Source organism: Thalassophryne amazonica, chromosome 20 (assembly GCF_902500255.1).
Source record: "Thalassophryne amazonica chromosome 20, fThaAma1.1, whole genome shotgun sequence".
In the NCBI taxonomy this organism is placed as follows: domain Eukaryota; kingdom Metazoa; phylum Chordata; class Actinopteri; order Batrachoidiformes; family Batrachoididae; genus Thalassophryne; species Thalassophryne amazonica.
In genome coordinates, this window is record NC_047122.1 from 35,748,901 (window position 1) to 35,820,989 (window position 72,089).

Below are 72,089 nucleotides of genomic sequence, written 5' to 3' on the forward strand. Positions count from 1 at the left end.
CTCTCCACATGCAAAACATTTTGCGATGACACTTCCAGGGCTCCATAAAAATGCCTGTTTTTACAAATAAAAAATGGAATATTTTGCAAAAGCACATTTATCTGTAAACACCAACACACGACACACATCACATTAAAGTGTTGGCTTACATAATGAATGACTGAACCAATCAGTGTTTAGCAGAGGTACTTTTACCCAGAATCCTTTGCGATCTGTCTGTGTTTGTTACAAAACCTCAGAATTAGTGCATTATTCAACATTAAAAGATATATGTTATATTTTAACTTTGTACAAAGACAGAATTGACATTAATGGAGCTATTCTATCAGTATTAATGTTATTTATCAATCAAAACCATAAGTCAGCATGACTTTATTTTCCAAGACCTCAGCCTGACCAGAGTGTTGTGATTGATAGAGAGCTGGCTTTATGGCTGCTCTCAGAGTTCCTTTGTGCTGGAAGCTGCAGTAAACAAGAGCTTCCAGCAGGTGACAGGATGTTCAAAGACAAAAGTGTGCCTTATTGTTTGGGTCTGTTGTTACTTTTAATATTACTAGAAGCTATTGTGGCATCAGAGACAATATTGGAATTTATTAGTTATCAATACATTTTTGGGTGGTTTATCATTTTATCTTTATCAAAGATAACTTTTCAGTTATCTGATTATCTGTTATCGAAGTTAATTTTTTGGTTATCTGTGCCCACCACTGCACATAACGACGGCAAGTCACGAATGCCACGATCACAAATGGTCGCTGATCACAAATGTGAGAATTCGGGGCAGAGGTGTCAGGTGTCCTCAGGAACTGTTGCTACTTGTTACCACGTTACGATTAATGGCACGTGTTGCTGGAGAATTATCAGGAACCATTACACATGGTCAAGAATAATGTTGCGCATTGTTGCTCGTTGCACATTGTTGCATGCTGTTGTGCACTATCATGCGCTATCGTGCGTAACAGCACATTGTTAAGTTCTGTCACCTTGTGAATGAGGTGAATTGTCTCCACACACACCCATATTCATCCAACCGTTAGTTGCTGAACAATTCAGATCGCTCCAGTGTGCTCCTCAAAATCCACAGCAGAAGAACTTTGTGACTGCATGCTTAGTTGGGCTCTGTGCGAAGCAGTGGTGCAGAAAGGAGGAGGAGACGGAGAGACCCAGATGTGTGGCTCCATGCGGCTCTCGTCTCGCACGTTTTCCCAAACATCAGGCACATGCAGCAGGTGGAACACCTCCAGGAGCACGCTGAGGAGAACTTTTAGCCGACTTGGCATCACTGTCCTTCTTCAGCATACTGCAACAATGAAACTGAATGCGGTGCAGCAGGATCAGAGAAGAACACTGTCACGCTCTATTAAGGATCACCACTAATCAAGACGGATCAAGACGCTCAGTTGCAACCTCCATGACATGAGGTGAAATGAGGGTGGTGCATGACATTTGTGGAAGGTTTTTTTGACAGCCAAAAACATACTCCATGAAAATCACGAATATCACGCACCAACACGCATTATTCAGAAACCTTTTCAGATGCATTAAGTCACATTAAGAATGTCAGGAATGTGCCAAGAATGACACAAATATGACATTCATAACGCGTCTTGCCTATGTATAAACGCACCACTATGGACCAGGCAGGGGCAGGCCAACAAACAGACAAATTCTCCCATTATAGAATGAAAACCATCATCACATTGACAGCTAAAAAGCAATGGTGAAAGGTCCCGCCCTTGTGGTGAGTTTGTACAGGTGACCGAAAATGTTTGCAAGGCTGCCATTCACCAAAGCTTCTGCTGTCCGTAAGCTCAGAAGTCTGAAAACCAAAATAAATACCGTAAAGCAGCCTATCAACTACAAGATGCATCTGCGTCATGTTGCAGAGATGCATTCCATCAAGGTCGACAACGTCAGATGAACCTCGAAAACAAGTGCTCCCCCGACACGCAGAATGTTTGGTGCATGCATGTAGACCTCCAGCACGTCTGACCCGCCAGCACAGAAGGACACGCCAAACGCTTGACAGACGATCACATTGAACAAATACACGCTCGTTCCCTGCACCGTGTGACTTGGATGTGCATGCTCACTGCTGTTCATGATTTCTTACCACCGACACCCGCTCCTCCACATCAACATACAGTACACACTTGTCAAATGTGACACCTCCACCCACCAGGAAAAGACCAGGACAGATCTCAGGCTTTTTCCGGGAAGTCCGACAAAAGTGTTTCACCTCTATGAAGTTGCACCGAGGTGGGCTTTCCTTTAACATAAAATGTTTGCTCCAAAGGCCTTTTTCCTAACCGTTTGGATCTCTCCTGCTCTCCACTAAGCAAAGGAAAATAAAGCATGGACCACTTCCATGCTATGTGGGAGTCCCTGCTGTTTCAGTGGCTGCCAGGCAGGCAGCCTCTTCCCTCTGCCTTCAGAACGTTTGGCTCCATAACGGCGGGAGCCCATCTGACTAGCAGCTCTCTTCCCTGGGCCCAGACGGCTGGAGGGACAGTGCAGACGAAAGGGGCCGCAGATTGTTGTAGCCCATTTACATGTAAATACAGAGACCAGGCCTGAGTCTGGGTTCAATATTGAAGGTGTCCGCTGCACTCAGGTCCCTCTGCCTGTGCATGTAGCAGTGTGTGTATGTGTGTGTGTGTGTGTGTGTGTGCGCGCGCGTGCATACACGCGCATCTGTGCTGTGTATGTGAGCGTGCGCATTTTGTGCATGATTTCATGTATGTGCATGGCATGATCCAGTACATCTAAATTATACAGCTGCCAAATTGCTGCAAATATTTTAATACAAAAGCATTCTGTGGTCTCTAATTATATCTAATGGCTGCTGGATGCATTTCTCCATAGCAAAAAATAGAAGCCTCATCAATGAATAATTTGCTGTTTAATATTCAGTACTTTAGTATTTAATTGCAGAAAGCAGAGGAAAACAATAACGAACAATTAAATAATCAATTTTATAGTTGCGTTGTAAATTGAGCCATAATTCAAAGGTTTAGCAGCCAGGAATGTATTTATTTATTTATTCATTTTTGGTTGGACAGACTGATTGTCCATCATCTGGCTTGGTGCATTATAAAACACTGAATGAACTTCTGAAGCAAATGTTTTATTTAGTATTTTCTGTATTTCTAAACAGATCATTAGAACACAAAGCAATTATTTTTCATTTACCATTTTGGAATTCTTAATCATTATTTTCAAACAGATGCCTCTTTTAGTGCTTTGAACATTTTGAAACAATCGTTACCTGAAGCATGACTTTCATGCAGTGTTTCAAAACAGTGAATCATTTGCCACATTATTTCATTTGCAGTTCAAATGCTTCAAAGCAGTGATTTTCTGAAGCATGTATTTCAGTGAATGTCTCGAGTGTTTAAAACAGTAAACTGATTTCTGACGGAACCCTTGTTTGCAGTTCTGAAGATTTCAAAAAGTCAACTTTTTAAATGAAGCAACTGGTTAACTCATTGCTCAAGTGTACCAAAGCAATCACTGACTGAAGCATTTCAAAACAGTGTACATTTTTTGGAATTAGTTTCATTGTTTCAGATATTTTCAAAGCAAACATTTTCTGAAGCACACATTTCAGTGAATGTCTCCAGTGTTTTGAAACAGCAAATTGATTTCTGACAGAACTTTTATTTGCAGTTCTGAAGATTTCAAAGAGTCAAATTTTTAAATGAAGCAGTCGCTGACTGAGGCATTTCAAAACAGTGCACATTACTTTCATTGTTTCAAATGTTTCGAAGCAATCATTTTCTGAAGCACAAATTTCGCTTAATGTCGCAATCAACTTGAAACTGTTCATTTTTTCTAAAGTAACTGATTAATTTTCTGTTTGAACCAATTCTATAAGTGTGTTGTTTTTGGGAAGCGTCTGGCTCATTTAGCTTCATATATGTCAAATATTTTTATTGAGCAGAGTGTATTTCACAGTTTGAATTGTATATCTTTAGTAATGCTCATATTTTAACATAGAGGGTAAATGAAATTACAAACACAAATACATAACATTGAACACTTAAACAGTTGCGGAGCAGGTTCATTCTTACATATATCACATAGGCACATTTTGCAGATATTCAGTAAGAGGTTGCCACACTTTACAAAAACATTGCAGTTTATTTCAGTCCTTTCCATGAAATCAAAGGTAGCTTTTTTGCGATGATGAGGCAATAATCAATTAACCGTTTTTGACCTATTTGAAAGTTATTATATGTATCTGATTTCCCAAAAATAATCAACAACGGGTCTGGTAATAGAGCAGATCTTAGAATCTGTGATATAATGTTAAACACATCGGACCAGTAGGCTGACACCTTTGGACATCATACAAATGCATGGAACAGAGTTGCATCTGGGGATTGACATTTTTCACAAGCTGATGAAACATCGGGGAAATTATTATGAATTTTTACTTTGGAGTAGTGAAGCCTGTGTATGATTTTAAATTGAATGAGGCAATGTCTTGCATTGTTAGAGCAGAAATGTATGGCTTCAAGTGAGTTGTCCCAAATATTTACAGGGACTTGAATGCCCATATCTTTTTCCAAGCTTTCTTTAAATTTGCTAGAAGATGGGATAAAGATGGTTAATAATTTGTTGTATATACAGGAAATAAATTGATTTTCAGTTGGGTATGTATTTAAGCAATCATCAATTGTAGTTTCTTGTTCCGTTTCAAAAGATATTAGGTATTTTCGTGCATAGTCCCAGATCTGCAAATATCATTTAGCTTCATATATACAAGGTCTGTCAATAAAGTATAGGTCCTTTAAATTTTTTCAAAAAATATATGGATTTCATTCATATGTTTTTACGTCAGACATGCTTGAACCCTCGTGCGCATGCGTGAGTTTTTCCACGCCTGTCGGTGACGTCATTCGCCTGTGAGCACTCCTTGTGGGAGGAGTCGTCCAGCCCCTCGTCGGAATTCCTTTGTCTGAGAAGTTGCTGAGAGACTGGCGCTTTGTTTGATCAAAATTTTTTCTAAACCTGTGAGACACATCGAAGTGGACACGGTTCGAAAAATTAAGCTGGTTTTCAGTGAAAATTTTAACGGCTGATGAGAGATTTTGAGGTGATACTGTCGCTTTAAGGACTTCCCACGGTGCGAGACGTCGCGCAGCGCTCTCAGGCGCCGTCATCAGCCTGTTTCAAGCTGAAAACCTCCACATTTCAGGCTCTATTGATCCAGGACGTCGTGAGAGAACAGAGAAGTTTCAGAAGAAGTCGGTTTCAGCATTTTATCCGGATATTCCACTGTTAAAGGAGATTTTTTTTAATGAAAGACATGCGGACGGATTGCAGCGTCGGCTCGCAGCCGCCGCAATGCTCCGCCACAGGAAAAACACCTCCGTTGGAAGCCTTAAGGACAAGTTGGAACATGTCCAGCTGTTAAACAATTTCTCATATACTCACTCCACTGAAAGCCATCAAAAGCCGCCTGGATTTTACAAATGGTTATCAACACGGAGGTGTTTTTCCACCACGCCGGCTGCGTCCCGACGCGCGGACCCGTACGTACGTCTTTCATTAAAAAAAAAAATCTCCTTTAACAGTGGAATATCCGGATAAAATGCTGAAACCGACTTCTTCTGAAACTTCTCTGTTCTCTCACGACGTCCTGGATCAATAGAGCCTGAAATGTGGAGGTTTTCAGCTTGAAACAGGCTGATGATGGCGCCTGAGAGTGCAGCGCGACGTCTCGCACTGTGGGAAGTCCTTAAAGTGACAGTATCACCTCAAAATCTCTCATCAGCCGTTAAAATTTTCACTGAAAACCAGCTTAATTTTTCGAACCGTGTCCACTTCGATGTGTCTCACAGGTTTAGAAAAAATTTTGATCCAACAAAGCGCCAGTCTCTCAGCAACTTCTCAGACAAAGGAATTCCGACAAGGGGCTGGACGACTCCTCCCACAAGGAGTGCTCACAGGCGAATGACGTCACCGACAGGCGTGGAAAAACTCACGCATGTGCACGAGGGTTCAAGCATGTCTGACGTAAAAACATATGAATGAAATCCATATAGTTTTTGAAAAAATAAAAAGGACCGTTACTTTATTGACAGCCCTCGTATCATTGAAGCAAAGTGTGCATATTCTGAAGCAGTTGGTGCGTTATGTTCACAGTTTCAATAAACAGTGTGGAACATTTCAAAATGATTTAAACCCAAAATCCTACACACACCGCTGGTTACACCTATATTTTGTCCTCGACAGAAGGCGTCTGTCGGCCTTCTCACAATACGAATGTCGTCCTCGCTCCCCGGAGTAAACTGAAGATGCACTGCCAACATCCCCGTTTTGCCAGCGGGTCAACACTAAAGCATTAATCACATCTTCATAACCTCTGTCCCGTTAGCATATGCGTCCGTTCGGTAGACAGTAAGTCAGTTTGGGCTTTCCTCTGTCGCTCTAGAAGCTTTCATACCAGGAGAGAGAAGTGTTAAAACTCTACATTCTCACATCTGACTCACTGATTTAACCACATTGAGGCAGGAACAGCAGCAGAATACTCCTGTGGTGTAAATCTGTTTGAGTTGGACTTCCAAAAAAACAAGCGAGAGAGGAAAAATAATAAAGGGTCCTCCTGAAATGCAGTTTCTGAGTCAGGGTGAGCGATGTGATAAAAGCCCAGCTTGTCTGTCAGTAATAGTGTTTTGGGAACGGACAGAGAACCAGGGGTGAGCCGCGCTTCCACCTCCTCTGCGCCCCCGTTAACTCCGACGCTCCTTCTGTCGTGCGCCTGTTCGGGGCCCTTACACCTCACGTTCAGGAGGAGAAAGGCAGACATTCAGGCCACGCTGTCAGACTTTTAGCACCTGCTATTTTGCTCCGGTCCCTTATGTCGATTCTTGTTGTGTTTCAGGAGCGCAGGCTGGGAGAAACGGGTCGCCGCGGTTGGATGACAAAAACGGCATAAGGGTGAGGCTCGGGCCAGCACACCGCTATTCACTTTTGGTGTCGTCAGATTCATGTTCTCCCCACGATGACACGGAGAGTGAAAGTAAAAAGGTGTTTATACTGTGCATGTGTCAAAAATCATTTTAGTGACATGCTCACAATATTAAAGGGGGTAAAAAGCAAACTAAGTAACTGCACTCAATTTTGTGCTGCATGTAATTACTGTTGTGAGCCAACATATCATTTGTTTGCATTATAGGTCAGTGGAGCTTTTCAATGAGAATGATTTTTAAAAAATGGTTTCTAATATAGGTTACCAAATGCCTTAAAAACATATTAAAGGGGTCATATTGTTTAAAAAAAAAAAGCTTTAGGAATTTTTACATTTAAAATTGGTTGGGATTTTATGCAAAACATTCTCAAAGTGACACAATTAAACACGTAGAAGCTCTACTGCAATCACTAAAATTTATGGTTCTCTTTAGACTTTAACATTCATAGAGGAAAGCCATTTTGCACAATGTGACATGAGTCACAAAGTCCAAACTGAGCCATGTCAGAATTATATTTAATTTAAAACAGGAGAGTTTACACATGCACACAAATCAAATAGTGGGCTTGTTTGTTTGTTTTTTTTAACCATGTTTAACATGGAACCCCAACAATATTTCACTGTAAACTGTACGTGCAAGATATTTTGCACAATGCGGCACATGTGTCACAAAATTACAAACTATATTTTGTTTGAAACTGGAGGATTTCTACATGCACAAACATACTATAATGACTGTCAGGATGTTTAACATGAAACATTTTCACAGTATAAGGTAGATGAAAGCCATTTTGCACAACACTGCCAACGTCACAAAGTGTAAAACATGCCATTTCACAACTAAATTTTGTTTGAAATGAGAGTTTCTACATACATGTGCATAAAACAGTGGGACTTTTAGAATGTTTAACAACAAACCCAAAGCATATTCAAGTGTAAAAGGTAGATTAAAGCCATTTTGCACAACACTGCCCATGTCACAAAGTGTAAAACATGCCATTTCACAACTAAATTTTGTTTGAAATAAGAGAGTTTCTACATACATGTGCATAAAACAGTGGGACTTTTAGAATGTTTAACAAGAAACCCAAAGCATATTCAAGTGTAAAAGGTAGATTAAAGCCATTTTGCACAACACTGCCAACGTCACAAAGTGTAAAACATGCCATTTCACAACTAAATTTTGTTTGAAATGAGAGTTTCTACATACATGTGCATAAAACAGGTGGACTTTTAGAATGTTTAACAACAAACCCAAAGCATATTCAAGTGTAAAAGGTAGATTAAAGCCATTTTGCACAACACTGCCCATGTCACAAAGTGTAAAACATGCCATTTCACAACTAAATTTTGTTTGAAATAAGAGAGTTTCTACATACATGTGCATAAAACAGTGGGACTTTTAGAATGTTTAACAACAAACCCAAAGCATATTCAAGTGTAAAAGGTAGATTAAAGCCATTTTGCACAACACTGCCAACGTCACAAAGTGTAAAACATTCCATTTCACAACTAAATTTTGTTTGAAATAAGAGAGTTTCTACATACATGGCCATAAAACAGTGGGACTTTTAGGATGTTTAACAACAAACTCAAAGCATATCCAATTGTAAAAGATAGATTAAAGCCATTTTGCACAACACTGCCAATGTTACAAAGTGTAAAACATCCATTTCACAACTAAATTTTGTTTGAAATAAGAGAGTTTCTATGTACATGGCCATAAAACAGTGGGACTTTTAGGATGTTTAACAACAAACCCAAAGCATATTCAAGTGTAAAAGGTAGATTAAAACCATTTTGCACAATATGACCCCTTTAATAAGCTGGTAAGTAGTTCTACTAGGACAAGCAAGCCTCCTTCAAGACTGCTGCAAGGTCTCTGCTGTGAGAGAAAATACCACAATAGATAAGAAGATTACAAATACGTGAAACTCATCTGAGTGTCATGTGGTTTTCCCAAGAGACCCTGGGTGATACTTTCTATAATTCAGTAATCCTATATTCCTGAATGCAGTCAGTATACTTTCTTTAAGATTTGTCTTTCCACAGTGGACCATAACTGGAGTCTGAAAACCTCCACATCACAGGATTGTTTTACGTATCAGATGTATTTTTTTACAGTAATCCTTCAATCCTTGCACATGCACACATGCACATATATACACATGGGTATGCTCACGCTGAGAATTGTCTACTGATACGATGCAAAGCCTGATGGTGTATTTTAATGCTGGAATACAGACGCGCTGCATATCGAACTCCCATGGGTTTCTCTCACTGACCGACTGCTTGCACATAGGGACGTTTCCTATTTCGTGAGTACTCTCTCTGCAGAAATTACATCACAAACAGACTCAAATACAAACATATTGTAATGTTGTTGGATGCAGTCACAAAGCTTTTCTATTATTATTATTGTATAGAAATCCATTTGGTGAAATCCAGATGAAACCACGCTGCTGTTCCACCTCCCAGAGGAAAGCAACTGATGAAAGCAATATGCACCCAAATTGAAATTCATGAAAGCTGTCACCTTCATATCTTTGAAGACAGCAGCATGTCTGTAACATAAGCTTCTCTTGTGTTAACGCGAGCGCCGTGATTAAATGTTAGCAATTCCCGCACAGTGGAAAATATATTGGGGGGAGCATCTTTGATAAACTTGTGAAATAAATTCTTTCCAATAAAAGTGTTGCTGAGGATGATGATTTGCGGAGCAGCGTGGCGTTGGCATGGTACACGTTGCACTGGGCTCTTTTCCCAGCACCCCTCCCTCCAGGGGTCTCGGTGGCTAGGATCTCTAATGAGACTTGCGTTATTAATCCTTGCAATGGGGTACATGAATTCACTCCTGAGCAAAGGCTTCAGCAGCCACCCGGCCCCATAAAACTTGGAATGTATTCCTTTCATGTGCCGTGTTGATGATCTACTCTGACAACAATATGCGAAGACTTCCCTTCCCCTGTCGCGAGGGCCCTGGCCCGGGCCAAAGAGGGTCATCTCAGACACACTTGGACTTTTATAGGTGGTCAAGAAACACGCTGACAGGTCACAAGTGGGAGCTCCTTTACAAGTCAAACCCAAACATCCACCTCATTTGGAATTAGTTTATTTATAAGTACCTTGTAAATCACCTTTATTTTGTTTTCTAGCTTTCAAATGGAAAAAACCCTAAAACCGAGGCTGTTAAAAACAACGATATTGTTTGTTTTATTGAAATTTTCTCTCCGTGGGCTTGCAGTCATCTGTGAAACGTTGCTGTAAAAGCACAGTGATCAAGTTGTGAAATCATTCAGAGGATGTTTTTTTTTTTCATATTTTAATGACAGATTGGAAGGGATGATGGTCTGCTGCAGGTGATGCAAAAGCCTAAAAAATTTCCTGAAGGATTATTATTGCATCAATGTCACCAAACATGTAAAATGCTCAATAAAAGTAAGAAAAGCTAAAGTGGGATTGTATTAATGAGGCGTTGACAGTGCAGGTGTGAAATGCTTCACTTTAGGTAGAAGACAAGTCTGTCACAATGCTGTCAACAGTGCAAGACTTTAAAGGGGTCACATTGCAGGCATTTGTAACAAGTTAATATAAGTCACCCAGTGTTTTAAAGGGGTCCTAATGTGTGAAATCTGTATCTACTTTTTACCCAAGGCCACCAGAGTCTTCAAATTCACAGGGAATATTCTTGGGACACAAACCTTGGACAAGTTCAAAGATGGCTAACCTGGACATATTTTAAGAGGTTAAAAAGTCACATTCTGTTTCAATCTGTTCTGTTTTTATTTTTTATTTGAGTGTTGGGGGTGACAGCCAATCAGAGTAGAGCTGCACCGTGACATCAGTCAATGGCCTCTCCAAAACTGCTTCGTTTTGTGTGTCTATATACGAGGTCTGTCCATAAAGTATTGTACCTTTTTATTTTTTTTTAACTATATGGATTTGATTCATATGTTTTCACGTCAGACAAGCTTGAACCCTTGTGTGCATGCGCGAGTTTTTCCACGCCTGTCGGTGACGTCATTCACCTGTGAGCACGCCTTGTGGAAGGAGTGGTCGCGCCCCGTCGTCGGATTTTTATTGTCTGGAAATGGCGGAATGATTTGGGGGTTTTTTTCCATCAGAATTTTTTCAGAAGCTGTTAGAGACTGGCACCTGGAAACCATTCGAAAAATTTATCTGGCTTTCGGTGAAAATTTTACGGCTTCACAGAGAATAAGGTCTGGTAGTACAGCTTTAAGGACCCCTTTAAGGACGCTCAGCGTGCCGCGCTCAGCGCACCGCGCTCCGAGCTGCGACTACGCGGCACAAGCCACCGGACCATTTCTAAGCTGATGGCTCTGTGGATATGAGACCGTCGTGTGCTCTTTCTCTGATTATCACAAGAGCTGGACATCAGCCATTTTCCGGCAGATTTCACTTTTAACAAGAGATTTTGTCATGGAAAGCTGCGCGGAGGCTTCGCGCGTAAAGACCGATTCGCTTTGGAAGTGAGACAAAGGAACACCTCCGTTTCGGCATGTCAGAGAACAAGTTTGGACATATCTATCTCGGCTTTCAATGCTTACCAGTCCAGTAAGTATCAGTGAAATTGTGGAGAGCTGGACATGTCCAAACTTGTCCAAATCATTCCGCCATTTCCAGACAATGAAAATCCGACGACGGGGCGGGACCACTCCTTCCACAAGGCGTGCTCACAGGCGAATGACGTCACCGACAGGGGTGGAAAAACTCACGCATGTGCACGAGGGTTCAAGCTTGTCTGACGTGAAAACATATGAATCAAATCCATATAGTTTAAAAAAAAATAAAAAGGTACGATACTTTATGGACAGACCTCGTACGTGTTTCTCATATATTATGTAAAAGCTACAGCAAGAAATAAACACTTCTAAAACTGAAAATGCTATTTTTGGAACCTGATAACACCACAACACATTTCATTAACATTAGTGTGGTGACGTCACAGGCTGGTCTAGCTAGCTGCAAAACTCATTTTAATTGTGTGTAAATATAACCTCTTTGTCCTATATTATGTAAAAGCTATAGTGAGAAATAAACACTTCTCAACTCAACTCAACTTTTTTTTATATAGCGCCAAATCACAACAAACAGTTGCCCCAAGGCGCTTTATATTGTAAGGCAAGGCCATACAATAATTATGAAAAACCCCAACGGTCAAAACGACCCCCTGTGAGCAAGCACTTGGCAACAGTGGGAAGGAAAAACTCCCTCTTAACAGGAAGAAACCTCCAGCAGAACCAGGCTCAGGGAGGGGCAGTCTTCTGCTGAGACTGGTTGGGGCTGAGGGAAAGAACCAGGAAAAAGACATGCTGTGGAGGGGGGCAGAGATCGATCACTAATGATTAAATGCGGAGTGATGCATACAGAGCAAAAAGAGAAAGAAACAGTGCATCATGGGAACCCCCCCACAGTCTACGTCTAAAGCAGCATAACCAAGGGATAGTCCAGGGTCACCCGATCCAGCCCTAACTATAAGCCTTAGCGAAAAGGAAAGTTTTAAGCCTAATCTTAAAAGTAGAGAGGGTATCTGTCTCCCTGATCTGAATTGGGAGCTGGTTCCACAGGAGAGGAGCCTGAAAGCTGAAGGCTCTGCCTCCCATTCTACTCTTACAAACCCTAGGAACTACAAGTAAGCCTGCAGTCTGAGAGCGAAGCGCTCTATTGGGGTGATATGGTACTATGAGGTCCCTAAGATAAGATGGGACCTGATTATTCAAAACCTTATAAGTAAGAAGAAGAATTTTAAATTCTATTCTAGAATTAACAGGAAGCCAATGAAGAGAGGCCAACACGGGTGAGATATGCTCTCTCCTGCTAGTCCCCGTCAGTACTCTAGCTGCAGCATTTTGAATTAACTGAAGGCTTTTTAGGGAACTTTTAGGACAACCTGATAATAAAGAATTACAATAGTCCAGCCTAGAGGAAATAAATGCATGAATTAGTTTTTCAGCATCACTCTGAGACAAGACCAGTAACCTGTTAACACCTCGGGAGTCATTTACAAAACATTTCACAGACGTCACCATGCACGCTAACTTCCGCTAACTCAAAGTTAACTGGCACTCTTGTCAAAAGCTCATGTACATGCAGACACACACACTCCTCCAGATGCCATTAAAACAAATATTGTTTATGATTGATTGAGGGGCTATACTGAACATGTACAAATTGTACGTAAGACAATAGGACCTTAATAATTAATTAAACTGCAAATTATAAAGAAGACAATGCTCGTACCGCTGAGGGTATTTTAGCATTGCGTTATATTTACAGTTGCTGTTTAAAATTAAACATCCTCAAATTCTCCAAATTTTACATTTATGAATAAATGCTTGAGCTGTAAGGAAATTTTAGGTCTGAAATGGCTTGGTTTACCCTTTTGTGACATACGTCACAAAAGTCCATATCAGAATTGCTGTTCTTACATTCTTAGATGTTTACATGGCAGTCCACCTGCACTACTCTACATCACCACCAGGGGTAGCGTTATACACAGTGAAGCCTAAAATGGAAACAGTTTTCACCTTGTTAGCATAACTTAGCATTGATAGCATGTTATCTCCCTTGGGGACTAATGGATTATAAAAAATAATAAGCACTTATGTATCTGAATTACCTGAACACTTGAATTTATTGATAGTTCTCAATCTCTGATGTAGACATTGAGCTCTTTCATCAGCTACCTTACATTTTTGCAGTTCAAGCAGCAGATCCTTTCCTTTTAAAACAACAGGCAGCAAAACACATTGTTTTCTTACTTACTAAGATAAAAGGAAAATGATATATTTTCAAGATACCTGGTGAACAATACTAAGTTACTGAAAAGGTGTGGAACAACAGATATCAAAGTTTATAGACATACATACAGTGGTGATGTATGGTAAACAATGCACCCGAATGATTGCAGTGCCTTTCCGCCATCCCATAATTTTTCAACTTTTCCGACATCTTCACGACATTATTGACATCAATGGTCTGATACATTTGTTAGCCCCAAGAGAACTGAAATATATGCATAAACAGTGTTTCAGTTTCTCATGTAGTTCCTAAGATACAATCAATGTTTTAGTTGATGACCTCTGATTTGACCTTGACCTTAGGGCTATGACTTTGGCATGACCTGTATTGAGAGAGGACACGCCACAGATTTTATCTACCAAGTTTGACTGAACTTGCTCTTTGCATTTTGAAGATATCACTGTACACAGCCATGACAATGACAGTAGCCTCTTTTCATGTCATAATGAGGCCAAAAAAAAAAAAAATGCCCGTAAATTTAAATGTAAAGCAGCTGCTTGCCAGGCCGCTCTCCAAAGGGAGAGGGAGTAATGTAGTGGCTCAGCAGTCAATCTCTATCACACAGGGCAAGCAGGATTCCAGATGCAGACCACAGTGACGTATGTCACACAAGTCTAAAATGTACTGTCTCAGGGCTAAATTTACTTCGAGCAGGATGCTTTTTACGTGAATAATCCCTGAATTTTGGCACTTTAAAAATATTTTAACATGAAACCCAAACCATATTTTACTACAAGGCGCAGATTTAGAGATTTTTTTTTTCACGGTATGAGCTTTAAACAAGATCGACATTGTACTTCCTGAATCTATGCACACAATAAATAATTGAAATGTATTTTAATAAAATTAAAAAGTTGACTGTTTAAGATTCACGTATTTTAATTGCATATAATATTTCCATTTCCCACAAATTTGGATCACGTTTTATCATAAATAAATTAATAAACTTACATACAGAAAACAGATTTATGACATCGTCCAATAAACCAAATGTGTACATAACCAGATTTATGTTTGTCACCAGTTCATTCAGTTTCTATCAACTAAATAAGAACCAGTGTTACAAACATGTATCACATTAAGTTGATTATTTTTTTGTTCAGGCTCTGTTATCCAAATGGATAGAAATTTTATATGCAATTAAGATGTAATATCTTGACAGTCGTTAGCGTAACCAAAAGTGGTTTTATTAGATATTCTAACGCTGGATGATGATCACAGAAAGAGGGAAATCAATGTGACGGAAACCGGAATTTCCTTCGGAGAGCCGCTTCCAAACTGTTTGAAAACACTTCCGGTGAGTTTGGCTGTCAAATTTTGTTTTACAGTCTCTCTCTCTCTGCGCGGTGTGGGCGGGGTCTTCATGATTGATTGGCAGGCTGTGTGCTCCGGCCCCCCGGTGGCCCCCGGTGGCCCCCCGGTGGCCCCGGTGGCCCCCGGTGGCCCCCCGGTGGCCCCCGGTGGCCCCCCGGTGGCCCCCCGGTGGCCCCCCGGTGGCCCCCCAGCAGCCATCTTTACTGTTCCATTTATGACACCAGACAATCTGCCTCCAGCAGAGAATCTCCCTCAGCTTTTCACAGATTTGTATCCCCATTTTCCCCAAATTCATCTCACCCTTATACTCCCCGATCCCAGTTTCCTTGAAGACTCCCACGCGCGCGCGCGCGCGCACTGCCCACAGACATCAGCGCTGAGTTGATGTTAAAAAAAAAAAAAAAAGTGGGAAAAGTGAGCGTCAACAGCCCGACTGCGGCTCAATCGTCTTAAAATATACTCGACTGGAACATCGTTTATTCATCCTACTGACCCCCACCAGGGAGCGCTGTCGCCGTCAATGTGCTGAAAATTTATTTTATCGCAGGGGCCCAAAATCATCAACATTTACTGTGTGAAAATTCTTGCTGATATTTTTTCAGCTGTCAATTTCAAGTCTTTGTCTCGGGTTTTTTTGTTTGTTTGTTTGTTTGTTTGTTTGTTTGTGGTGATTGTATTTATTTTTGCACACCTGACCATTTTTTAAATCGCTTGTCATTTTATTATTTGTTTATTTTTGCGTCATCCGCACGGACATCATTTTAGAGACTCTGTAAATAAAATAAATCAAAATAAAATGAAGGCATCTGTATTTTGAAAGCTCGTCACCGGATTTGAATATAAACGTTTCAAATCACATCACATTCACAGTTTCTTCATTTTTTTTCATGAAGTTCTTAAAAAAAAGAAGAAAAATCGATCTTCGCTTTAGCATTTTGGGATTAGCTATATTTAATATGAAAATTTTAAATATGTAATTCTGAGCTCACGCACTGGGTTAATTAGTGAAAGAATCGGAGGGAAAAAAAAATCCAAAATGTATTTATTTATTTTTGATGTTGATTGATCTCTCTCTCTTTTTTTTTTTTTTTTTTTTTGGATGAGCCATAAATAGGTCATTTGTAAATTTGCATTAAAAATATCCCACAACGAAAAAGCAGTAAAATAAAAGAATTAAGGACCGGTTTCAAATATATTCATACTTTTTTTTTTTGTCAGTTTTCGTCTTTAGATTTGAACATTTGGGAACTGCGTAGATGGAGGCCAATTAAGAAATAAAATGCACATGTGAGGTTTATTTATTTTTAATTTTAACTTTTATTTTTCCCCTGAGGTGTTGTCGCGCCAACACCCCCCCCCCCCGCCCCCTCCAAAAAAAAAAAGGTACGTCCATCGAGGAAAAACCCTTTAATCGCGAGTGACAGAAGTGAATCTGAAGCTGTATTTCATGTCGACACGTGCTGAAGGTTCGAAGATTTGACTTTCATATCAAATGTTAAGGAATTTTGTGTATAAAATGAGACAGAATCACCGAATGACGCGCTGAAGCCTTTGCTGCTGAAGGACGTGATGTATGGATACGCCTGGAATATTATAATTTTTTAAAAAATGACTTACAAAGAAGCATTTGGTGTCATTTCCAGCAGAGGTTTGTAATTGAATTAGAGCAGCGCGAGCATTGGCTGCGGAAGCGCGCGTCCCCGCGTGCGTTTCCAAAAGCTCCTCCCCTGATGCTTACATTTATTTGGGTGTGTAGGAGAACTACACGTTATAAGAGCCGCCGAATCCCGTCCAGAACATAATCCGACCTGCTGTCATCCTGACGGAGGGAGGCGCGCAGAGATCCAAACATCCAGGGCGCCGCCGGTGTCGCCTCACAAGTGGACCCTTAAAACTCTTTATTCCGACAATGCAGTTAGAGAACATCCTTCCCAGCGCCAGCATAAATTTACCCAAAACCTTTTTCAATCTTTCCACTACGGACAGCGCCAACACCAGCCCGAGGCCGTCCTCGCAGCTTGAATATCAAGAAGTGGATCGGACGGAACCAGAGTCTGGCAGCGCCCCGAAGAAGTACCTGAGCGGGGTGGGAAACGGGATGCTGGGTGAGGGAGAGGGGGACACTTTCGCCAAAAGCGGCCCCGATGGGAGGAAGGGCTCCCCGGTGCTCGGTGAGGACGAGCTGGCGAGTGTCCGACGCTACGACGAACTCGGGTCCGACAGATACTTCATCTCGTCGTCGCAGCCCAGCACCGACATGGCAAACCCGTGTTCCCTCTTTCCTTACGCAGGACAGAACACTGGGTCTGTGTACAGCGGCTCCAGCAGCTCCCGGTACCCGGCCTCGCTGCATTACGGATCTGTCCTACCACCCGCGGGCTTCTCCTCTTCGTCCATGTGCACCGGTCGGAGCCAGTTCAGCAGCGGGGGCTACCAGTTCAGCCAGGGCCCGGGCTGTTTGTACCCCTCCTACCCAGGGACCGGGACGGGTATCGGCTCCATGTCGTTGCCGGGATCCACCGCCGGAGCCAGAGCGCAGGTGTACCTATGTAACCGACCGCTGTGGCTGAAGTTTCACAGGCACCAGACAGAGATGATCATCACCAAACAGGGCAGGTAAGAACAGTTTCAAAACAAACCCACTATTTAAATTCAGATTTATCTTCAATCTCATCTCCAAACTGTCGTTGGCAACTTTTTACGCATGAGCACAATTTTACGCACAAACGTCTTATTTGTATTTAAGTGCTTTATGGTCTTTTAAAAGATAGTTTATTAATTCTGAAAGCACAACTACACAACAGACTAAACTTTGCACTGTTGCATTTGATTATTTTGACAGAATTTTTTTATGTGAATGTTGTGGTCTTTTCTTTGTAAAATACGGAACATATTGAGTTGTTTCACAGTCTGTCAGCTTTCATTTCAGCTGATGGGTTAATGTGAATAATTTTAATGTCCTGTCTGTGTTTTATCTTTTATTTTATTTTTTTGCAGGCGGATGTTTCCATTCCTCAGTTTCAACATTACTGGACTGAACCTCACGGCTCATTACAATGTGTTTGTAGAAATAGTTTTGGCTGACCCGAATCACTGGCGCTTTCAAGGAGGAAAGTGGGTCACGTGTGGAAAAGCAGACAATAATATGCAGGGTGAGTTTAACACAATAAATTTTGTATTAAGTACTTTTATCCTTTATTTTAATATATTATTTATTTAACGGAATTTGAATAACCACCCTTACAAATAATTACTGTCAGCCTGTGGAGAAATGTTTGAAAACACACACGTGGAAATTTAGCTATAAATACTGATTAAATGATTATGTAAGTATTATTATTATTATTTAAATTGTGAACAACCTTAATAATTCACCAGGTTCCAAATGTGGGTGTTTTTTTTTTAATAAATAAAAATCAATTAGCAGGCAAAAAAAAATTATTTTAAAAATTCTGATTTACTGCTATGCAAAAGTACTGCTGTTATTTATAATTTCTGCTATATTTTTTTTTTAAATGCATAAATTCGTTTCATTAAAAAATTGTACATAAAATTAACATTCTATTAAAATTAATTCTTTTTAAGGTTTTAAAATTCGAAATGTAGAGTCACTGTATAAACACAACAAATTAAAAAAAAAACTGATTTACAAGATTTAAGTATATACATGGGTTGCACATAATGTGTTCAAATTACTTCATTTATCTAATTGAGATGCATAAGAAAATTATATTTGGAAACATTCAGATCGCGTGCAACTGATATTTAAGTCACATATTTTTGTAGTGGGGGAAAAAAATGTATGATCAAATTAAAAATTTTCAGTAAATTCATGCATGATAGAATGCTCACTTTTAATTTTACCAGTACTCTCTCCAAAACCTTTGGCCTCATAAAATAAACTCATTTGCACACTAAGAGTTCAGAAGCAAAATAGAATTCATTTAACGCATGAAAGCATCTTTGCACAAATACCTTTTTTTGTCATTGGTGGTGACTTATTATTTATTCATTTATTTATTTATTATTTATTTATTTTGAAAGTGTCATGTTGGTGACTATGTTTATTTTGCACAATTTCAATCACAGGTAACAAAATGTATGTTCATCCTGAATCTCCAAACACCGGTGCTCACTGGATGAGGCAAGAAATCTCATTTGGCAAATTGAAGCTCACCAACAATAAAGGAGCCAACAACAACAACACACAGGTTAGATGACCAGAAAGCTTTTCAGTATCATCTTTCAGTGATATTCTTTTGTTTTATTCTTATTTGAAAAGTTAATTAAGCATGCACTTTAGTCTTTTCACATTTCTACTTTGCAGATGATCGTGTTGCAGTCTCTTCATAAATACCAACCGCGCCTGCACATTGTGGAAGTGACAGAAGATGGTGTGGAGGACATGAGCAACGAGGCCAGAACTCAAACCTTCACCTTCCCTGAGAATCAGTTTATAGCCGTCACTGCTTACCAGAACACAGATGTAAGACTTTAGATTATAAGCAGTTTATTTAATAAGAATAACTAACATTTATTTCTATTATTTAATAAGATTTACAAGCATTATTTTTATTTACTTATTTTGTTTGTTTGCTTGCTTTCAGATCACACAGCTGAAGATCGATCACAACCCATTTGCAAAAGGCTTCCGGGACAATTATGACTCGTAGGTGTCTTGTTTTTCGAAATGTGGTTGAGCTGTTTTTGCTGTTGCTGGTCTCTGACTATTCACACTTATGCAAACACATATGCATATAATATTTTGTGGTCTTTTCTTCTCCGTTGAACAGGATGTATACAGCCCCGGAGAGTGACAGGCTGACTCCGTCCCCGACAGACTCGCCTCGTTCCACCCAAATCGTGCCAGGGGCTCGTTATGCCATGCAGCCTTTCTTTCAGGACCAGTTTGTCAACAATCTGCCTCAGAACCGCTTCTACGCTGGCGAGCGGACCGTTCCCCAGACCAACAGCCTTCTGTCACCACAGAGCGAAGATGCCAGCGCCGCCGCCTCCGCCCAGCGCTGGTTCGTCCCTCCAGTGCAACAGCCAGGCTCCAACAAGTTGGATCTTTCGTATGAGAACGATTACTCCACCAGCAGCCTGCTGTCCTATGGTATCAAGCCCCTCTCACTGCAGACATCCCACGCCCTCAGCTACTACCCAGACTCGGCCTTCGCCTCCATGGCTGCAGGCTGGGGCACCAGAAGCTCTTACCAACGCAAGATGACCACAGGCCTGCCCTGGTCTCCCCGTCCGAGCCCTCCGGCCTTCCCGGAGGACCAGCTCGGGCCTACGAAAGACAAGCTGGCAGAGGAAAGCGCGGCGCCAGCCTCAGCCTGGATTGAGACGTCCCATGCGCTAAAATCAGTGGACTCTACCGACTCTGGTGTGTACTCCATGGTGTGTAAGCGTCGCAGGATGTCCCCTGGGGGCTCCAGCACAGAGAACTCCCCAACCATCAAGTGTGAGGACTTAACCACGGAGGAATACAAGGACAACCCAAAAGGCATGGGTTATTATGCATTCTACACAAGCCCCTAAGACTGTATTTATTCAAACTAAATATGAATCTTTTGTTTGTTATTGAGTGCTCTCCATTCCTTGATAATGTCTTTTTTTTTTCTCTCTCTCTAAAGGTGCCAAAGCTTAGTGTTCCCCCCCAAGCAAGCTGCACAAGGTTATTTTGGCAGGCCAGCCCCTCTCACATACCTGAGCAGAAACATAGTGATTATTGGTTTTGACAGCACATGTCCCTTTTTGATTACTTTTGTTTTATTTTTTTTTCCCAAAGATGTGATTTATCCCTCCCCACCCCCTCCTTGTGTATTTAAGTCATTTTGTTGTACAGTATTTGTGCACTTTAGAATGTGATGTATCTTGTATAAAGTGTCATCATGGAGGTGTTATTAAATGGAAAATAAAACAGCATTTCATAAAGAATTGTGCACGTTTCCTGCATGACTTTCTTTTTAAATTAATAAATTAAATCCAGAAAATCAGTGGCACATTGAATTACTTTAGAGTATGAATTTTGAAAAGCTGCTGCACAAGCTGCAAATTTACACTTACAAGTAAAAAAATATATATATTTAAGAAAAGTGCACATAATTTGAAGTAACTATATTTTAGGAGATGTGCATGTGTGAGACTATTGATGTGTGCATGAAAATGTTGAAAACATGCTGCAAACTTGCTGTTTTGGATGCCTTGTCTCATGGCCTCCAAAGGCCCAGAAAAATAACTCATTAAGTCCACCCTAAGCAAATGTTTTTTTTTAATTAATTTTTTTTTAAAGATGCCAATCTTTAACATTTAAGATGCATTAATAAGGTGCAACAAATTGGCATTAATTTACCATCAGCTCCAATCACCTCATATTAATCGAGCTCAATAAATAGCTTATTTTAATCACTTGCAACATGGAGATGAATGGTTTAAAATAAAAATTAAGAGGAGAATGAAAGGGATAATGTTTGAGAATGTTAACTCCATGTGTGTAGGGGTGGTTTTCTGTTTATTTGTTTACATTTTGTAGCTCCTTGAAATAGAACTCATATTTTCTTCAAGCTCCATACAAGTGTTACAACATTATCGCTTACTATGCAAGTGATAACTGCAATGTCAAATGAGGGATATACATGCATTTCATGACACATCATAGATACAATGTGGTAAAAATCATGCACATACAGATATAGTTCTATACTCCCTGTGTCGTTGCCATAGTGTTTTCACACATTATATTTTATCTGAGGTATCTGACTTCTTGTGGCATAAGAGCTTATAGATATGAAAACAGGTTAAATGGGAAAAAAACATTTTAACTGGCTACAGGCAACATGCATCTCAATACTTCTAGTTATACTATGTATCCACTCCAGAACAGATATGTAAAAAAGCAGCAAAATGTCTGAAAAGACAAGTCATAACACATACACACACGCTGGCTCATGTTTAAGTACCTGTTTTTCCTCAGTGAAAATACGTCAAATCCTCCCTTTTAAAAGGACCGATTTGAATTGATTTACATACTTAAATTCTAATTAATTCTGTTGTCAGGCTTCTTGACAAAGTGAGGAGTCTGACTAATTCCAATTAACACCTCCTAACAAGGTAGAGTGTTTGATTGCTCCAGCCTCTCAGGAAAGCTACAAGAAAAGCGACTCATTGGGGGGGGGGGTTCCAGGCTGGAAAATGAAAATGTTTGCACTCGTGCATGTCAGCAAGTCGTGTTTCAGAGTGTCTGATGTTTATCTCCTTGTAATGTTGACTTGACCTCATCTCCTAAGTGGCTGCGAAGTGGAAAAAAGCTGTCAGGATGCCATGGAAAATGGTTACACTTCCAGAAATAATGCAAGTCCCACTGGCTACAAACTATGAGAATTTTCACCTTTTTTCTAAAGTAATTCTGAATACACTTTATGACTCTTCATATGAGTATTGTTCTACTGATATAGGACAATATTCATACGATAGACATTCTCAAAGTCTTACAATTTTAGAACTGTAGGGGAAGCCGGGGCAAAGTGGGTCAGAAATGTTGTTTTGTGGCAGCATAAACACATTATGCATAGGTTTAGGTCATTCTATTGTGGATTTAATACAACAAGTTATTGTTTATAAGGTTGTGTTATCTATTTCTACCCAAGTGTAATTTACAGGTGTTTAAAATCAATTTAAAAATTTTTGATTCACTGTGCCCCGGACACTAATGCACAGGGCACAGTGAATCAACTTAGAATACAATGAAAAAACACATGATTATAAAGAGTTCTTCAAAATTATTAAATATATGCTGATGCATATACAAACTGTAATCCAGCAAACCAGCTATGTAACACTGTGTAACAGTGTATTATATAGTGATATAAGTCCTTTAGAAACTATCATAAATACAATTGTCAGAATTTCTGTTCAAACGTGAAAACAGTTGTTTATATACACAAATTATAGAAAAAATTCATAGAAAAATAAATGTATAAGCTTCAACAAGTAATATTTGTCATCCACTTGATACTGGGGCTTAGTAAATCACTTTCTAGACTGATTCACTGTGCCCTGATTCACTGTGACCCGGGTGCATGTGACACACATGAGTCGTTATCAAATAGCTGATAGTCTGGAGAAGACATAACACATGCTCATCAGTTGGACTGGGTAGTCTTCTAACTAAGAACAATTTTTTGGGCCACCTTTCTTCTGTTGTGAGAAATAAATACAAAGACACTGACATCCACAAAATTTACTTTTGATAGGAAAAAACAGACTTCACTTGCCACTCAGTTTTACCCTTAATGTATCCAAAAACAAAACACTCATTTATAAGCGGGATGTCTTTATGCATAAAAATATGGTATAACTGCTGCAAATATATATGTAGTTTTGCAGATATAGCTAATTCACTGTGCCCCGTAATTCACCATGCCCCGGTTTCACCTACATATAGAAAGTCTCAAGCTGCAAGAAAAAGTTTGGCCTAAAACAATTTGTTTTAGAATTTTGTGACAAATGTCACACAAGTTCATATTTGGACTCCTGCCTGCTCTGGTTTACATAGCTTCTGTGAAAAACACAAAAAGAGAAAAGATAGGGGTTGGCAAGTGGCAGCTACATTACATTTAAACAATAGACACAGAAACATTCATCCCCTCCACATTGTTGTCATGGTAACTCCAAAAAAATAAATTCTATCACACTGTAGCTCATCAAATTAATATACAGAGCATCTGGAAAGTATTCACAGCACTTCACTCTTTCCACATTTTGTTATGTTATACAGCATTATTCTGAAATGGATGAAATTAATTTTTTCCCCACAAATTTCTACTCACAACACCCCATAATAACATGATTTTTTTTTTTAATTTTTGCAAATTTATTAAAAATAAAATACTCCCATCTTCATGGAGAGTATGGCTACTGGAATATGTGTTTTTGGATAGACAAAGCCAAGAGGACACCTATGTATCAGCTGGTTGCAACACATAGAAGCCTACTTTTGGAGGATAGCTTTGAACTGTGGGTCCATTGCCAATCAGGACTCTGGATGGGACAACAAGCAGCATCAGCCCATGTTCAGAGATCTGATTTGATGGACCATCAACTCATCATCCCCATCTCAAAGGCCTGTTGCTTTAAGGACACAACCACTGCAATATCTAATTTAAATGTCTTTCCAAAGGCATGATGTTATTGAGCACTAAACACATAATCCCACCGAAACACAGAACACATACATTTTGTCTGTGAAAGTGAAACAGCAAACTGACAGTTAAAGGTTCCTTTATAGACTTCATGACCTACTTAATGCCCTTCTTTGTTATGGTTTCGATTTTTGTTAAAGGAGTCATATCATATAAAAACTTTTTTACCTACAGTAGCTATTAAAGTTTGTTGGGATTTCATTTAAACACATGCACAAATGCCCAATTCTATGATTATACATGTAGAAATATTCTTGCTATAAGCAAAATCTAGATGTGCAATAGCTTGTTTTAGAATTTTGTGAAATATATAACAGAAGTCTATAAATGCAATTTGCTTGCTCTGTAAGACACACCCAGTGAACCAGTTTACTGTGTGACAGACCCACAGTGGGGCCTGTCTTATACGTGGTCCAAAGTAGCATGCATTGATGCACAGCGCAAGTGTCATTGGTGATTTCCAGTCAATGCAGTTGGTGTTTTCACACCCAGTGCCTAAGCTGTGTAAATTGAAAATGTAGTTTCAGTTATTTGTGTTCCAATGGTTGTGTTGGTCCCATAATGAGGTGCATCAGGCATAGCGCTGGTGAATTGCTTTCATGAGGCAGCAGAAATACCAGCAAAAACCATGTTGAAAGTTGCAGTTTTTCTGCTAATTTTAATGGTGCAATATTCAGATAAGTCTCATGACGTGCATGCTGTGCTTCCATACCCAGCTAAAATTCACATAGCATCACAAAGTAAGCAAAAATGAAAAATCAAATTTCACCTTACTGCTTCAATGATTCACCTCAGGGAGCTTTGGTGGCTGCTTTCCACTCTCATGCTTTGATGCTTTGCTGACAGATCTGTTACCATACAGAAAACCTCTCCCTTTAGTCTGCTGTCTAAAACACAATGTGTGGCAGAGGTCAGCAGCAGTCGCTGTGTAATAGTGGTCAGCTGGGCAGCGCAGTCTCGTTTGAGGGCTAAAGTGGTAAAATATGACACATATGATGTAATTTCTCTACTTCCGGGGAGAGAAACATAGCACTTTCTCTGAGGTTTTGGGCAAATTACATGCAAACACAGTGAAAATACAAAGAAAAAGTGTGAAGTTCCCATGTGTGAAGTTATGCAGTGTATTGATTGCACAACAGGAGCAGCTGTCCCCATAAGTGGTCAAATCCTGCGATATCATGCAGGGTTCAAACGAGACTGTGCTGCCCTATAGGCCTCATTCCTCAGACAGGCAAAGGATACTCTGGCCACTCAGGCCAGAGCCCTGTTTTTAGTCGACTGGACAGCGTATCTGCTTCCCATGTCGAAGAGCGTGAGTTTGCGTCATGAAGGGAGCGAATGGGAGGACCCAAAATCACAACAGTGCAGAGAGAGAGATTAAAAACTGCTACAAATGCACCAAGTTCCTGCAAATCCCAGCTCTTAAAGGGAAACAGAGATGACAGTCTAATTGCTTAAATTCATGCTTTGCCTTAAACACACCCTTCATTAATTAAGAGAACCAGTATAAGATCCTTTACACCCTGTGCCCCACTTTGTGTCCAGATTACACATCATATGGAGTTGGCACATCTCAAATGCACTTCAGCAATGCGCTTTAGACTGAGCATTATATAGACAGTCTCTGAGAGAAAAACGGTCATGCAAATAGAGGGGGCGTGACCAACACCAGCAGGTCCTTTACGATTAAAGCAACAGGCACAGAAACAAGTCATTTGTTAAGCCTAGTGTCCACATGTTCCCATCAATTTCCAGGTGGGCTCTAGATAGAAACTGGGAAGCAAACGGCATCCGTAGCCACAAAAAGGGGCGGAGCTGGAGCTGGCAGTGACTTTGCAATTGGTGACACCTAGTCATGGGATAGGATATTTTACCGCCTGCTTGCTACGCTGCCACAGTGAGCTTTATGATAACACATTGGGTACAGATCTGCATTAGTGTTTGGTACATGTCTAATGCCGTCAGCTTGCAGCAGGGTTCCCGGCGGGACGCTGCAGATGGTTCGGTTAAGTTGTCGCGAGCTTACCGATAATTTTGTTGGGTTCCTGATGATTTCTATCTCCATCGAAATTTTGACCAGTCCAAAATTTTGCTCTAGATAATCCCGACACTCCAGATGGTGGGCAGCGTGCTCCAGGATGACCATATATGCTTGCAGATGGATTACGGTGGGGTTGGTGATTATCCCATGAGTTTGCTGGGTTTTTTCCTATCGGGAAGCCAACCGCAAACGGGGGGTTTGGACACGTGAAGTTTTTGTGTTTTGAGTGCAGTGCAATGAAGTTATCCAGCTTACTTTTAAAATAAAAACACTGCTGTCAGTCTAACTGAATGAGTATCATAGAAACTTTATTGTCATTGCACATATATACAACAAAACTTGTCCTCTGCATTTAACCCATCCTAATTACAGTTAGACACAATCCAACCACTAGGAGCAGTGGGCAGCCACAGTCTGGCGCTCACAGACCAACTCCAGATGTCGAGGCTGCCTTGGTCAGGGGCAGAGGAAGGAGCAGACCCAAAATAAGCATGTTTTTGGTTGTGGGAGGAAACTGGAGTGCCCGGAGGAAACCCACACAGACACGGGGAGAGCATGCAAACTCCACACAGAAAGGCCGGGAATTGATTCCACAACCTTCTTGCTGTGAGACACCAGTGCTAACTACTAAGCCACCGCGCTGCCCTCAGCACATTTGTTTGACTCAAAAACACGTGCTCCATGGGAGATCCTGAGAACCCAGCAACAAGTCGATACGTTGTTTCTTTCTCAACCATTCATGCAAGAAGTATAGCAATCAATAGACACCTGTAGTGTGCTCTTCCACAAACTCAGAGCGTGTCGAGTTAGAGGAGATATGCGCATTGGGATGAGACTCTAGAACTACTGTCATGTTGCATTCTACAATACCAGTGATTGGATTTTGTTGCATTGTCGTGTAGGATGAAAAGCAACGTGTGCCTCTCTTACCAAAGCAAAAACTTACTTCCTTCTTTTTCCCTTGCTGTGTAGCATTGTGCATGTGTGCCCTTCCCTCAGGCTTTGCATTGGTGACCATGATGAGAGTTCATGTACGAAAGGCCAAGGAGGCCAAGAAGACATTATACTCAAGGAGGGATGACATCTGAACGCAGATGAAAGCCTGAGGTTGTTTCCTCACCTTCAGTCACACACTATTACTGCTCTCACCGGCTGAATGCAGCCACAGGCACGCGCATGACTGGGTGAAGATTTTTTTTTTTAGATGCCAGTTTAAAAAATCTACACCAACACAGTGGCAATTATGTTTGTGCCTCGTACCATTTCCCCTTTTCACGTGGTGATAAATGTCACACCTATTCTTAACAGTTAGAAGTACTGCAAAACTGTTCCATCAGGTGGATGATGAACTGGCTGATACTGTAATCCTAAAGTATGTAAATAATCTACATATTCTCATATAGTGGTTCATATGGTATGGTTCCAAAAATTTGTGCACAGTATTTTGTGCATAATTCTATGAATATCCATATGTACACCAACATGCTTTTGACAATAAGCATTTAGAACCAATTGTTAGAATAATAATTTAAAAAACAAGGCATAGCACCCCCCCCCCCCCCCCTTTATTTCCGTCACAAGATACACATTCTCTTTTTTTGGGTCATGTGATCACAACATGCCAGTTAATGATTACGTGGGTTATACACAAATTACTGTACATTACCTTTAGCACATTTTAAAACAAATAATTCATGAGAACAGGATAACATAGATAGATAGATAGATAGATAGATAGATAGATAGATAGATAGATAGATAGATAGATAGATAGATAGATAGATAGATAGATAGATAGATAGATAGATAGATAGATAGATAGATAGATAGATAGATAGATAGATAGATAGATAGATAGATAGATAGATAGATAGATAGATAGATAGATAGATAGATAGATTTTTTTGTTGTTTGTTTTATTTCATTGGGTGTCACGTCACTAATAAATCAGAATTGAATTTATTGCCAAGTAAGTTCTCACATACAAGGAATTTGATCTATTGTCATTGGTGCATAAGCAGCAATAAAAGAAAATACTTCTGTAAGAAGTAATAGGTGCATAAACAACAATAATAAAAAGAAAAGGAGAAGTACTTCTGTAAGAAGTGAAGGAGTCAAATATACAAATATGTAGAACTATGTTTACTGTCAAATAGATATAATGGAATGGGGCTGTGCAGACATGCAGATGAAAAGTTAGGGATGATCAGTCTGTACTTTGTGGGAGTGGGACGGAGAGTAAATGGGGGTCTCTGGTGTTATTTTTAAGTCTAGCTGCCGACCGAAAGAAGCTGTTTTTGTGTCTGGCAGCCATCTGCCAGAGAGGAGAGTAACAAAACATTTGTGTCCTGGGTGACAAGGCTCAGCCACTACCTTCCTCGCTCACCTCAGGACCATGGAGGTGTACAGGTCCTGTAGGGATGGCAGATTGCAATCGATCACCTTCTTTGCTGCAATGTCATCTTTAAAATCTTCTTTGATGATGCACATATGACAAAGCCATATACCATACTCAAGACACGAATCCAGACTCAGGATCAAGACCAGCTTTGGGACAGTTTTGCTTTGGACTCGGACGTGTCAGAACCACGGACTCAAACTCTATGATTCAGCTCAAGACCAGCAAAAATTACTATTTGGTTTCCCCACCGTTATTAGTTGCAGCTTGTCCTCAAGATTTCTATTGACAAACTTTTGTGAAAGTTCCTATTTCAGTTGCCAGGCAGAATACAGTGCACTCCAAATGTTGGTATACATGATTGCTACTGTGAGTGACTTTTTTTTGGGGGGGGGGGGGGGCTGATTTCTAGTGAATTCTTTCAGTGTTTAATCTCCAATAATATCAACACTGTATAAACAACAATAATTCCTTCCTTGGCTGTTTTTTAAGTACTTTAAAGTTCATATTGGTCGAGATATGCCTACGATCTTGAAGTAGGTGTGGCATTATATAAGCTCACAGCTGTCTTGGAAAGGGAGAAAGAAAGCACTCTTTATCCTGCTACAGCATGGTGAGAAAAAGCTATTCACACAATATTTGATCATGTTTCTGGCAAACGTTATGATTCTTTGTGACACATTAAAGATACTGTTCTCAAAATGGCATTTGATCACAATGACACACTTTGCTGTGATTACGTGAGGAAAGTGACAAAAAAGGGTGGGGGGGTGGGGGAATCTGAGATAACTTTTCAGTCACTTTTGGTCTGACATTCACTTGGAAATCATTTCAATTTGGAGATCCTACATGACCCAAGTTGACCAGTACAGTCACAACAGTACACAAACCTGGCATTACTTTGATGTAATAATTCTTGGAGGGGTTCTCTGCTGAAATAAAAAAAAAAAAAAATGATTTAAGGTGTTTCCTCATCTGATTATGATTCCTCCTGCCTGCCTCCCCTTGAAGGCTTGTCAGGAATTTCTAAATAGGGGATCACTTGGAATCTCCCAGTAGATGCAAGAGAATATAATTATGTCTGAAGAAGATCTAGGTCACAATACTTTATCTGCTGCAATCACGACCTACGAGGGTACGTAGTTATGAGGTGGAAAATAGATGGATGGAACCATATGGTTTTTGTCTTATAGTCCTAACTAAAGCAGCATTTGTAGATGTGAAGCATTTCCATGTTCCAGCACATGGGTGCTTCAGGTTAAGGACACCAGTGGCTGTGACACACGGTCACTTTCGAGATGTGGAGATGAATCGGTTGCCAGCCTGAGTGGTTGCTATCCAGGACCCATGGCAGCTCCATGGTGTGGTGGATGCAGCTACAGGTGGTCTTGGCTTGACTAACTAGACTGAATTCAGAGAGCGAGTACCTCCACAAAGGCCCAAGAGTCCTCTACGTATTTACAATGGTATGTAAAAGTTTGGGCACTCCTGATGATTTCCATGATTTTCCTTTATAAATCATTGGTAGTTTGGATCAGCAGTTTCAGTTAAATATATCATATATCAGACAAACAGTGATATTTGTGAAGTGAAATGGAGTTTATAGGATTTACAGAAAGTGTGCAATAACTACCTCAAGCGACTCTGTTTGTGGAGTGTACACACACAAAAGGCTTCCTCCTTGTGCAAAGTGCGCTGTATAGCTGAACGATGCACAGAGACACTATCTGCAGCAAGATCATGTTGTAGGTCTTTGGAGCAGGTCTGTGGGTTGACTATGACTGTTCTCACCATCCTTCGCTTCAGTTTATCTGATATTTTTCTTGGCCTGCCACTTTAATACTGTGCCTGTGGTCTTCCATTTCCTCACTATGTTCCTCACCGTGGAAACTGACAGCTGAAATTTCTGAGATAGCTTTTTGTATCCTTCCCCTAAACCATGACGTTGAGCAAGCAATCAAAAGTTTTCAGATCATTTGAGAGTTCTTTAGAGGCTCCCATGTTGCCACTCTTTAGAAAAGATGAAAAGAGGAGAAACATTTGTAAATGGCCACCTTAAGTACCCTTTCTCGTGACTGGATTCACCTGTGTAAGGAGGTAGAAGGGTCAATGAGCTTACCAAACCAATTTTGTGTTCCAATAATTAGTGCTACATGAATTCAAATCAATAAAATGACAAGGGTGCCCAAATTTATACACTTGCCCAATTTTGTTTAAATAATTATTGCACACTTTCTGTAAATACTACAAATTTCATTTCACTTCTCAAATATCAGTGTGTTTGTCTGCTATATGATATATTTAACTTAAATTTCTAATCCAGACAACCAATGTTTTATAAAGGAGAATCATGAAAATTATCAGGGGTGCCCAAACTTTACATACAACTGTATCTGTTCTAAAGTGTGCTTAAATTCAGGTGGGGCACTGATCACCAAAACAAACAAACCAACCAACCAACACACCATATCAAAATCTAATGAAGTCTTCATTGACCAAAGGCCTATACTCAACCACAAACAAACTATACTCAAAATACCATCTCGTTGGTAAATCCACTTCTTTTATCCGCTCCTCAAATACTGCCTTTTTCCTCCTGCCCCACTTCTCATGCCTTGAGTAAGCGAAGCAGTGAATCTTTTTCTTCTCCTCAATGGTCCAATTTACAGTGATGTAGTTTTGTAGATTTCTTTTGGCCCTTTGAGGCTGTTGTTGCTGGAGTACAAGATCAGAACTATGCTGATCTGGTGGATTATCCAGCTGAGTGCTGCCGCAGGAGAGAGCATTCCCCACAGCACTGGGAGAAGTTGCACCATTGCTCTCCTCACACACCCTGTTGCCTAGGCGTGATTTAGGAACCTTTTTATCCTGGGAGACATCTGGCTACTACAATTTTATAATTTTTAGACTTTTTCATATTTGCTTTGTGGAGTTTTTAGCTGGGGTTCATTTTCATTGAAACGTCCTCATACCGAGATCTCACCCGGCAAACCCTCTTCACAGTGGGACCGACACTTGAGGTAAGTGTCCAATAGGAACTCCTAACCCATCTGCTTTGTACGGATAATAATGTGCATTTAGATCACTTCAGGTGTTTATGTAGACAGCACAGTGCTTTATTTAATCTCTCCACTTCACTGACACATGTTCATCAGCAGCAGGAGGTGGCAATAATACTCGCAGGTCTGTCAGAGTGAGACCCTGGTGTCAGAAGAGTCTGAAGTCAGAGGGGCTACAACTGTTTGGGGAAGGGCGCCGAGTGTTGGCAGAGCGCGGAAAGGTGAGAGAAAGCCAAGGCGTGGAAGGGACTCAGACAGGCGCTATGATGAATTAGTGGTGCATGGCTAACGCTAGATAGAGTGTCCCATGGCTAAGATGCACTTAACAGCACATTGATTTCAAAGCACCATGTTTCCTCTGGAGAACTGCGCCATGTACCTCAACAGGCAGGATTCGCCACTTCCCACCACCATTTAACCTACCTCCTCCCACTATTTACTCATCCCGATGTCAGTCTGGGAACAAGATGCCGGTCACCGGCCTGTCCACTCCTCCTCTCCGTATCCCTCCTCTGAGCATCCCAGAGGAGCAGAGCAGGATTCGGGGGGCACCAAAAGCTCCCGTGAGGCCATCGTCTGGAGAGCGATGTTTGGGTTCGGTGGTGCAGACGCAGCCAGTTGGAAAAGATTTACGGTCAAAAATCAATGCATTGGCACTTTGGGTGGAGCACTGAGAATTTCACATTGTCTTCCTTCTCTCCCAGCTCTTTCGGGTAGCTTCACCACAACAGGAAAACATCCTCTAAGCCTTCAGGGACAAAGGCATTCTTACTTTCTGCAGCTTCTTGCAGAAATATGACAGTCAATATAAATTTTGTTGATTTACTGTTTGGAACCAACAAGACCTTTTCCACCAGGAAGTAAGTTTGACATTACAGGTTATGAATTTTACTTAAAGCTACAGTGTGTATGATTTACTGGTGGGGCATCTATTAGCAGAAATAGAATATATATAGCATTCAAAACCATCTATTCATTAGTGCATAAATTACTTGCAACAACATACCAACATTTTCAAAAGCTTAGAATAAGTCCGGTATAAGTACTTGGAAGCGGGCCCCCCTCATGAAGGCCACCATGTTGCACCATCATGTTGACACAGTAGAGCAAAAGAGACATGCTTACTAAACCTGTTGCATTTTGAAGCAAGGCTGGAAGACTGAAGAAAAAAAAAGAAGAAGAATCAGAGGTTGCTCCACTATACATGGTGTACCGGTTGCTAGTGGAGGCTAACAAGCTGGAGAACCCTAATTTTTGTGAAATGGAGGGTCATACAAATTGCTTATCACAGAGGAAGGCAAGAGATAGAGCATAAATCCTCATTGTCAAATAAGGGAAAACATGAAAAGAAACAAAATAATGCAATCTGCAACTTCACCATTAGATGGCAGTACACCCTACACACTGTAGCTTTAAAAAAATATATTGAAGAAAACTTTCTTTTTGCCAACCTCTGCACTGCTTTACTTGCATCCCAGCACAGGTGGATGCCACTGTGGCATGTTTTCCACTTGTCTAACTTCTGACTCATCTCCCAGCTGCATTACGCAGATGCATTTTCAGAAACGGTACACAGCACACTTCTTTGTGCGCTAATGGGCTCTCAGCATCTTTAAGACTCAGGGTACAATTAAGAGGTGATAGTCTGATCTCCCACCTCGCAGTTCTATTTCTGAGCTGTGGTGTGATTATGCCGGAGGTGGAGGGGAGGGCAGGGAACAGGCTTCTATTAAATAGGAGGAACTCTTCTGAAAATGCACACAACATTTGCTCTCTGCACCTGATTTCTGCTTTAATGGTGTTATTCTCAACTGCAGTAAGTTTACCAAAGGATCACAAAGGCATTTTGTCTGCTAATAACACCCCCCCCCCCCCCCCCCAAATTCAAAGAAAACTGCAAATAAACTGCATGATTGAAAAGCGGCATTGAAAAGCTACTCCATCAAAATGCCTATTTAATATTATTATTATTTTTAGTAGTAGTAGTAGTATTGCATGCAAGATTTGCAAGATATAGTTATGCTCAAAGGCTTACATACCCTGACAGAATTGTTGTCTTTTTGGCCATTTTTCAGAGAATATGAATGATAACTCTATGAATATGAATGATACTGTTTGTATTTCTTCGTAACTGATGTAAATAAAGTCCAAGACATATTCAATGTCAGCTTTACCATCAACACCAAAGACCAAAGACTCCAAGCTGTCATTGATGTTAAAGAGGGGTATACCGTATTAAGAACAGGGGTATGATGGAAACTTTTAATCAGGGTCATTTGGGTAGTTTCTGTTGCCATTATGATTTAAAAAGAGTAAACACAGTTGATTGACAATAAATGGCTTCACCCACTAACCATAAGTGAAAAAAAGTTTTTGTTATTCATATTCTCTTAAAAATGGACAATAAAAAACAAAAATTCTACCAGGGTATGTAAACCTTTTAGCACAACTTTATATATTTATTACTTATTATATTAATATATTATAATGGTTTCATGGATTGCTTTCCTAATAGCCATTTAACAGCTACAGAATCAGTTCGATTTCTTTTGCAGTGGTTTTATGTGTCAGTTGGTTGCACATCATATATGCTGTTTTAATGGGCAGATTGTAAAAAAATAAAAAAAATAGTATAAATAATAATATAATAATAATAATAATAATAATAATAATAATAATAATAATAAATAAAGTGTCAATGATATTAAAAGCATTATGCTTGATTTTTCTGCCTTACATGGTCAGACAGAATTTCCCGGTACAGTATTGCCATCTGCTGGTAAAAATGAGTCATTACTTTGTTTATGAACAATAATATAAAGATTACTGTTGTGCAAATCCCATCACTGTGAGGCTTTTAAAATCTTACAGACAAAAATAAATAGATAAAATAGAATACTGCTGCTGGCAAACCACTCATTTATAATTTTCAATTATTTTTGTTGAGGTCATCTAAAGTTACTTTTTTGTTATTATCAAGTAAATTTGCTCATAGTATTTGTAAGTATATTCAATGCAAAGAATTTTATTAATACATTAGTCCTTTTGTGTGTTTGGAGAATAAAATCAGTATATGTGAGGATTTTTTGTTTTAAATAAAGACTAGTCGTAGCTTCACACATTACATATTGTGCAAAGGTGCTTTTTAAAATCTAAATAATAAAAAACAACTAAAACTAACTACTAAAAGCTAAGCAGAACAAGTGGGTGTTGGTAGGGTCGTGGAAACAAGCGGCTTATCAATGAGGAACTGTTTACTGACCTTGACTTCAGGGACGGTGCTGTGATCTTTGCAGAATCAGTCCACACCCTGATTGCAGCACTTGAGCAGCTGCATGAGAAATCTGAGTTTTTGATTGTTGCTAAGTTTCAGCTTTCCAAGGACTGGACTCAGCCATTAAAAGTGTATCTGCATGCAGTAAAAGTGCTGAACGTACAGAAACAATCAGTTATCTCAGCAGTGATGATCATGACTCTGGGGTCTGGAGGCTGAGATCTGATGGAGTCATCAGGTTCCTCCCCAAAGGTGTTTGATGAGGCTGATGCTTTTGCAGGAGAAAGAACTTCCAAGTATTTGGTCCTGCTGGTGCTTCCTGTCTTACTGTATGGTTGTGCGACTGAAGGGGACGCCTGGACGTCTTTGGTTTCTTCAGATGGCACTTAGTCAAAGTCACTCAGATGAGACATCAGCTACAACACTTTGACCATGTAATGCCTGCTGCTGCTGCTGCTGTTGTTGTTGTTGTTGTTGTTTTGTTTTTGTTTTTTTTCTCTAGACATAATCCAGTACACAGGCTCCTCTGTGTTGAGGACCACAGAACTATAAATGCACAAGGGAGAGTAACAACAAAACAGGAGGCAGGTGTGGGGAAACAACGAGACGCAGGTGTGGAAGCAAGCCGAAGATAAGACGGAGTGCCCTCCCCCAAACCGCAATAGTGCAGCAGATAACAGAATATTTACAGAGGACTCCTGAAAATGCTGATAGAAGCACCAAATTCAACACAAGTACTCCTTAGTCATTACTGTTTTGAAAACAAAAAACAAACAAAAAAAACAACGAGCCACTTGAATTTTCAATAGGCAGACAGGTAGGGGTCAATACAGGGTCAAAATTAAAATATACTCCAATCATATTCAAAACAATACCAAATTATTTGTCTGATTACAAAGTTTCCAAAAAGGTATAGTTTGGACTATCTGTGACTGAATGTTCTGGAGTTATGGGATTAAAAACAGCAAGAATGGTGACAAAGGTCAGATTCAGTTTGTACAGGGGCCAAAAGTTAAAGTTGCTCTAATTTTGGTAAAAAGTGAAGCAAATTATTGGTTGAGTTAATAAGGTTTTAAAAAGCAATAGTTTGCACCATGTGTCATGCTTAGTTATCACATTAAGGGGTTACATGTGTCACATGTCATAGAATCCAATGGACATTGACATTGTTTGACATTTACTTTGGAAACCAAACATTCAACACAGTCAAAACTATTCCATTTATTAATCCTATTAGGTCAAGCTATAATTTGCACCACTTTTTTTTTTTAACCAAAATTGAAGCAACTTTAAATTTTGACCCCTGTACAAACTGAAACTAACCTTTGTCACAATTCTTGCTGTTTTTACCCCATAACTCCATAACATTCAGTCACAGATAGTCCAAACTATACCTTTTTGCAATGTTTATGATCAGACAAATAATATGGTATAGTTTTCAATATGTTTGGAGCATCTTGTTGTGTGGGCCACCAGAAGAGGAGGTACTGCTGGCCCACCACCAGAGGGCGCCCTGCCTGAAGTGCGGGCTTCAGGCACGAGAGGGCGCTGCCGCCACGGACACAGCCGGGGGTGACAGCTGATACTCATTATCTCATGCCAGCTGTCATCCATCTTCACTACATCATTCCACTCCATAAAAACCGGACGTCATCTCCACCTCGTTGCCGAGATATCATCTACCAGTGAAGGTAATATTCTCTGCCGTAATCTAAACTGTGTCTTAGTCTGAACTCTTTTTTGCAGCCGCTTTCCTGTGGTGTGCCTTATCTGTGAGATTGGCGTTTGGTGTATTCAGTGACGGCTTCGCTTCACACCCCAACCAGATAAGTGATTAGACAGGAGCTGCATGAGTGTGTGTTAGAGGTGGAGGTGGAATCTCCACCATTGTTGTTTCTGGGTGTGCACGCACCCACGTCTTACTGTTTTTGCTCCTCGCCAGCAGTACCAGATCCGACATTCGGAGACGGTGGCCACCTGGGGACTCTGGACTTGGCGGCTCCAGTATTCTCCAGGTTCGGTGGCGGAGGAAATCGTGTGGTTCCGGTTCTTCTCAGGACAGACGTCTTCTATCCTCGAGCCTGCCCACACATGACCTTTGTGGATTGACTGTTTTCATAAATTCTGTATTCCTCTGTGTTTTGGTTGTGCCCTTTCACAACAGTAAAGTGTTCATATTCGACTCTTTCATTGTCCATTCATTTACGCCCCCTGTTGTAGGTCCGTGTCACTACACTTTCCCAACAGGATATCTCGGCCAGCGTCATGGATCCCGAGGGGCGTCAACCATCTGTTGGACAACCAATGGAAGAGCAGGGTGCACAGGCGTCTGCAGGAGGCGTGATTGGTGAGTTGCAGCAAATCCTCACCGCCTTTATCGCTTGGTTGGATCTGATGACAGAGCAAAACGTCATCCTTAATCGCAGGATGGAGGCTCTCACCGCGCAGGTGGAAGCGCGCGCTCAGGGCGCTGCTGCAGCTCCTCCTCCTGCCAACCCGGTGCAGAATATAGATGTTCCACTGGTCGTTCCCCCACCATCCCCTGAAGCATACATAAGTCCCCCAGAGCCGTACGGAGGTTGTGTGGAGACAAGCGGACTTTCTTATGCAGTGTTCGCTCGCCTTTGCACAACATCCCGTAATGTACGCGTCTGACGCCAGTAAGGTGGCTTATGTAATGAACTTGCTTCGTGGTGAGGCACGCGCTTGGGCTACGGCACTTTGGGAGCAAAATTCACGGCTCCTTACCACTTATACTGGGTTTGTGAGGGAGTTCAAAACGGTTTTTGATCACCCTAACAGAGGAGAGACCGCTTCAACCGTGCTGCTGTCAATGAGACAGGGGCACCGGAGCGCAGCCAAATATGCAGTCGACTTCCGCATCGCGGCTGCGAGGTCCGGCTGGAATAATGTTGCGCTCCGCGCCACCTTCATAAACGGACTGTCGTCGGTCCTGAAGGAGCACCTGGTAGCCGAGGAAGAACCGCGGGATTTAGATGGGCTTATTGATCTCGTTATACGGTTAGACAATCGGTTGGAGGAACGCCGTCGGGAGCGAGACGAAGGACGTAGCCGGGCACGCCCTCTCCCTTCCGGTTCCGAAAAGGTTCCGCCCTCCCCACGCTCTACAGCCTCAACGCTCCGTGTGGCTACAGCTCCCCCTGCTGACAAAGCTATGGACACGAGCAGGGCTACATTTAGACCACCTAACAGACAGAGGAGGCTGGCCCGCGGGGAGTGCTTTGTCTGCGGCTCGAGTGAGCATCAGTTAAGAGACTGCCCCAATCGGTTAAACACCAACGCCCGCCCTTAGAAACTGGGCTTAGGGTGGGCCAAGACATTCACGTGGGACATACACATATTTCCACACGACTCCCAGTTACAATCCTGAGCGGGGATTTAACCCTTCAAGCCCCAGCACTGGTGGACACGGGGTCAGAAGGGAATCTGCTGGACAGCAGATGGGCAAGGGAGGTAGGGCTCCCTCTGGTGGCGCTCCCTTCGCCATTGCAGGTGCGGGCACTAGATGGCACCCTTCTCCCTTTAATCACGCACAAGATACAACCTGTAACTCTGGTGGTGTCTGGTAATCATCGGGAGGAGATTGAGTTTATTGTGACTCCTTCTATCTCCCGCATGATTTTGGGCTTCCCGTGGATGTTGAAACACAATCCCCGGATTGACTGGCCGTCTGGGGTGGTGGTTCAGTGGAGCGAAACCTGCCATCGGGTGTGTTTAGGATCCTCGGTTCCTCCCGGTTTACATGCTAAGGAGGAGGTCAAAGTCCCCCCCAATCTGACGGCGGTGCCGGTTGAGTACCACGATCTTGCTGACGTCTTCAGCAAGGATCTGGCACTCACCCTTCCCCCGCACCGTCCGTACGATTGTGCCATTGATTTGATTCCAGGCGTTGAGTTCCCGTCCAGCAGGCTGTACAACCTTTCACAACCTGAGCACGAATCAATGGAGACCTACATCCGGGACTCATTAGCTGCCGGGCTGATCCGGAATTCCACCTCCCCGTTGGGTGCAGGTTTCTTTTTTGTGGGCAAAAAGGACGGCGGACTCCGTCCATGCATTGATTACAGGGGGCTGAATGAGATTACGGGTCGCAATTGATACCCGTTGCCCCTGTTAGATTCAGTGTTCACGCCCCTGCATGGAGCCAAAATCTTCACCAAGTTGGATTTTAGGAATGCGTACCACCTGGTTCGGGTCCGGAAGGGAGACGAGTGGAAGACGGCATTTAACACCCCATTAGGTCATTTTGAATACCTGGTCATGCCGTTCGGCCTCACTAATGCCCCCGCGACGTTCCAAGCTTTGGTTAATGACGTCTTGCGGGACTTCCTGCACCGATTCGTCTTCGTATATCTGGACGATATACTCATCTTTTCTCTGGACCCTGAGACTCATGTCCAGCATGTACGTCAGGTCCTGCAGCGGTTGTTAGAGAACCGGCTGTTTGTGAAGGGCGAGAAGTGTGAGTTTCACCGCACCACTTTGTCCTTCCTGGGGTTTATCATCTCCTCCAACTCCGTCGCCCCTGATCCGGCCAAGGTTGCAGCGGTGAGAGATTGGCCCCAACCAACAAGCCGTAGGAAGCTGCAACAGTTCCTCGGCTTTGCAAATTTCTACAGGAGGTTCATTAAGGGCTACAGTCAGGTAGTTAGCCCCCTGACAGCCCTGACCTCTCCAAAAGTCCCCTTCACCTGGTCGGATCGGTGCGAAGCCGCGTTCAAGGAGTTGAAATGACGGTTCTCTACTGCACCAGTTCTGGTGCAGCCCGACCCTGGCTGCCAGTTTGTGGTTGAAGTGGATGCCTCTGACTCAGGGATAGGAGCCGTGCTATCCCAGAGCGGAGAGACCGATAAGGTTCTTCACCCGTGTGCCTATTTTTCTCGCAGGTTGACCCCGGCCGAACGGAACTATGACGTCGGCAACCGAGAACTCCTTGCGGTGAAAGAGGCTCTTGAGGAGTGGAGACACCTGTTGGAGGGAGCGGCTGTGCCGTTCACGATTTTCACTGACCATCGGAACCTGGAGTATATCAGGACCGCCAAGCGGCTGAACCCCAGGCAAGCCCGCTGGTCACTGTTCTTCGGGCATTTTGACTTCCGGATCACCTATTGCCCCGGGACCAAGAACCAAAGATCAGATGCCTTGTCCCGGGTACACGAAGACGAAGTCAAAACAGAGCTGTCGGATCCACCGGAGCCCAACGTTCCGGAGTCCACTATCGTGGCTACCCTCACCTGGGACGTGGAGAAGACCGTCCGGGAGGCCCTGGCATGGAGCCCGGACCCCAGAACTGGGCCGAAGAATCGTCTGTACGTCCCACCAGAAGCCAGAGCTGCAGTCTTGGATTTCTGTCACGGTTCCAAGCTCTCCTGTCATCCAGGGGTGCGAAGGACCGTGGCAGTTGTCCGGCAGCACTTCTGGTGGGCGTCCATGGAAGCCAACATCCGGGAGTATATCCAGGCCTGCACCACCTGTGGCAGGGGCAAGGCAGACCACAAGAGGACCCAAGGACTTCTCCATCCGCTTCCGGTACCTCATCGCCCCTGGTCCCATATCGGCCTGGATTTCGTCACGGGCCTCCCACCGTCCCAGGGCATGATGACCATCCTCACGATAGTGGACCGGTTCTCCAAGGCGCCCCACTTCGTGGCCCTCCCGAAGCTTCCAACGGCCCAGGAGACTGCAGACCTCCTGGTCCGCCACGTCATCCGTCTGCATGGGATACCAACTGACGTAGTCTCGCATCGTGGTCCCCAGTTTTCCTCTCAGGTCTGGAGGAGTTTCTGCAGAGAACTGGGGGCCACCGTGAGCCTCTCGTCCGGGTACCACCCACAGATGAACGGACAGGCAGAATGGGCCAACCAAGAGTTCGAACAGACCCTCCGCTGTGTGACATCCGCGCACCCGACGGCCTGGAGTGACCATCTGGCCTGGATCGAGTATGCTCATAACAGCCAGGTGTCTTCTGCCACCGGCCTCTCCCCGTTTGAGGTGTGTCTGGGGTACCAGCCCCCATTGTTTCCCGTGGTGGAGGGAGAGGTCGGTGTGCCCTCGGTCCAGGCCTACCTGCAGTGGTGCCGTCGGGTGTGGCGCACCACCCGTTCTGCCTTGTTGAAGGCCCGGACGAGGGCTAAGACCCATGCAGACTGCCGGCGGTCCCCGGCCCCTGCATACCAGCCCGGGCAGGAGGTGTGGTTATCAACCAAGGACATTCCCCTGCAGGTGGACTCCCCCAAACTGATGGATAGGTTCATTGGACCGTTCAAGATCGTCAAAATCCTCAGTTCTGCTGCAGTGAAGCTCCAGCTCCCGGCTTCACTGCGGATCCACCCTGTTTTTCATGTCTCCCGGATTAAACTGCACCTCACCTCACCCCTCTGTGCTCCCGGTCCAGCGCCACCTCCTGCCCGGATCATCGACGGGGAGCCTGGACATCTGGGGTTCCAGTATTTGGTGGACTGGGAGGGGTATGGACCCGAGGAACGCTCCTGGGTAAAGAGAAGCTTCATCCTGGACCCGGCCCTCCTGGCCGATTTCTACCGCCGTCACCCGGACAAGCCTGGTCGGGCGCCCGTTGAGGGGGGGGTCCTGTTGTGTGGGCCGCCAGAAGAGGAGGTACTGCTGGCCCACCACCAGAGGGCGCCCTGCCTGAAGTGCGGGCTTCAGGCACGAGAGGGCGCTGCCGCCACGGACACAGCCGGGGGTGACAGCTGTCACTCATTATCTCATGCCAGCTGTCATCCATCTTCACTACATCATTCCACTCCATAAAAACCGGACGTCATCTCCACCTCGTTGCCGAGATATCATCTACCAGTGAAGGTAATATTCTCTGCCGTAATCTAAACTGTGTCTTAGTCTGAACTCTTTTTTGCAGCCGCTTTCCTGTGGTGTGCCCTATCTGTGAGATTGGCGTTTGGTGTATTCAGCGACGGCTTCGCTTCACACCCCAACCAGATAAGTGGTTAGACGCCCCCTGTTGTGGGTCCGTGTCACTACACTTTCCCAACACATCTTTTAATTTTGACCCCTGTGTAATTCTTTAAATGACCCCTACATGGCTGCCTATTGAAAATTCAAGTGGCCAATCCTTGCAGTATTTGTGCTGAATTTGGTCCTTGTATCACCTTTTGAAGGATTGTTTCAGTCATCTGCTGCACTACGAGAAACATAAAATGGCAAAAAATGGCTAAAGTGTGAAATGAAGGAATACAACACCCCAAATGGCCAAAATACACAAAAACAGGCATCCAGGGTGGCAACACGAGAGACGTCTACACTAATGCATTACAGGGGACACATAAGGACACATATCATATATTTGGCATCAAGTTATAGGTCACCATATGTGTAAAAAAAACTTTAAAACTTTTGAGTTTCTAGCCAAAATAACCCACAGTGTCAAATATTCCCAATATGCAAAACCATTAACTGAAAGGTCAATAATCAGCTGTGATTCTGTACATTTGTTTATGTCTTCAGTGGATTTTACTGACATGCTTTTGAAATAAAGCTAGAGGTGTTTTCATCAGGCTCAAGGGTCATTTTCTGGAAAAATGTGCATCATCACTAAAGATTCAGTTTAACTCTTTCAAAGTGTTCCACGAGCAATAATACAAATTTGTATTTACCTTGAAGCTACAGTGTGTATGATTTAATGCCATCTAGTGGTGAGGTTAGAGATTGCAAGCAACTGAACAGCTACACCATATTATGTGATCACAAAGATTCCAAAAAGGTATAGTTTGGAATATCTGTGACTGAATGTGGAGTGTGGAATGTGGACTGGAGTTATGGGGCAAAAACAGCAAGCATGGTGACAAAGGTCACTTACAGTTTGTACAGGGGTCAAAAGTTAAAGTTGCTCCAATTATGGGAAAACATGATGCAAATTATTGGTTGAATTAGTAGGATTTTAAAAAGGAAAAGTTTGAACCATGTGTCATGCTTAGTTATCATGTTACAGGGTATGTCACGTCATAGAATCCAATGGACGCCGACATTGTTTGACCTTTACTTTGGAGACCAAACATTCAACACAGTCAGAACTATTCCATTTGTTAATCCTATTAGTTCAATCAATCATTTGCACCATGTTTTACCAAAACTGGAGCAACTTTAACTTTTGACACCTGTCCAAACTGAAACTAACCTTTGTCACCATTCTTGCTGTTTTTACCCCATAACTCCAGAACATTCAATTATAGATAGTCCAAACTATACCTTTTTTGGAATCACTGTCATCAGATACATAATGTGGTATCACTTTCAATATGATTGGAACATTTTTTAATTTTGACCCTGTGCAATTCTTCAATTGACCCGTACTTGCCCCCCTATTGAACATTCAAATGGCTAAAGTTATTTTTCTACAATATGTACCAAAAGGTATACACAGACAAATTTTGGTGCTTGTAACCGGATTTGAACGATTCTTACAGTTATCTGCTGCACTAATATGGAGCTAAATCAAGGCCAAACGTTTTGTAATCTGAAAATAAAAAAAGATTGAAAAAATAAATTTTGAAACTGAAAATTAAAGTTTTGTTCTTGAATTTTATAACCATTTAAAAAGTATTATCAAAATAAAAATAAGTGTAAGATATATATTTTTGATTCAGCTCTGTCAGATTACAAAACTTTTGGCCTTGATTTAGCTCCATACACTAACAAGGTAATGATCCTCTTCATCTGTATGTCAAGTATTATACTTCAAACTAGATCATCCAGGTTGTGCATCTTGATAAATAAGTAAATATACACCCACCCCCCCGCCAAAAAAAGTGCCCACATAGACACCGGACAGAAAGGTGAAATTTTAATTCCTTCCTTCCTTCCTTCCTTCCTTCCTTCCTTCCTTCCTTCCTTCCTTCCTTCCTTCCTTCCTTCAAGCCTTGTGTGTTTATTGGAGATGGTTTAAAAATATACATTAAGCGAAAATTGATATAGTGCGTTCTGGAGTTTGATTGGTGGGGATGCTGCTTACCATAAGCCTATTGGTGGCCAACTACTGTCAATCATGTTAGGGGCGTGTCGATGCCGGGAACACACATACCGGTCGGTTGGTCCTCTTCTTTGCCGTTCATGAACCGGCGGAAAGGAACTGTTGGTGGGCTGAAAGAAAGACGGTAGAGGGAATGGGAGAATCTTATGAACAGAGGAGTCCGCTTTTAAGAGCAGTAAGTACTCGCTCTAAGTCATTTAGCACCAAGTCACCGTTATGTTTGTCGCTTCTTTGTCCGAGTTAGAGGGATGCTAGTTCGGTCTCAGACAGACACCGTCCGGACGTCAACTACTTTTATTGTCTGACTCGTGGTAACAGCTCAGTTTAAGTTAGTATAATTAAATTTTTGTAATTGTGATTTTTTTTTTTTTAGAGTCGTTTTATTGTTACGCCACCATGTTTCCAGCAGCCTTTTCCGCCACATGGGCGAACGGCGCGAACAAAAGCGAGTTTCGAGTTTCTTTCTTAAGTTTTTTTTTTTAAAGACCACTTTTATACTGTAAAGACAATAAAGCTTCATAAAAGGTAGAGATGTCAGCATGAGTCCGCAAATGCATTACAACAGAGGAGACTTTGAAGCCAAACAGTAAAATTTTAGCAAAACTGGAGGCAAAATTTTTTCCAACAGTCTATAAAACAACACGGATGAAGGAAGGAATGACAGTCCTTAGGGAATGCAGGATAGTCTCTTACTATAGGTCTAGACTCAAATGTATCCTATCCTTTCTAGCAGCACAACCGGTTGAGCAAACACATAGGGTCCGGTGTAATGTGGTGGGGGTTCCAGCTGTGCTAACTCAGTTCTGGGTGACCTATCTGCACATGCACGGCAATTGTCAATATTGATATTGTGGATATTATATGTACCGACAACCCTAGTTTAACTTACTTGTTGCTTCTTTGTGGTCACAGTAATATGTATGTTTATATCATAATGAGAAGAACTTCACATAACAAGTTGGGAACCTTTGCCGTGGTGCCAGTTTGGTGAATTCAGTCATCTGGAACCCTCACCATGTGACATCAGACCTCTACCACAAACGGACTCCTTTTCCTGCTTGTAGGAGGCTGAAGCTAGAGATCGTGGTGCATCACGTGGTGCCTGTTCTTCAAGCACTTCTGGTTAAGCATGCACATTGGATCCCATACAGGCCTGGACATATCGCATACTAAAGGTCCACTGGCACGAGCATGCCTTTGATTCATGCAATAGCACAACCTGTGCCATGCTGGAGAGTAAACTTGTCTTTAATGGGTGCAGACAGGACGCGAAAGGGGTGCCGGTGCGTGCTATTGCGTGCTATGTGGCGCAATCTATTCTCCAACACTACGTGCAGTTTGTCAAGTGGAGTAAAGAAGAGGTGAACAGAGCGAGTGGTGACGTCAGCGGATTGCATCAGAGCGCAGCTTGTCTCAAGGATTATAACAAGAAGTTAAATCTGTTATAAACATACTTTAACAGCTGCACACAAGAAGGAAAGACCACGCAACTGTTTTACCAAGCCATGACAACGTAAACATGACAAATAATTACCTTTTAGACGGCTCAAAATGCTTTCTGCAGGGATGCTTATTCGCCGTCTTTGGACGGTTTTCCGTCTTTTTATAAATTCTTGCCGTCTAAAAGAAGAATGTGAAAAATCCGTGGATCCGCAAAATTCCGTGGATTTCATCATGGCCGGGAGGTGTTAGTGTTTTGCTCTGTAATCATGATTGTCACTGAGTTTTTTAAAATGTCTATCACAAAGTGTTGTTTTTTTTTTGTTTTTTTTAACGACATCGTGCAAGTTTTATAAGACCGCGGCAGTCCGTGGACACTGATACAAATCAGTGTCTGAAGAAAAAAAGCCTGGCTGTTGTGACAGTTGTCGTAAAGTGAGACTGGTTGGTTGCTGCGGCGACGCTGTGCGTCTCCTGCACGAAGTTTTAGCCAAATGTAGCATGTGGACATCGCAAACCTTTAGACCGCTAAAGTTTTTAAAAGAAGACTTGTGCAGCATGTCTATGTCATGGACCAACGTCGGACAGAGAGAAGATGGGAAGAAAGATTGTTTGAAAAAGTCTGATAAGGACAAGAATCCGTGGAATTGTCGCTGGCTTCATCAACACACCTGAAAGATAAAAAACGGTAAAAGTGAACTGTGCCATCAGGAAACACGGTAAGAATTTTTCTCTCTCTGGAAAATAAACATTGTGCTGTTCAAACAGGATTTTAGAAAAGATTGTGACTTTTTTCATTAATCTAGACTTTCTTTCATTGGAAAAAAGGCTGGCTTTGAATGGATTTAAGCTGCATGAATTTACACAAGAATGTAAATGAGTTTTTATTAATGTAGATGTTTTTCATGGGAAAAAAGACACTGTGGCTTTGAGTGTATTTACAGGAATTTACACAAGGATGTAAATGAGTTTTTATTAATGTAGATGTTTTTCATGGGAAAAAGACACTGTGGCTTTGAGTGGATTTACAGGAATTTACACAAGAATATGTGGTTTTTTTACTATATGGTATGTTAATAAAGGTATGTAAATAAATAAATTTCTGTATAAAATAAATAAATAAATAAATTCAGGTTCAGATTCTTAGAGGTGCTTGGGCTCAGACTGAGATGGATAATTTAAACAAATTTAACATTTTATTGTTGTGCATTATTGAATGAATAATAGTAATCGAGTGGCTTCAGTATTATGGTATGATATTATGATATGATATCTCTTTACCTAGTCTGAAAGCAGTTATGAAGTTATTTATAACATTTTAGTTGAGAGTTATGAGTTTTAATTGCCTAGTCTTTGAACCCAATCACAAACAAACTAAAGTTTTCATGAAGCTTTAGATATATTTGTAAACTGTTGTGTTATATTCTGAGCATGTAGCATATTCTGTACATGCTCCATGCATGTAGGAGCATGTAGCATATTCTGTACATGCTCCATGCATGTAGGAGCATGTAGCATATTCTGTACATGCTCCATGCACAACATGCATTCAAAAGCCACATGTTGTACCATCCTGCATGAGATCACAAGAGAAATTTAACAGGTCCAAATTTAGTCCCAAGAATGCACCACAGGCCACTTGTACGTATTCTCAAAATTAAGCGGGAGGGATTGTCATGACGACGTTCGTGCTATTACCTGACTTCTACCACATAATACGGCGTTCTTCTTTCACTTCTGCTTGCTAAATGCTGAACAGAGCTATTATTCCAGCACTGACTGAGAAAGCGGCCAATGAGCAGATTTTGAACAGAGCTATTATTCCAGCACTGACTGAGAAAGCGGCCAATGAGCAGATTTTGGTTACTGATAGTAATGCTTATTTTAACTGTTAACCTGACCTTGGCCTGAATCATCAACTACACTCAACACAAATACGAGGTCTATTAGAAAAGTATCCGGCCTTATTATTTTTTTCAAAAACCATATGGATTTGAATCACGTGTGATTACATCAGACGTGCTTGAACCCTCGTGGGCATGCAAGAGTTTTTTCACACCTGGCGGTTACGTCATTCGCCTGTGGGCAGTCTTTGAGTGAGGAGTCGCCCACCCTCTCGTTGTTTTTTTCATTGTTTAGGAATGGCTCAGAGACTGCTGCTTTGTTTGATCAAAATTTTTTCAAAACTGTAAGGCACAACTGAGTGGACACCATTCGATAAATTCAGCTGGTTTTCAGTAAAAATTTTAACGGCTGATGAGAGATTTTGGTCTGTTAGTGTCGCCGTTATGACGGCCCATGGCGCCTGACGGCGATCTGCGCTTCGAGGCGGCAGCGTCTCGCTGTTTCAAGTTGAAAACTTCCACATTTCAGGCTCTGTTGACCCAGGAAGTCGTCAGAGAATAGAGAACTTTCAGAAGAAGTCGGCATGAGGAGTTTATTCAGACATTCCATTGTTAATGGACATTTTGTAATGAAAGAACGTGCGGGCAGAGTCGCATGTCGGGCCGGACCCAACCGCGGGGGGTCGCGACAGGAAAAACACCTCCGTTGGAAACCTTAACGGGCAAGTTGAAACATGCCCAAGCTGTTAAACAATTTCTGTTACTCACTTGTTGAAAGCCATCAAAAGCCGCCTGAATTTTACAAATGGTTTTCAACACGGAGGTGTTTTTCCTGTCGCGGCGCACACAGATTTGCCGAGTCGTCACGGAAACGACTCGGCGAATTTGCGCGCACATCTTTCATTACAAAATGTCCTTAAACAGTGGAATGTCCGCATAAAGTCCTCATGCCGGCCTCTTCTGAATCTTCTCTGTTCTCTCACGACGTCCTGGGTGAATTAAGCCTTAAATTAGGATGTTTTCAGGTCAAAACAGGCCGACGACGGCGCATGGAAGCGCTGCAGGACGTCCCGCTCTGTGGGAAGTCCTTACACCGACAGAAACACCCCATAATCTCTCATCAGCCGTTAAACTTTTCACCGAAAACCAGCTTAATTTCTCGAATAGTATCCACTCGGATATTCCTCACAGGTCCAGAAAAATTTTTGATAAAGCAACGCGCGCCGTCTGGAGCAGCGTGTGAAACAAAGGAATTCAGCCGAGAGGGCGGGACCACATCTCACTCAAGGCCTGCCTACAGGGAAATGACGTCACCGACGCGCGTGAAAAAACTCACGCATGCGCACGAGGGTTCAAGCATGATTGGTGGAATCGCACGTCATTCAAATCCATATAGTTAAAAAAAAAAAAAATAAAAGGGTCGGTTTATTGTCTAATAGACCTCGTATAAACGCAACACTTTTGGTTTTGCAACCATTTTGTATGAGATGATTTATTGTGGACAGTCTAAGGCACACCTGTGCACTAATCATGGTGTCTAATCAGCATCTTGATATGGCTTATCTCAGCAAAGGAGAAGTGCTCACTATCACAGATTTAGACTGGTTTGTGAACAATATTTGAGGGAAATGGTGATATTGTGTATGTGGAAAAAGTTTTAGATCTTTAAGTTCATCTCATACAAAATGGGAGCAAAACCAAAAGTGTTGCGTTTATATTTTTGTTGTGTGTGTGTGTGTGTGTGTGTATGTATGTGTAATATATATATATATATATATATATATATATATATATATATATATACGTGTGTGTGTAAATAAATAAATGCACAGACTTTGTTGGAACCTGTCAGTGATGCACATTATCAAAGTATATGAGGCTCCCATAGTCTTTCAAGAAGAGTTGTCCTTCAAGTACAGATCCACGTGTAGTTCCAGTTAAAGAATGTCATTTTCTAATGGAAATCTTAGCAAAGAATAGTACTATCAGTAAATGGACATTTTCGTCTTTTTTTTTTTTTTTTAAATTGTGCTTTTCTTTCTAGTGATGGAGACACTCAAAGTGCTTTAAGAATTACAAACATTCACCCATACATACCGATGTCGGGGTGCTGCCATGCAAGGTGCGGAAATGGACACTGGGAGTGGCTTGGGAATTGTATGCTTTGCTCGAGCACGGGGGATTTTTCCTGTCCCGACTGGTAAACTTAATTAGTGAACTGCTGATTGTAAGCCCACTTCTGTCATTTTTAAGCCATCATTTTCCATTACCATGGCTACAGTCCCAGTACGTTTTAATTTAATTTAATTTATTTTGTTTATGTCACGCCAAATCACAACAAAGCTGCCTCAAGCTGCTTCATGCAAAAAGTAAGGTCTAACCTTACCAACTCCTAGAGCAAACACACAGGCAACAGTGGTATTATTCAATGTTATGCTGTCTGTTAAATTTAAGAGACTTTTTTTTATGTCACATGATGATTATTTCTAATCTTTTGACCTAGATCTTGAACTTTTTTTCCATGAGCCTAATCTAAATGTTCAGAGGCTAAAACTAATTGTCCATTTGTCAGTTCTGTGATGCTACATGGTGTATGTACAGCCTATCAACTTGTATGAACTACAGTGTATTCTTTAAAATGAATGATGTACACCTTTTGACCCCTGGTCGATTTGTGTATAAAGGTTGTGGCATTTGCTTCACCGCACTCATTTAAGAAAACAAACAAAAACATGACCTATAACTTCATTATATGCCCAAAACATGACCTATAACTTCATTATATGCCCAATACTGTGCAGATTATGTAACATTTTACTGTTTATATTAATAACATAATCACAAAGGAAAATGAGGGGTAATGTTCCTTTGCATTGTCTGTAAAAGTAAAGTAAGTTTTTAGAGGCCCTATGGCCCATCCGGGCCGGTTTTGTGGCATGAATCAAACAAGAGTTCATGATGCCCCCTGGACAGGACGCCAGTCGATCGCAGGTTACTTCCCAGCCAAGGCTGGTGGTACCCATTTTACAGGTGGGTGGACTTAAGGTGCGTTTACACATAACCAAGACGCATTACGAATGTCATTTGTGACACATTCCTGACATTCTTAATGTGACTTAACGCATCTGAACAGGTTTCTTAATAGTGCGTGTTGGTGCGTGATATTCTTGATATTCATGGAGCATGTTTTTGCCTGTCAAAAAATCTTCCACGAATGTCACACACCACCCTCATTTCGTCTCATGTCGTGGAGGTCAAAACTGAGCGTATTGATCCGTCTTGATGAGTAGTGATCCTTAATAGAACGTGACAACGTTCGTAGTGGTTCCTGTGATAGTTCTTGGAGCCCAAACTGTCACGCGTTATTACGAAGTGACACGGAAACTGTCAAGTTTTGACACGACTTGTAACGCGGCGTCACATTTCACTGCGCGCATGACGAATCAGTTTTCTGTCACATGCGCACAATTAAACTCAGCTCGAAGTGTCATTCCACAGTCCCTGCTGAAGCTCCTCAGGACGCTCCTTGGATGTTCCACCTGCTGTTGTAACCGATGAGCGGGAGAACGAGTCTGAGCCAGAGGAGTGAGAGGAGCCTCACGTGCAGCCAGACATCTCTGCACCTCCTCCAGTCCAGCGGAGGAAGAAGCGCGCACACAATTAACCCTGCTGGCACCCCATTCAGTTTGATTGCTGACATCAAGTCGGCTAAAAGACTAATTTCAGTGCTCTTCAGCGCGCTCCTGCAGGTGTTCCACCTGCTGCATGTGCCTGATGTTTGGAAAAATGCGCAAGACGAGACCCGCATGAAGCACACATCTGGCTCTGTCCGTCTCCTCCTCTCTGCGCCACTCCATGGCACATAGCCCAACTATGCATGCAGTCACAAAAGTTCTTCTGAAAAAACTGGAGTGATCTGAATTCTGTTGGATGAAATATGGGTGTGTGTGTGTGGAGACTAATTCACCCTCGTTCACTACGTGACAGAACTTAACGATGCGCTGTTACGCGCAACAACGCGGAACACTATTCTTGACCGTGCGTAATGGTTCCTGATAATTCTCCAGCAAACACGTGCCATTAATCGTAACAGGTTGCAACAGTTCCTGAGGACAGCTGACGCCTCTGCCACGAATAATCACATTGTGATCAGTGGCTAAGAATGTGTACTTCGTGGCATTTGTGACTTGTCGTCGTTATGTGTAAACGCAGCATTAGACAATACAGATTAATTTGTCCAAAGACTGCAGACAGGTATCACAAGAGGGATTTGGCATATATTATTGGCATATCATATTGGCACAGTGTGGGCACAGATAACCAAAAAATTAACTTGATAACAGATAATCAGATAACTGAAAAGTTATCTTTGATAAAGATAAAATGATAAACCACCCAAAAATGTATCGGAAGTTACAGATAACCGATAAATTCCAATATTGTCTCTGGACATTTGCAACTACTAATAAACTGAATTTGAGTTTTAAACGCCACAATGGCTTCTACTAGAATTAAAAGTGACAACAGAGCCAAACAATGAGGGCACACTTTTGTCTTTGAACATCCTGCCACTGCTGAAAACTCTTGTTTACTACACAGCTTCCAGCACAGAGGCACTCTGAGAGCAGCCATAAAGCCCAGCTCTCTGCCAGTCACAACGCTCCGGTCAGGCGGAGGTCTTTAAAAAATAGTCATGCTGACTTATGGTTTTGATTGATAAATAACATTAATACCGATAGAAACACTCCATTAATGTCAATTCTGTCATTTGTACAAAGTTAAAATATAACAATATCTTTAATGTTGAATAATGCACTAATTCTGAGGTTTTGTAACAAACACAGACAGATCGCAAAGGATTCTGGGTAAAAGTGCCTCTGCTAAACACTGATTGGTTCAGTCATTCATTATGTAAACCAACACGTTAATGTGACGTGTGTCGTGTGTTGGTGTTTACAGATAAATGTGCTTTTGTAAAACATTCCATTTTTTATTTGTAAAAACAGGCATTTTTACGGAGCCCTGGAAGTGTCATCACAAAATGTTTTGCATGTGGAGAGAATATGCGCTCAATTTATTAGTGCCGTGCGCACGTTTGATGGTGTTGTAAAACGGGCACTCAATACTGTCTACATAAATGTTGGCTTTACACTGTGCGAGTTTTGGCCGTTCAGATGATTTTTCATTCGTGCGAGAATTTTTTGGGACCGAGTTTCAGGTTAATCGCGCATCTTGCATCGTGTAGTGTACATGGAGTAACAAGCTGCGTTTAACATCTGACGACCACCTCCTGATCGCCGATCGTATGGTCCGAATGAAAATCAAACCTGTTTGATATTATTCTGGTCGGCCGTCGTGAGGTTATCCTGCTGCTGAAAAGCTATAAGCATCCAACCTCTCGCACTGTGCCTGTGCAAACACTGCAGAGCTGTCTTGTAATGTTTTTTTTTTTTTTTTTGCTGTTTTGTTTTTAAACTTAATTTGTAAAAAAAAAAAAAAGGAAAAAAAAAAAAGCCATTTGCAAAGCCAAAAAGTTAATTTGACAATCATCTGATATAACCGTGGTCAAAATAAATAGAACACTGCCATCTACTGGTGCCCAGATGCTTAGTACTTAGGGCGAATACTGCCATGAACACCACTGGCCAGTAGATGGCAGTAGATGCCTTGAAAAACTTGCGAAAAAAAAAATTCCAGATAATCCGTGTCTGCTACATTTAAAAGGCGTGGAATTTAACAACGTAAATACGGTAACAACGTCTATAAACCCAGAGAATATATTCACAAGAGTTTTAGGCACTAGAGTTTAATGCTGTTGTCCGTGGAGCCTGAACAGAGTGTCTGAAATGCATTTGTCCTGTCATGAACGTGTTGAGATTACATAATCTTACCCATAATGCACTGCTGGGCACAGCATGTGCTCACAAAACCTTAAAAATTAGCACATTACTTAAAACTAAAACATATATCTGATATTTCACTTTATAAAACTTCAGACATGACAGTAATTTTAAATAACTTGTCCAAAATTATTTTGTTAAAATTTGAACCATAAGTTAAAAGTGTATGCCGCTGGATGACTTAGGTGATATTGCCAACATATCAGTATGGTGTTAAAGGAAATGTTTGTTTTTTTTTGTGACCACTTCTCCTTTGTCTGCAGAGGATAGAGACGTTTTTATAGTAGCAGCGCTCTTCTGTTCCAGAGGGTAAAACTGTACATCTGTTACAAAATTTTTAACAGGTAGGTGCTGAACTGATTTTAAATTTTAAAAATGCTTGTCGCTGTTCAGCTTTGTTTACTTTACCGGTCTCAAAGTTATCGGACAAAAATGAATTGGAAGATAATTGGTCCGATAATGGTTTTTAAAGTTATCTAAAAAGATAATCCGATAATGAAAACATTATCTTCGATAATTATCTGTTATCGGATTATCAGAACTGTGCCCACCACTGTATTGGCAGGCTAGCTCATTATTCACCGATCTACCTGCTCTGCATGGATTGTCTGTACAATACCAGAATATTTGTTTTTAGATGGGAATCTTTGTGCAGAAAGCATAAATAATGAATTTGTGCAGGTGACATATTTGACTAGTACGAAACATTGTCTTTAAAACTAAATCCTAGAGAATTTTAAAGTGATTGTCAGACAAAGAGCTGATTCAATTTTAAATCTAATCAAATGTACAACATTTATTTCTTATTTACAGTGTCAATTCAAGGTTGCAAATGGTTCTTACCAGGTCAATTAAGATTATTATTTCAGTGCAATTAGTGCACTGTCTCATTTGCAGATCAGTTGGTCAAGAACTAGCTTAATTAATTTTCTTGTGGTATTTGTAACTAATCAAGTAAAGAAATACTGCAATTTTTACTGTCCATATTTAATAGGAGATAATGGACACTACATTGCTGTTTATTGTTAGCAGTAATGCATATATTAATGATTAAACTCTTGTTCTTTAAAAATGTTTAAATGTTTGCATCCGGTGTGGTGATCAGTGGCTCCATCACATCAGGTTAAGAAGTCTCCAAAATAACCGTGTTCAGATCAAAGTTTAAAAAGCACACTTGACTGCCTGAGATCAATAGTGTGTTTTTTTTCCCAGGACGCTGGCACACCCCTGTGTGTAGTTCATTTATGAACACGTGCATTCATCTGGGGAAACTTGACCTCATGCTGCCCAATGAAAGAGTTGCTAAATAGCTTCTTCTTTTTTTACCCAGGCATGGAATTGATGCCTGCACGTGACATGAGACCTTTCGTTGGTAATTTGTCTCATTAATTTTTAATAACATCTGCAAGCCCTTTCATCCATGTCAAAAATCATGTCAGATTCTAGAAGCTACTTTCTTATCGATCTGATCTGCCGTTCAAAGGAATCAGTGAAGACATCCTCCTAAGATAGACATTGCTGTCACTGGCTTAAAAGCTGCTGGGGTAGAACGGTTAATGATCTTATCCAATTTGCAGGCTAATACAGTAAAGCCACTTATACAGTGCATCTGGAAAGTATTTACAAGGCTTCACTTTTCCACATTTTAGTTCACAGCCTTTTCCAAAATGGATGAAATGATTTTTTTTCCTCTCAGAATTCTACAACACAACATCCCAAATGACAATGTGAAAAAACATTTTCTTTTAATGATTTTTTTGCAAATTTGTTAAAAAAAAAAAAAAACAACACCAAAAAACTAAGAAATCACATGTATTTAAGTATTTCACAGCTTTGCCAGGGCTTTCTGTTTCCACTGATCATCCTTGAGATGTTTCTACAGCTTAATTGGAGTCCACTTCGGGTCAGTTCAGTTGATTGGGCTATGACTTGGAAAGGCACACACCTTGTCTTCATATAAGGTCCCACAGTTGACGGTGCATGTCAGAGCACAAAATTAAGCGTGAAGTCAAAGGATTGTCTGTAGACCTCTGGACAGGATTGTCTTGAGGCCAAATCTTGGGAGATACAGAAACATTTCTGTTGCTTTGAAGGTCCCAATGAGCACATTGGCCTCCATCATCTGTAAATGGAAGACATTCAGATCCACCAGACGCTTCTTTAGAGCTGGCTGCCCATCTAAACGTAGCAATCAGCGAAGAAGGGCCTTCCTTAGTCAGGGAGGTGACCAAGAACCCGATGGTCACTCTGGCAGAGTTTCCAGCATTCCTCTGTGGAGAGGGAGGGGATATTCCGAAAGGACAACCATCTCTGCAGCAAACCACTAATCAGGTGTGTGTTAGAGCGGCCAGATGGAAGCCACTCCTTAGTAAAAGGCACATGGCAGCCTGCCTGGAGTTTGCCCAAAGGACTCACAGACCGTGAGAAACATAATTCTCTGGTCTGATAAGACAAAGAGTGAACTCTTTTGCATGAATGCCAGGAGACATAATTTGGAGGAAACCAGGCACCATCCCTATAGTGAAGCATGATGGTGGCAGCATCATGATGTGAGGATGTTTTTCGGCGGCAGGAACTGAGAGACTAGTCAGGATTGAGGGAAAGATGAATGCAGCAATGTACAGAGACATCCTGGATGAAAACCTGCTCCAGAGCGCTCTTGACCTCAGAATGGGGCAACAGTTCATCTTTCAGCAGCACAATGGCCCTAAGCACACAGCCCAGATATCAAAGGAGTGGCTTCAGCCAAAGACCCAGCCAAAGCCCAGACCTGAATCTGATTGAGCATCTCTGGAGAGATCTGAAGATGGCTGTGCACTGACGATCCCCATCCAACCTGATGGAGCTTGAGGTGCTGTAAAGAGGAATGGGCAAAACTGGCCAAAATAGGTGCACCAAGCTTGTGGCGTCATATTCAAAAAGACTTGAGGCTGTAATTGCTGCTAAAGGTGCATCAACAAAGTATTAAACAAAGGGTGTGAATACTTACGTACATGTGATTTCTTAGTAAAGATGCTCCGATCAAGTTTTATGCTGCTGATTCTGATGCTGATCACATGGATTGGCTGTAAATTGTTTAATTTAGTTATGATGACTGCTACTGGCTACGTGATCCAGCAAGCCGGAACCATAAAATGACATTAATTTAGGGAAAACATAAAAAAAAACCTTGCAGGCACAACGCAGCAACTATTCAGTCAAGAGGACAACTGAAAAATGCCTAAATTTGAATGAATGAATGAATGAATCACAGTCTTTAACAGATTGAAAACATTAAGGCTCTCAAAGTGCAGAAAGTCAAATAAATAAAAGGGACTATATCTCACAACATCGCTAAGTCAAAGCATGTCAAGTAAACAGGGATATATTCAAAGTCAAATGCAGATTGCATTCAAATATACTGTCAAATTAATAAATAAAAAATACTTGAAAGCATGGCTTACTGTTTTGTGCATGAGCAAAGTACTCTTGTGCATCGTCAAGAAAAAAGCAAGTGTTTCCTTTCTTTTGTTTTTACGTAGCACGTAGAGGGGCTCCAAGTGAGAGAGCAGTCGGCAGAAACCGGTGTCTTCCACCACTTAGAAAGGCTGGTCATCTAACCCCGATTCAGTTTTTTTTTTTTTTTTTTTTTTTTGAGCTATTTGATTAGCCTTCTGGCTCTCTCAGTCTTATGGGCAAGTGTTGCTAAGCGTGGGCTGCAATAACTGCCAGCTGACCATTGCTGCTCTGGCTGTCTTATTTCATTCTCTGCCGTGAGCCTTGAAAGCTTCCCATACTCCGGCAGTGTTCGTTCTTTAAATGTCTGATTGAATTAGTTGTACTGAAGGCATTTTACTGTGCTTGTCCCACGAGGATGCGAACTATACGTTGCTCTCACAGACCGTATAAAAAGTTCCACACGGTAGACATGTTTGTTTGGGTTTGCTGCCGTGCACCTGCGCAGTGTGAAGGAAACTGGGGAGGGACATTACACTGCACACAGGGCCTCTACAGGCTGCAAAGTATGAGCTACAGACAATCCGTTTTTGTGATCGTCAATGAAAGGCATTGATCGACATAAGCAGATCACATTACTTTTCACGGAAATCGGCCCATAATGATCAGTGGCAGATCATTAGTTTCTTGTTTTTAATAAATTTTATGTTTTCATTATGGGGTGTTGTGTGTAGAACCTTGAGGGGGAAAAAATAAATTTACTCCATTTTGGAATTAGGCTGTAACATAATAAAATACGGAAAAAGTGAAGTGCTATGAATACTTTTCAGATGCACTATAATTAGTGAATGTTTAGTGGACTGTGTCTCTATAGTGTTTTCATGGTCAAAGCGCTTTAAAATGATGCCTCACAGTCACACAAACACTCATACACCAGTATCAGTGTGCGGCCATGCAAGGTGCTCACTACACACTAGCTGCGTTTATATGGACCAAAAGTATCTGATTGAACAATCAGATTGAACAATCGGATCAAAATCACACCATGTAAACAGCTCCATCTGATTAGAATAGCCCAATCCGATCGAAATTACGATCGGGTTAGAGGAGGTGGTGTAACCCTGTTTTTAGCCCGATCGCGTTCCATGTAAACAGCACGTCGGATTGTCCGCCTGTGAGGAGCCTTACTGCGCATGTCTGTTACGTCACATCACCACGTGACGCTTCCTGCTCTGTGTTCGCGGAAATGGCGACAGAAAAAACAGTGTTGGACTTGACAAGAGCCAACACTCCTCAACGTTTTAAAAGAATTTAAAATAAGTGGAAAAGTTTGTCGGACGTAAGTTGGCAGCACAGACTTGTGTCCGGAGTTAGCAGGTCAGTAGAGCAATTAAAAACCACTGGGAAGCAACGAGCGCTTTCTACAAGGAGAAGATACATGAGCAGAAGCGGCGCGGCTCCACCAGCTTCACTTATTATGAATTAATGGAGTAATAATCGGAGGACGACCCTCTCCAAGGAGCACACTGGAGTAGAAGTCGGTTTTCCACCGGAGGAAAGTTCACCTGAGATACCGGAAAGTCTGGAGGTAAGTCCTGATAAAAATCACGCTAACTCAACATTCCTTTTTTTTTTTTCCGAGACGTACTTTGAGCCAAATGTGTGGCTTTAGTTCAAGTTAATGTTGGGGATTCATGTTAAGTTATCCCATAAGTTTATTCGCGGAGTAAAGTGCATGAACACAGTCTGATCATCGAGTTAACCGACACTCTTTATCCTCGTTCACTTTAGTGCATCGCGTTAATTTCTGCTCATATATACTGATGATGATGATGATGTAAACAGCACGTCGGAGGAGATTGATGACAGCAGCTTAACACAACCTGAAGATCACACAGAGGAGCTCCAGACAAAAAAGTGATTTTTTTTTTTTTTTTAAGAGTAATATGCTGCAAAAATAAGACTGCAGTGAGTTATTGAAATTTCCTGTAGAGCTTGTTGAAAAAATAATGTTCAAGTCATTGCATATTTATTTATTTGGAGTGATTTATTTTTAGAAATGGTAATATTACAAAGTTCCAGCAGACTATGACAGTTAATATCCTTTAAACAGTTGAGACCAAACATATTTCATTTCAATTTTGTTTGCCTGTTTTGAGCTTTGTGAAGTCAAAAGCCGTGTGGGATGAGTACAACATATTGAATATAGAAGCAGGATGATTCTTTGATATAATACATGACTGAGAGATCCACAAAGAGAAAAACATAAACCCTCTTTTCTTTAACTGAAATTATACATTCTTCTAGATCGAAAGACATCATCTGGTGATGCCAAGCTCCTGGGTGATCGATCAGCCCAGCAGAGATCTTTCCTGGACAACATGCAACAGCAGCATGAGAGGAATCTGGAAAGAGAAGAGAGGCTTCTTTCCAGGTTTATGGAAGAAAGTACCCGCTCACTGAAAGCATTATAGGGCAACGGTTTGATGGTCTTCAGGCTCTCCTTTCTCAATCCTACTCATCAGCTCCACATTTACATGAACAAATTAGTCTGGGACCTCGCTGAGCAAGCATGTAACAGCCCGAAAATGACCACTCGTCCCAAGTGTTACTTCAAATACAGCTGGATTTTCTAAACTGCAGCAGCTGTAGGTTTTCCAAGGTACTCAGTATGCTCAGAATGACCAGTACATGTTAGAAGGTCATAGAAGAGTGTAAAATTCTCATTTTATATTTTAAGAAAAAAAAATTAGGTCAAATGACCTACATACAGTCTGGAATCGCCACATATTTAGTATCTCAAACTTTCTGTTGTGGATGTTCCCTGATAATCTTTAAAACATTTAAGACCTCTAGATACTGCTGTTTGCCAAAGACACTATTTTCCACTTTAAATGCATATTCCATTGATAACAGGACTGAAAATAAAAATTTCATATTTGGAAAATGTTCATTTTCTTTGGATGTGTGGTAATACGTTGACCCACTTATTTTAGCCATTTTCTCTTAAAATATCAAAATAGAAATTTTACAGTTTTCTTTGGCCCTCCCAAAGATGTACTGGTCATTTTCAACATGATCAACACCTTGGAAAATCTCTAGCTGCTGCTGTTTAGAAAATACATCTGTATTTGAAGTAACACTTGGGATGAAAAAGGGTTTGGGCATTTTGGGCTGTTTGTCCTGGATAGAGATTTTGGCATATATCCAAGTTGTTCATTGGGGTCATATTAGTCTGGAACAGGTGAGTTAATCTTTCTAAATGATATCCAAGCATCTCACCTTGGTCCCTACTAAGTCCACTGTTTCATCACCAATCACAGCAAGCCACCTGACCACCCAACCAAGTTACCACCTGTCACTTCGGCACACGCAGAATAATCAAAATAACAGTGGAAACGTTGACTACAGCCTACACAACATGTAGAAATTGAATATAAGAAACTGGCCCTGATGTTTAGTTTCTTCAATTTTTCCTGATATATATTATTTTGCTGACAAAGAGCTGCCTTTAGGGTTTGGTTTTATGATCTGACATCACAGTAATGCCAGTTTAAGAAGTAATGCCAAGCTCTGATGTAAGTGATTAAAGTTTTTAGCACTATGTTTTATTTTAACCAAATTGTTGTGGTGCTGCCAGGTTTTTATTTTATATGTGTATGGAAGAAGTTGTATTCACTTTAATAAAAAAAGAGAAAATGTGTTTGTCAGATATTATTATTATTATTTTTTTATTATTATTTTGTTAATGGAGATGACCATTTCGGAGAGGGAAGTGATTGAACATGTACTCCTTCAATGCCATCGTTGTCCTGCTCCACTGGAATAGCTCTGCATCGAGACTTGTGGTCCAGGCTGAGGAAAGATGCCATCAAAGTGACCAGCGTTCACCAACCAGTTGTTGCTTGCGTTGTTCCTCTCATTTTGACAGAAATTAGGAAGTGCACAGCAGGTTGCTATCCACTGTGTAAAGGTGAAGTGAAAATCTCTTCAGTAGCACCCTCCACCTCGACTTCAAAATCCCTAAAGTGTTTTCTACTGTTACACAGAGTGAGCTGAGGTTCACATTAACAAATTTCTCCTCTGGGTTCAGATGTGTAGAATTTATGCAGCCTTTCAGCAACCAGTCAAGGAGTGGATCTGCAGGGTCACCAATGATTTGTAGCTGTACGTCTTTGCCCTCAGTGTTTTTCACACCCTAAAACAGAAAATGGTATGTAATTCTGATGCTTAAAGTAGACCTGCATTGAAATAAATGTGGTCAGATTTCAGAAAGAAATAGCTGATATGTATTTATAAGACCCTTGTGAATGCAGTAAAGTAAATCTGTAAGCCCAGATTTGTAATTCAGCAGAGAAATCTTTGTTTAAAAATGACAAATTTGCAGCTAAAATTTAGCCCTCTGTGAAAACAGTTTGTACAGCCGTATCATTTCCATGACGTCAGGGACAAGACGACGCGCTCCCGCCTTCAGTCCGATCCGCATTGAAATTGATTTTATCTGTTAGTAATGTTACTTATACACGTCCTGGTTTCAACATCCAAAAACAAGCTGCAATGAATGTGAGATACAGATCTGTCTGCTCAGATCAGCAACGACAGTGGGCGCCGTTCTTCCTCTCCCGCTCTCTGCCTCCGCTGCGCTTATTAAGTCTGCGGGGTCGTTAATGAGCTCGTTAACCGCCGACGCGGGCCACTCACACCGCCCGTGTCTGCTTTGCAGCCGGTGTTGTGCCAGATTCAGCGCACAACACCGGCATCACCTCTCTGTCTACTGAATGGAGCTGCAGCACACTTGGCACAAGTCCTGAGATTACGCTCGCTGTTTTAATGCGAAGCGGCCGGTACACCTGTTGCTGCAAGGACAGACTTCTTGCGGCAAAATCCACAGCACCGCACGTCTCAGCAATCGGAGCCCCAGAGCTCCATGGACACTGAGAGAGGTTTATATATTTTTAATGACTGGGATTCTTTGCGGGTCTCGCCTCCATATCCCGCGATGGTAGCGGAGGCGAAAGACAGTAGATTTTCATTGCGACACCACTCAATCAAACGGGCGTATGAAAAAGTCCCCCAAAATTTTCAAGCACAAATAAAAGAAATGTGTGCTCACCAAACGTGCCGCAAGACAATATGAAGTTTTAAAAAAGTAGATCCTTCCGTATAAGACAAGAAAAGGTGCAGATGCAAACTGATGTAAATCCACAAATTACAGTTGGCGCAATGCATGCTGGGAGAGGGTCTTGTCCGTGACGTCTCGGCAGCGTCCATGATGAGAGGGACAATTTGCGGAGGGCTAAATGTTAGCTGTAAACTTGTCATTTTCAAATGAAGATTTCTCTGTTGAATGACAGATCTGGGCTTGCAGATTTACTTTACTACATTCAGAAGGATCTCGTGTAAATGTAAGTCATTTTTGTTCAAAAAATCTGACTGCATTTTTTTTCAATGCAGGTCTCCTTTAATGAGTCATTATATTCTTAAGAATAAATCAGGCGAACAAAGCACAGGGTGTAGTGGATATGACTTTTTCCGCTTAAGTTTGAAAGGAATTTGGCAGTTGTTGAGCTCTCAAAGGTCTGAATGGCACAAAACATTGGAATCTTGGGCTTTTCCAGGCATTTTGCAACTGATGTTGCAAAATCTCAAAGCAAACAACTTGTTTTGTTGAGTAGTAAGTAGGAAATGTAAAAAGGCCTCACACACAAGGTTTGTTTCATTTATTCATGAAACTGATTTATTGTCATATTTTGCAAAAGTTCATTGTTTAAAATAAGTTTTGTGAGATTTCATAGTGGACTCTACCTAAAAGCCACAGGAAAAAAGTTAGCAGAAGTCATAAAAGTGGTAGCTGTGACGTTATTGATTGTGGGTCAATGAAAACGACAGACGTTCAGAAATAACCTACCTACATGTGCCTGTGAGTCCTGTCAGTTATTTGAGGAATATGATGCGTTTCCTCAAAGCTCCGTCTGATCACCAAGGCTTCTTTTTTATTTGGCTCATAAATCAGCTGTTTAATCCATCGGTGTTTTCATTACGGCTTTCCGAGCTACATCACGTAAAAACACATTCCGCCGCGCTCGTTTCTTTCTGAACAAGTCCTGAAGAAGAAGCTTGTTCCCCTGATGCTGTAGTTTCAAAAGAAACGCGCAAAAAATAACAGTAATCTTGATTGCGCCGGCTAAAAATCCATTGTTATACGGGCGGGCTTCCGGGTACAGCTCATTTGCGTATGTCACAAACGGCAGACGTCACAACGCAAAGCATTAGGGATTGCTCTACTGACTGAATCGGATCGTAACCAGGTGCATGTAAACATGCACAGCAAGCGGATCACTTAGGGCACGTTCATGTAAACAGGACAATCTGATCCACCAATCGGATAGAATTCAATCGGATCAGAAATAAAGTGTCCATGTAAACGTAGCTACTGAGAGCAACATGGGGATTAAGGACCTTGCCCAAGGGGCCAGAGTGACCCCCCCCTCTCTGTGTTGGGAAGGTGTCGTAGCACGGACCCACAACAGGGGGCGCAAATGAACGGACAATGAATAAGCCAAAAAGTAACAATTTAATGTTGTGACAACACACAACGAAATACACAAAATTTGTAAAGTCAGTTAGCACCAGGTGACGTGTGGGCAGGCTCGAAGATAGAAGACCCCCGACGAGAGAGAAGCCGCGTCCCACACGGCTTCCACCACCAACGGTCTGAAGAAACCGGAGCCGCCAAGTCCCGAGTCCCCAGGTGGCCTCTGTCTTCGGCTGTCGACCCTGGTACTGCTGGCAGAAAGCAAAGACAAGATGAATGAGTGTGAGTCCGCACACTCAGGTAATCCACAGTCTGCGCACAGTTAGGAGGGAGCACCTCCACCTCCAATCACACACTCGTGCACCTCCTGTTTAAACCACTTATCTGGTTTGGGGTGTGAGGCGAAGCCGTCGCTGTCACACCAAACGCCAATCCCACAGATAAGGACGAACACCACAGGATAACGGCTGCAAAAGAAGTTCAGTTCGAGTCAGCAGAGAAAATTACCTCTTCGGTAGTCGATTTCTCGGCGAGGAGGTGGAGTTGCAGTCCGGCCTTTATGGTGATGATAATGATGATGAACGAGTGACAGCTGGTACTGAGGATGAGTGACAGCTGTCACTTCTTCTGGGTCTGGCGCCCTCTCGTGCTTGGAGCCTGCATTCCAAGCAGGGCGCCCTCTGGTGGTGGTGGGCCAGCAGTACCTCCTCTTCAGCGGCCCACATAACAGGACCCCCCCCTCAACGGGCGCCTCCTGGCGTCCGACCAGGCTTGTCCGGATGTCTCTTGTAAAAATCGGCCAGGAGGGCCGGGTCCAGGATGAAGCTCCTCTTCACCCAGGAGCGTTCTTCAGGTCCATACCCCTCCCAGTCCACCAGATATTGGAACCCCCGGCCCTTACGACGGACGTCCAGGAGCCTGCGGACTGTCCAAGCAGGCTCCCCGTCAATGAGCCGGGCAGGAGGCGGCGTAGGTCCCGGAGCACAGAGGGGCGAGGTGTGGTGTGGTTTGAGACGGGACACATGAAACATAGGGTGGATCCGCAGTGAAGCTGGGAGTTGGAGCTTCACTGCGGCCGGGTTGATGATCTTGAGGATACGAAAGGGTCCAATGAATCTGTCCTTCAGTTTTGGGGAGTCCACACGGAGAGGGATGTCCTTAGTCGAGAGCACACCTCCTGCCCGGCCTGGTATGTGGGGGCCGGGGAACGCCGGCGGTCCGCATGGGTCTTGGCCCTCGTCCGGGCCTTTAACAGGGCAGGGCGGGCGGTCCGCCACACCCGGCGGCACCTCCTGAGCACGCACAAGATAAACCTGTAACTGGTGGTGTCTGGTAATCATCGGGAGGAGATTGAGTTTATTGTGACTCCTTCTATCTCCCGCATGATTTTGGGCTTCCCGTGGATGTTGAAACACAATCCCCGGATTGACTGGCCGTCTGGGGTGGTGGTTCAGTGGAGCGAAACCTGCCATCGGGTGTGTTTAGGATCCTCGGTTCCTCCCGGTTTACATGCTAAGGAGGAGGTCAAGTCCCCCCCAATCTGACGGCGGTGCCGGTTGAGTACCACGATCTTGCTGACGTCTTCAGCAAGGATCTGGCACTCACCCTTCCCCCGCACCGTCCGTACGATTGTGCCATTGATTTGATTCCAGGCGTTGAGTTCCCGTCCAGCAGGCTGTACAACCTTTCACAACCTGAGCACGAATCAATGGAGACCTACATCCGGGACTCATTAGCTGCCGGGCTGATCCGGAATTCCACCTCCCGTTGGGTGCAGGTTTCTTTTTGTGGGCAAAAAGGACGGCGGACTCCGTCCATGCATTGATTACAGGGGGCTGAATGAGATTACGGGTCGCAATTGATACCCGTTGCCCCTGTTAGATTCAGTGTTCACGCCCCTGCATGGAGCCAAAATCTTCACCAAGTTGGATTTTAGGAATGCGTACCACCTGGTTCGGGTCCGGAAGGGAGACGAGTGGAAGACGGCATTTAACACCCCATTAGGTCATTTTGAATACCTGGTCATGCCGTTCGGCCTCACTAATGCCCCCGCGACGTTCCAAGCTTTGGTTAATGACGTCTTGCGGGACTTCCTGCACCGATTCGTCTTCGTATATCTGGACGATATACTCATCTTTTCTCTGGACCCTGAGATCATGTCCAGCATGTACGTCAGGTCTGCAGCGGTTGTTAGAGAACCGGCTGTTTGTGAAGGGCGAGAAGTGTGAGTTTCACCGCACCACTTTGTCCTTCCTGGGGTTTATCATCTCCTCCAACTCCGTCGCCCCTGATCCGGCCAAGGTTGCAGCGGTGAGAGATTGGCCCCAACCAACAAGCCGTAGGAAGCTGCAACAGTTCCTCGGCTTTGCAAATTTCTACAGGAGGTTCATTAAGGGCTACAGTCAGGTAGTTAGCCCCTGACAGCCCTGACCTCTCCAAAAGTCCCCTTCACCTGGTCGGATCGGTGCGAAGCCGCGTTCAAGGAGTTGAAATGACGGTTCTCTACTGCACCAGTTCTGGTGCAGCCCGACCCTGGCTGCCAGTTTGTGGTTGAAGTGGATGCCTCTGACTCAGGGATAGGAGCCGTGCTATCCCAGAGGGAGAGACCGATAAGGTTCTTCACCCGTGTGCCTATTTTTCTCGCAGGTTGACCCCGGCCGAACGGAACTATGACGTCGGCAACCGAGAACTCCTTGCGGTGAAAGAGGCTCTTGAGGAGTGGAGACACCTGTTGGAGGGAGCGGCTGTGCCGTTCACGATTTTCACTGACCATCGGAACCTGGAGTATATCAGGACCGCCAAGGGCTGAACCCAGGCAAGCCCGCTGGTCACTGTTCTTCGGGCATTTTGACTTCCGGATCACCTATTGCCCCGGGACCAAGAACCAAAGATCAGATGCCTTGTCCCGGGTACACGAAGACGAAGTCAAAACAGAGCTGTCGGATCCACCGGAGCCCAACGTTCCGGAGTCCACTATCGTGGCTACCCTCACCTGGGACGTGGAGAAGACCGTCCGGGAGGCCCTGGCATGGAGCCCGGACCCCAGAACTGGGCCGAAGAATCGTCTGTACGTCCCACCAGAAGCCAGAGCTGCAGTCTTGGATTTCTGTCACGGTTCCAAGCTCTCCTGTCATCCAGGGGTGCGAAGGACCGTGGCAGTTGTCCGGCAGCACTTCTGGTGGGCGTCCCATGGAAGCCAACATCCGGGAGTATATCCAGGCCTGCACCACCTGTGGCAGGGGCAAGGCAGACCACAAGAGGACCCAAGGGACTTCGCCATCCGCTTCCGGTACCTCATCGCCCCTGGTCCCATATCGGCCTGGATTCGTCACGGGCCTACCACCGTCCCAGGCATGATGACATCCTCACGATAGTGGACTCGGTTCTCCAAGGCGCCACACTTCGTGCCCTCCCGAAGCTTCCAACGGCCCAGGAGACTGCAGACCTCTGGTCCGCCACGTCATCCGTCTGCATGGGATACCAACTGACGTAGTCTCGCATCGTGGTCCCCAGTTTTCTCCTCTCAGGTCTGGAGGAGTTTCTGCAGAGAACTGGGGGCCACCGTGAGCCTCTCGTCCGGGTACCACCCACAGATGAACGGACAGGCAGAATGGGCCAACCAAGAGTTCGAACAGACCCTCCGCTGTGTGACATCCGCGCACCCGACGGCCTGGAGTGACCATCTGGCCTGGATCGAGTATGCTCATAACAGCCAGGTGTCTTCTGCCACCGGCCTCTCCCCCGTTTGAGGTGTGTCTGGGGTACCAGCCCCCATTGTTTCCCGTGGTGGAGGGAGAGGTCGGTGTGCCCTCGGTCCAGGCCTACCTGCAGTGGTGCCGTCGGGTGTGGCGCACCACCCGTTCTGCCTTGTTGAAGGCCCGGACGAGGGCTAAGACCCATGCAGACTGCCGGCGGTCCCCGGCCCCTGCATACCAGCCCGGGCAGGAGGTGTGGTTATCAACCAAGGACATTCCCCTGCAGGTGGACTCCCCCAAACTGATGGATAGGTTCATTGGACCGTTCAAGATCGTCAAAATCCTCAGTTCTGCTGCAGTGAGCTCCAGCTCCCGGCTTCACTGCGGATCCACCCTGTTTTTCATGTCTCCCGGATTAAACTGCACCTCACCTCACCCTCTGTGCTCCCGGTCCAGCGCCACCTCCTGCCCGGATCATCGACGGGGAGCCTGGACATCTGGGGTTCCCAGTATTGGTGGACTGGGATGGGTATGGACCCCGAGGAACGCTCCTGGGTAAAGAGAAGCTTCATCCTGGACCCGGCCCTCCTGGCCGATTTCTACCGCCGTCACCGGACAAGCCTGGTCGGGCGCCCCGTGAGGGGGGGGGTCCTGTTGTGTGGGCCGCCAGAAGAGGAGGTACTGCTGGCCCACCACCAGAGGGCGCCCTGCCTGAAGTGCGGGCTTCAGGCACGAGAGGGCGCTGCCGCCACGGACACAGCCGGGGGTGACAGCTGTCACTCATTATCTCATGCCAGCTGTCATCCATCTTCACTACATCATTCCACTCCATAAAAAACCGGACGTCATCTCCACCTCGTTGCCGAGATATCATCTACCAGTGAAGGTAATATTCTCTGCCGTAATCTAAACTGTGTCTTAGTCTGAACTCTTTTTTGCAGCCGCTTTCCTGTGGTGTGCCCTATCTGTGAGATTGGCGTTTGGTGTATTCAGCGACGGCTTCGCTTCACACCCCAACCAGATAAGTGGTTAGACGCCCCCTGTTGTGGGTCCGTGTCACTACACTTTCCCAACACATCTTTTAATTTTGACCCCTGTGTAATTCTTTAAATGACCCCTACATGGCTGCCTATTGAAAATTCAAGTGGCCAATCCTTGCAGTATTTGTGCTGAATTTGGTCCTTGTATCACCTTTTGAAGGATTGTTTCAGTCATCTGCTGCACTACGAGAACATAAAATGGCAAAAAATGGCTAAAGTGTGAAATGAAGGAATACAACACCCCAAATGGCCAAAATACACAAAAACAGGCATCCAGGGTGGCAACACGAGAGACGTCTACACTAATGCATTACAGGGGACACATAAGGACACATATCATATATTTGGCATCAAGTTATAGGTCACCATATGTGTAAAAAAAACTTTAAAACTTTTGAGTTTCTAGCCAAAATAACCCACAGTGTCAAATATTCCCAATATGCAAAACCATTAACTGAAAGGTCAATAATCAGCTGTGATTCTGTACATTTGTTTATGTCTTCAGTGGATTTTACTGACATGCTTTTGAAATAAAGCTAGAGGTGTTTTCATCAGGCTCAAGGGTCATTTTCTGGAAAAATGTGCATCATCACTAAAGATTCAGTTTAACTCTTTCAAAGTGTTCCACGAGCAATAATACAAATTTGTATTTACCTTGAAGCTACAGTGTGTATGATTTAATGCCATCTAGTGGTGAGGTTAGAGATTGCAAGCAACTGAACAGCTACACCATATTATGTGATCACAAAGATTCCAAAAGGTATAGTTTGGAATATCTGTGACTGAATGTGGAGTGTGGAATGTGGACTGGAGTTATGGGGCAAAAACAGCAAGCATGGTGACAAAGGTCACTTACAGTTTGTACAGGGGTCAAAAGTTAAAGTTGCTCCAATTATGGGAAAACATGATGCAAATTATTGGTTGAATTAGTAGGATTTTAAAAAGGAAAAGTTTGAACCATGTGTCATGCTTAGTTATCATGTTACAGGGTATGTCACGTCATAGAATCCAATGGACGCCGACATTGTTTGACCTTTACTTTGGAGACCAAACATTCAACACAGTCAGAAACTATTCCATTTGTTAATCCTATAGTTCAATCAATCATTTGCACCATGTTTTACCAAAACTGGAGCAACTTTAACTTTTGACACCTGTCCAAACTGAAACTAACCTTTGTCACCATTCTTGCTGTTTTTACCCCATAACTCCAGAACATTCAATTATAGATAGTCCAAACTATACCTTTTTTGGAATCACTGTCATCAGATACATAATGTGGTATCACTTTCAATATGATTGGAACATTTTTAATTTGACCCTGTGCAATTCTTCAATTGACCCGTACTTGCCCCCCTATTGAACATTCAAATGGCTAAAGTTATTTTTCTACAATATGTACCAAAAGGTATACACAGACAAATTTTGGTGCTTGTAACCGGATTTGAACGATTCTTACAGTTATCTGCTGCACTAATATGGAGCTAAATCAAGGCCAAACGTTTTGTAATCTGAAAATAAAAAAGATTGAAAAAATAAATTTTGAAACTGAAATTAAAGTTTTGTTCTTGAATTTTATAACCATTTAAAAAGTATTATCAAAATAAAAATAAGTGTAAGATATAATTTTTGATTCAGCTCTGTCAGAGTACAAAACTTTTGGCCTTGATTTAGCTCCATACACTAACAAGGTAATGATCCTCTTCATCTGTATGTCAAGTATTATACTTCAAACTAGATCATCCAGGTTGTGCATCTTGATAAATAAGTAAATATACACCCACCCCCCCGCCAAAAAAAGTGCCCACATAGACACCGGACAGAAAGGTGAAATTTTAATTCCTTCCTTCCTTCCTTCCTTCCTTCCTTCCTTCCTTCCTTCCTTCCTTCCTTCCTTCCTTCCTTCAAGCCTTGTGTGTTTATTGGAGATGGTTTAAAAATATACATTAAGCGAAAATTGATATAGTGCGTTCTGGAGTTTGATTGGTGGGGATGCTGCTTACCATAAGCCTATTGGTGGCCAACTACTGTCAATCATGTTAGGGGCGTGTCGATGCCGGGAACACACATACCGGTCGGTTGGTCCTCTTCTTTGCCGTTCATGAACCGGCGGAAAGGAACTGTTGGTGGGCTGAAAGAAAGACGGTAGAGGGAATGGGAGAATCTTATGAACAGAGGAGTCCGCTTTTAAGAGCAGTAAGTACTCGCTCTAAGTCAGCACCAAGTCACCGTTATGTTTGTCGCTTCTTTGTCCGAGTTAGAGGGATGCTAGTTCGGTCTCAGACAGACACCGTCCGGACGTCAACTACTTTTATTGTCTGACTCGTGGTAACAGCTCAGTTTAAGTTAGTATAATTAAATTTTTGTAATTGTGATTTTTTTTTTTTTTTAGAGTCGTTTTATTGTTACGCCACCATGTTTCCAGCAGCCTTTTCCGCCACATGGGCGAACGGCGCGAACAAAAGCGAGTTTCGAGTTTCTTTCTTAAGTTTTTTTTTTTAAAGACCACTTTTATACTGTAAAGACAATAAAGCTTCATAAAAGGTAGAGATGTCAGCATGAGTCCGCAAATGCATTACAACAGAGGAGACTTTGAAGCCAAACAGTAAAATTTTAGCAAAACTGGAGGCAAAATTTTTTCCAACAGTCTATAAAACAACACGGATGAAGGAAGGAATGACAGTCCTTAGGGAATGCAGGATAGTCTCTTACTATAGGTCTAGACTCAAATGTATCCTATCCTTTCTAGCAGCACAACCGGTTGAGCAAACACATAGGGTCCGGTGTAATGTGGTGGGGGTTCCAGCTGTGCTAACTCAGTTCTGGGTGACCTATCTGCACATGCACGGCAATTGTCAATATTGATATTGTGGATATTATATGTACCGACAACCCTAGTTTAACTTACTTGTTGCTTCTTTGTGGTCACAGTAATATGTATGTTTATATCATAATGAGAAGAACTTCACATAACAAGTTGGGAACCTTTGCCGTGGTGCCAGTTTGGTGAATTCAGTCATCTGGAACCCTCACCATGTGACATCAGACCTCTACCACAAACGGACTCCTTTTCCTGCTTGTAGGAGGCTGAAGCTAGAGATCGTGGTGCATCACGTGGTGCCTGTTCTTCAAGCACTTCTGGTTAAGCATGCACATTGGATCCCATACAGGCCTGGACATATCGCATACTAAAGGTCCACTGGCACGAGCATGCCTTTGATTCATGCAATAGCACAACCTGTGCCATGCTGGAGAGTAAACTTGTCTTTAATGGGTGCAGACAGGACGCGAAAGGGGTGCCGGTGCGTGCTATTGCGTGCTATGTGGCGCAATCTATTCTCCAACACTACGTGCAGTTTGTCAAGTGGAGTAAAGAAGAGGTGAACAGAGCGAGTGGTGACGTCAGCGGATTGCATCAGAGCGCAGCTTGTCTCAAGGATTATAACAAGAAGTTAAATCTGTTATAAACATACTTTAACAGCTGCACACAAGAAGGAAAGACCACGCAACTGTTTTACCAAGCCATGACAACGTAAACATGACAAATAATTACCTTTTTAGACGGCTCAAAATGCTTTCTGCAGGGATGCTTATTCGCCGTCTTTGGACGGTTTTCCGTCTTTTTATAAATTCTTGCCGTCTAAAAGAAGAATGTGAAAAATCCGTGGATCCGCAAAATTCCGTGGATTTCATCATGGCCGGGAGGTGTTAGTGTTTTGCTCTGTAATCATGATTGTCACTGAGTTTTTTAAAATGTCTATCACAAAGTGTTGTTTTTTTTTTGTTTTTTTTAACGACATCGTGCAAGTTTTATAAGACCGCGGCAGTCCGTGGACACTGATACAAATCAGTGTCTGAAGAAAAAAAGCCTGGCTGTTGTGACAGTTGTCGTAAAGTGAGACTGGTTGGTTGCTGCGGCGACGCTGTGCGTCTCCTGCACGAAGTTTTAGCCAAATGTAGCATGTGGACATCGCAAACCTTTAGACCGCTAAAGTTTTTAAAAGAAGACTTGTGCAGCATGTCTATGTCATGGACCAACGTCGGACAGAGAGAAGATGGGAAGAAAGATTGTTTGAAAAAGT

General features: G+C 42.5%; 1 protein-coding gene and 1 long non-coding RNA gene across 3 annotated transcripts; both read left to right on the forward strand.

Annotated features, from left to right (window-relative positions):
- Positions 1-7,259: 7,259 nt before the first annotated feature.
- Positions 7,260-26,166, forward strand: LOC117502153. Its single transcript, XR_004558198.1, has 3 exons — positions 7,260-7,271; positions 23,698-23,710; positions 26,045-26,166. It is a non-coding gene; the product is annotated as an uncharacterized LOC117502153 (long non-coding RNA).
- Positions 16,878-21,058, forward strand: eomesa (eomesodermin homolog a). 2 transcript variants are annotated; one of them, XM_034161183.1, is made up of 7 exons: positions 16,878-17,731; positions 18,113-18,267; positions 19,205-19,326; positions 19,443-19,601; positions 19,723-19,784; positions 19,909-20,624; positions 20,755-21,058. In XM_034161183.1, the coding sequence occupies exons 1-7, from the start codon at positions 17,025-17,027 to the stop codon at positions 20,766-20,768; spliced, it is 1,935 nt and encodes a 644-aa protein (XP_034017074.1). In that variant the 5' UTR covers positions 16,878-17,024; the 3' UTR covers positions 20,769-21,058. The 2 variants fall into 2 exon arrangements, with proteins under 2 accessions (XP_034017074.1, XP_034017073.1); XM_034161182.1 differs by having other exon boundaries at positions 19,909-21,058.
- Positions 26,167-72,089: the final 45,923 nt, after the last annotated feature.

Coding starts and splice junctions, on each gene's coding strand:
- eomesa (XM_034161182.1), top strand. CDS start 17,025: ATGCAGTTAGAGAACATCCTTCCCAGCGCCAGCATAAATTTACCCAAA. Junction 18,268..19,204: donor AGCAGACAATAATATGCAGG/GTGAGTTTAACA, acceptor TTTCAATCACAG/GTAACAAAATGTATGTTCAT. Junction 19,785..19,908: donor TTCCGGGACAATTATGACTC/GTAGGTGTCTTG, acceptor TCCGTTGAACAG/GATGTATACAGCCCCGGAGA.